The sequence below is a fragment of the Bufo bufo genome, chromosome 7 (assembly GCF_905171765.1).
Source record: "Bufo bufo chromosome 7, aBufBuf1.1, whole genome shotgun sequence".
Lineage (NCBI taxonomy): Eukaryota > Metazoa > Chordata > Amphibia > Anura > Bufonidae > Bufo > Bufo bufo.
Window position 1 is genome coordinate 130,977,440 of NC_053395.1, and position 72,089 is coordinate 131,049,528.

General features: G+C 45.9%; 1 long non-coding RNA gene across 1 annotated transcript; it reads left to right on the top strand.

Annotated features, from left to right (window-relative positions):
• The first annotated feature begins 20,665 nt into the window (after positions 1 to 20,665).
• LOC121008891 lies at positions 20,666 to 37,493 on the top strand. Its single transcript, XR_005780635.1, has 4 exons — positions 20,666 to 20,696; positions 24,466 to 24,469; positions 30,173 to 30,182; positions 37,376 to 37,493. It is a non-coding gene; the product is annotated as an uncharacterized LOC121008891 (long non-coding RNA).
• Positions 37,494 to 72,089: the final 34,596 nt, after the last annotated feature.

The following is a 72,089-nucleotide window of genomic DNA, read 5'->3' on the forward strand; positions in this document are numbered from 1 at the left end:
TATAGAAAACACACACCAGTTCTGGGTTTGGTTTTCACCAGAAGCATTGCCTGATGTGAATGATGCCTTGCACAAAAGAGCTATCAGAAGACCTACGATTAAGAATTGTTGACTTGCATAAAGCTGGAAAGGGTTATAAAAGTATCTCCAAAAGCCTTGCTGTTCATCAGTCCACGGTAAGACAAATTGTCTATAAATGGAGAAAGTTCAACACTGCTGCTACTCTCCCTAGGAGTGGCGTCCTGTAAATATGACTGCAAGAGCACAGCGCAGACTGCTCAGTGAGGTGAAGAAGAATCCTAGAGTGTCAGCTAAAGACTTACAAAAGTCTCTGGCATATGCTAACATCCCTGTTAGCGAATCTACGATACGTAAAACACTAAACAAGAATGGATTTAATGGGAGGATACCACAGAGGAAGCCACTGCTGTCTAAAAAAAAACATTGCTGCACGTTTACAGTTTGTACAAGAGCACCTGGATGTTCCACAGCAGTACTGGCAAAATATTCTGTGGACAGATGAAACCAAAGTTGAGTTGTTTGGAAGAAACATACAACACTATGTGTGGAGAAAAAGAGGCACAGCACACCAACATCAAAACCTCATCCCAACTGTGAAGTATGGTGGTGTGGGCATCATGGTTTGGGGCTGCTTTGCTGAGTCAGGGGCTGGACGGATTGCTATCATCGAAGGAAAAATGAATTCCCAAGTTTATCAAGACATTTTGCAGGAGAACTTAAGGCCATCTGTCCACCAGCTGAAGCTCAACAGAAGATGAGTGTTGCCACAGGACAACGACCCAAAGCATAGAAGTAAATCAACAACAGAATGGCTTAAACAGAAGAAAATATGCCTTCTGGAGTGGCCCAGTCATAGTCCTGACCTCAACCCGATTGAGATACTGTGGCATGACCTCAAGAAAGCGATTCACACCAGACATCCCAAGAATATTGCTGAACTGAAACAGTTCTGTAAAGAGGAATGGTCAAGAATTACTCCTGACCGTTGTGCACATCTGATCTGCAACTACAGGAAACGTTTGGTTGAAATTATTGCTGTCAAAGGAGGTTCAACCAGTTATTAAATCCAAGGGTTCACATACTTTTTCCACCTGCACTGTGAATGTTTACATGGTGTGTTCAATAAAAACATGGTAACATTTAATTCTTTGTGTGTTATTAGTTTAAGCAGACTGTGATTGTCTATTGTTGTGACTTAGATGAAGATCAGATCACATTTTATGACCAATTTATGCAGAAATCCATATCATTCCAAAGGGTTCACATACTTTTTCTTGCAACTGTACCTGTTACCTCACATACCAGTACACTGCTGGATATACTACATATACCTGCGCACACTGCATCTATTATACCTTGTACCTCACATATCAGTACACTGTTGGGAATACTATATACCTGTACCCACTGCATCTATTATACCTTGTACCTCACATATCAGTACACTGTTGGGTATACTAGATACGTGTGTCCACTGCAACTGTTATACTGTGATACAGTGTGTGTGTGTGTGTATATATATAAATATCTATAAGAAATGAGTAAAAATAGGGAATGGGGGGTAAATCAAGAGAAATGAGGAGGACATCCTCTTACCACTCCATTCTAGTCTCAGTGAAGAGCTCATCTTCCATGCCTTTGGGGTTTGAAGGACCTGTGATGATGCTCTGCTGTGCAGTTCTTTTACTAGTTCCTTTACTTGATGTACAGGACCTGTGATGACATAATCACGGGTCCTTTAGCTTTCTCCACTAATGGTAGGGATATTATATTGGAGCTGGACTTAATTAGTGTAATTAGGGGGAAGGGCCTATCCTCCACTGCAGGCCCCTGTTCCCCAAGAGTCCTATAGCAGCTGCATGGTTTGCTTCTATTGGAGGTATGCCACTGTTTGCAATGGTGTCGTCAGTGAGAAGCCTGGACTGCTATGGACTGGAAGCATATCATCTTTAGCAACAAATCTAGGTTCTGTTTGGTGGGATTTGAGTATGGCCTCGTGGTGAGTACAGAGCTTCAATCCTACCTTGGATGTGGAGTGACACATTGCCCTAACTGCTGGTGTGATGGTCTGGAAAGACATTGCATATAACAGTAGGACACCTCTAATAGTGATACGAGGGACACTAACAGCTCAGCAATATGTGCTGCCACATGTGTTGTCTCTCATGGCAGGGCTTCCATCTACCATTTTTCAGCAGGATAGTCCTCGCTAACACACAGCAAGGGCTTCCCAGGAATGTCTCTGCCAGCTTACAGTACTTCCTTTGTCTGTCTGGTCACTAAATTTATTGCCAATTGTGCATTTATGGGACCAGCTGGGATGCCAGCTTCAGCAAACTATGTACCAACAGGGTACTAGAGCCTCCTTTCAATAATATCCTTTTCACTCTAATATTATAATCACTTAACTATAACATCATTAAATTCACACATAGAAAGTTTCATTCTGTTCCAGCAACTTCTTCTTGGTGTGTTATTTTTTTTTGTCAATGAGTTTATGAGCTTTAGTGCCGAAAACAAAAACCCTTGATGAAAGTCACCCACTCTTAATCTGATATCATGCAAAACTTGCAACAAGCACTTCTGAGTAGAGTTGAGCGAACACCTGGATGTTCGGGTTCGAGAAGTTCAGCCAAACTTCCCGGAAATGTTCGGGTTCGGGATCCGAACCTGACCCGAACTTCGTCCCGAACCCCATTGAAGTCAATGGGGACCCGAACTTTTCGGCACTAAAAAGGCTGTAAAACAGCCCAGGAAAGGGCTAGAGTGCTTCAAAAGGCAGCAAAATGTAGTTAAATCCCCTGCAAACAAATGTGGTTAGGGAAATGAATTAAAATAAAAATAAAATAAATAAAAATTAACCAATATCAATTGGAGAGAGGTCCCATAACAGAGAATCAGGCTTCATGTCACCCACCACTGGAACAGGCCACTGTCAGATATTTAGACCCCGGCACCCAGACAGAGGAGAGAGGTCCCATAGCAGAGAATCAGGCTTTATGTCATAGCAGAGAATCATGCTTCATGTCACCCACCACTGGAACAGGCCATTGTCAGATATTTTTAGGCCCCGGCACCCAGACAGAGGAGAGAGGTCCCATAGCAGAGAATCAGGCTTCATGTCATAGCAGAGAATCAGGCTTCATGTCATAGCAGAGAATCAGGCTTCATGTCATAGCAGAGAATCAGGCTTCATGTCATAGGAGAGAATCAGGCTTCATGTCCCCACCACTGGAACAGGCCATTGTCAGATATTTTTAGGCCCCAGCACCCAGACAGAGGAGAGAGGTCCCATAGCAGAGAATCAGGCTTCATGTCATAGCAGAGAATCAGGCTTCATGTCATAGCAGAGAATCAGGCTTCATGTCACCCCCCACTGGAACAGGCCATTGTCAGATATTTTTAGGCCCAGGCACCCAGACAGAGGAGAGAGGTCTCATACCAGAGAATCAGGCTTCATGTCATAGCAGAGAATCAGGCTTCATGTCATAGCAGAGAATCGGGCTTCATGTCACCCACCACTGGAACAGGCCATTGTCAGATATTCTTAGGCCCCAGCACCCAGACAGAGGAGAGAGGTCCCATAGCAGAGAATCAGGCTTCATGTCATAGCAGAGAATCATGCTTTATGTCACCCACCACTGGAACAGGCCATTGTCAGATATTTTTAGGCCCCGGCACCCAGACAGAGGAGAGGTTCATTCAACTTTGGGTTGCCCCGCAATATAATGGTAAAATGAAAATAAAAAAAGGATTGAATGAGGAAGTGCCCTGGAGTACAATAATATATGGTTAAGGGGAGGTAGTTATAAATGTCTAATCTGCACAAGGAATGGACAGGTCCTGTGGGATCCATGCTTGGTTCATTTTTATGAACGTCAGCTTGTCCACATTGGCTGTAGACAGGCGGCTGCGTTTGTCTGTAATGACGCCCCCTGCCGTGCTGAATACACGTTCAGACAAAACGCTGGCCGCCGGGCAGGCCAGCACCTCCAAGGCATAAAAGGCTAGCTCTGGCCACGTGGACAATTTGGAGACCCAGAAGTTGAATGGGGCCGAACCATCAGTCAGTACGTGGAGGGGTGTGCACACGTACTGTTCCACCATGTTAGTGAAATGTTGCCTCCTGCTAACACGTTCCGTATCAGGTGGTGGTGCAGTTAGCTGTGGCGTGTTGACAAAACTTTTCCACATCTCTGCCATGCTAACCCTGCCTTTAGAGGAGCTGGCCGTGACACAGCTGCGTTGGCGACCTCTTGCTCCTCCTCTGCCTTCGCCTTGGGCTTTCACTTGTTCCCCTGTGACATTTGGGAATGCTCTCAGTAGCGCGTCTACCAATGTGCGCTTGTACTCACGCATCTTCCTATCACGTTCCAGTGTAGGAAGTAAGGTGGGCACATTGTCTTTGTACCGGAGATCCAGCAGGGTGGCAACCCAGTAGACTGCACACGTTAAAATGTGGGCAACTCTGCTGTCGTTGCGCAGGCATTTCAGCATGTAGTCGCTCATGTGTGCCAGGCTGCCCAGAGGTAAGGACAAGCTGTCCTCTGTGGGAGGCGTATCGTCATCGTCCTGCGTTTCCCCCCAGCCACGCACCAGTGATGGGCCCGAGCTGCGTTGGGTGCCAGCCCGCTGTGAACATGCTTCATCCTCATCCTCCTCCACCTCCTCCTCATCCTCGTCCTCCTCGTCATCCAGTAGTGGGCCCTGTCTGGCCACATTTGTACCTGGCCTCTGCTGTTGCAAAAAACCTCCCTCTGAGTCACTTCGAAGAGATTGGCCTGAAAGTGCTAAAAATGACCCCTCCTCCTCCTCCTCTTCCTGGGCCACCTCCTCTTCCATCATCGCCCTAAGTGCTTTCTCAAGGAGACATAGAAGTGGTATTGTATCGCTGATAACGGCGTCATCGCCACTGGCCATGTTGGTGGAGTACTCGAAACAGGGCACACAGGTCTCGCATGGAGGCCCAGTCATTGGTGGTGAAGTGGTGCTGTTCCGCAGTGCGACTGACCCGTGCGTGCTGCAGCTGAAACTCCACTATGGCCTGCTGCTGCTCGCACAGTCTGTCCAGCATGTGCAAGGTGGAGTTCCACCTGGTGGGCACGTCGCATATGAGGCGGTAAGCGGGAAGGCCGAAGTTACGCTGTAGCGCAGACAGGCGAGCAGCGGCAGGATGTGAACGCCGGAAGCACGAACAGACGGCCCGCACTTTATGCAGCAGCTCTGACATGTCGGGGTAGTTGTGAATGAACTTCTGCACCACCAAATTCAGCACATGCGCCAGGCAAGGGATGTGCGTCAAACCGGCTAGTCCCAGAGCTGCAACGAGATTTCTCCCATTATCGCACACCACCAGGCCAGGCTTGAGGCTCACCGGTAGCAACCAATCGTCGGTCTGTTGTTCTATACCCCACCACAACTCCTGTGCGGTGTGGGGCCTGTCCCCCAAACATATGAGTTTCAGAATGGCCTGCTGACGTTTACCCCGGGCTGTGCTGAAGTTGGTGGTGAAGGTGTGTGGCTGACTGGATGAGCAGGTGGAAGAAGAGGAGGAGGAAGCCGAGTAGGAGGAGGAGGAGACAGGAGGCAAAGAATGTTGCCCTGCGATCCTTGGCGGCGGAAGGACGTGCGCCAAACAGCTCTTCGCCTGGGGCCCAGCCGCCACTACATTTACCCAATGTGCAGTTAGGGATATATAGCGTCCCTGGCCGTGCTTACTGGTCCACGTATCTGTGGTTAGGTGGACCTTGCCACAGATGGCGTTGCGCAGTGCACACTTGATTTTATCGGATACTTGGTTGTGCAGGGAAGGCACGGCTCTCTTGGAGAAGTAGTGGCGGCTGGGAACAACATACTGTGGGACAGCAAGCGACATGAGCTGTTTGAAGCTGTCTGTGTCCACCAGCCTGAATGACAGGATTTCATAGGCCAGTAGTTTAGAAATGCTGGCATTCAGGGCCAGGGATCGAGGGTGGCTAGGTGGGAATTTACGCTTTCTCTCAAATGTTTGTGAGATGGAGAGCTGAACGCTGCCGTGTGACATGGTTGGGATGCTTGGTGACGCAGGTGGTGGTGTTGGTGGTACATCCCATGTTTGCTGGGCGGCAAGTGCCAACGTCCCTCCAGAGGCGGAGGAAGAGGCCGAGGCGGCGGCAGCAGCAGAAGAGGCCGAGGCAGCAGCAGCAGAAGAGGTAGCAGGGGGAGCCTGAGTGAGTTCCTTGTTTTTAAGGTGTTTACTCCACTGTAGTTCATGCTTTGCATGCAGGTGCCTGGTCATGCAGGTTGTGCTAAGGTTCAGAACGTTAATGCCTCGCTTCAGGCTCTGATGGCACAGCGTGCAAACCACTCGGGTCTTGTCGTCAGCACATTGTTTGAAGAAGTGCCATGCCAGGGAACTCCTTGAAGCTGCCTTTGGGGTGCTCGGTCCCAGATGGCGGCGGTCAGTAGCAGGCGGAGTCTCTTGGCGGCGGGTGTTCTGCTTTTGCCCACTGCTCCCTCTTTTGCTACGCTGTTGGCTCGGTCTCACCACTGCCTCTTCCTCCGAACTGTGAAAGTCAGTGGCACGACCTTCATTCCATGTGGGGTCTAGGACCTCATCGTCCCCTGCATCGTCTTCATCCCTGACCTCCTGTTCAGTCTGCACACTGCAGAAAGACGCAGCAGTTGGCACCTGTGTTTTGTCATCATCAGAGACGTGCTGAGGTGGTATTCCCATGTCCTCATCATCAGGAAACATAAGTGGTTGTGCGTCAGTGCATTCTATGTCTTCCACCGCTGGGGAAGGGCTAGGTGGATGCCCTTGGGAAACCCTGCCAGCAGAGTCTTCAAACAGCATAAGAGACTGCTGCATAACTTGAGGCTCAGACAGTTTCCCTGATATGCATGGGGGTGATGTGACAGACTGATGGGCTTGGTTTTCAGGCGCCATCTGTGCGCTTTCTGCAGAAGACTGGGTGGGAGATAATGTGAACATGCTGGATCCACTGTCGGCCACCCAATTGACTAATGCCTGTACCTGCTCAGGCCTTACCATCCTTAGAACGGCATTGGGCCAACCAAATATCGCTGTAAATTCTGCTGGATACTGGGACCTGAGGTAGTTGGTTCACTAGGACGTGTGGCTGTGGCAGAACGGCCACCTCCTCTCCCAGCACCAGAGGGTCCACTAACACCACCACGACCATTTCCGCGTCCACGTCCCTTACTAGATGTTTTCCTCATTGTTACCGTTCACCACAAAAAGAAAAAAATTATTTGGCCCAATGTATTGAATTCAAATTCAGGCCTTTTTTTACAGGCACCTAACACTATCTGGCTATCTATTTAGGTACCGTATTACACTAATACAGGCACAGCAGTAACGACAGATTTAGCTGAATATAAATTGTAGGCCTAGTATTTAGGTGCTGGGTGACGGGTATACGTTTACGGACAGAATTAAACTTGGAAATGCACGGTAGCGTGTGTGTGAAGTAATTGAGAATGACCCTATCCGCACCTTCAATCTAATATACCCTTTTTTTGGATAGATTTAAAGTAGGCCTGATACAGCAGAAACCACAGATTTAGGGAATTGCTATGTTGGGAATTGTATTTCAACCCAGAACAAAAACTGTGCTTTGGCAGACACTAAATAGATTGACCAGCCACAGCAGTATCAACAGATTTAGCTGAATATAAATTTGAGGCCTATTATTTAGGCGCTGGGTGACAGGTATACGTTTAAGGACAGAATTAGACTTGGAAATGCACGGTAGCGTGTGTGTGAAGTTATTGAGAATGACCCTATCTGCACCTTCAATCTAATATACCCTTTTATGGATAGATTTAAAGTTGGCCTGATTCAGCAGAAACCACTGATTTAGAGAATTGCTAAATTGGGAATTGTATTCAACCCAGAACAAAAACTGTGCTTTGGCGGACACTAAATAAATTGACCAGCCTCAGCAATAAACATAGATTTAGCTGAATATAAATTTGAGGCCTATTATTTAGGCGCTGGGTGACAGGTATACGTTTACGGACAGAATTATTTAAACTTGGAAATGCACGGTAGCGTGTGAAGTTATTGAGAATGACCCTATCTGCACCTTCAATCTAATATACCCTTTTATGGATAGATTTAAATTAGGCCTGATACAGCAGAAACCACTGATTTAGGGAATTGCTAAGTTGGGAATTGTATTCAACCCAGAACAAAAACTGTGCTTTGGCGGACACTAAATAAATTGACCAGCCTCAGCAATAAACATAGATTTAGCTGAATATAAATTTGAGGCCTATTATTTAGGCGCTGGGTGACAGGTATACGTTTACGGACAGAATTAGACTTGGAAATGCACGGTAGCGTGTGTGTGAAGTTATTGAGAATGACCCTATCTGCACCTTCAATCTAATATACCCTTTTATGGATAGATTTAAAGTAGGCCTGATACAGCAGAAACCAATGATTTAGGGAATTGCTAAGTTGGGAATTGTATTTAACCCAGAACAAAAACTGTGCTTTGGCGGACACTAAATAAAATGACCAGCCTCAGCAATAAACATAGATTTAGCTGAATATAAATTTGAGGCCTATTATTTAGGCGCTGGGTGACAGGTATACGTTTACGGACAGAATTAGACTTGGAAATGCACGGCAGAGTGCGTGTGAAGTAATTGAGAATGACCCTATCTGCACCTTCAATCTAATATACCCTTTTATAGATAGATTTAAAGTAGGCCTGATACAGCAGAAACCACTGATTTAGGGAATTGCTAAGTTGGGAATTGTATTCAACCCAGAACAAAAACTGTGCTTTGGCGGACACTAAATAAATTGACCAGCCTCAGCAATAAACATAGATTTAGCTGAATATAAATTTTAGGCCTATTATTTAGGCGCTGGGTGACAGGTATACGTTTACGGACAAAATTATTTAAACTTGGAAATGCACGGTAGCGTGTGAAGTTATTGAGGATGACACTATCCGCACCTTCAATCTAATATACCCTTTTATGGATCAATTTAAACTTGGCCTGATACAGCAGAAATAATATATTTAGGGGATTGCTAAGTTGGGAATTGTATTCAACCCAGAACAAAAACTGTGCTTCGGCAGACAGCAGAGAGTATTACAATTGGCTGGCCACAGCTGAAACACCAGATTTAGGGTACTGCTATTTTGGCCAATTGTATTTTACCCCTCAATAAAATAGCAAGCACAGCCAAGCCCCTGATGTAGGATATAGCAAAAAAATAACCACACTATTGATGGTTAAATGGACTTGGTGGCAGCTTGTGCTGGCGCACCACAAGACACAAAATGGCCGCCGATCACCCAAGAAAAAAGTGACATAAAAACGCTCTGGGCAGCCTAAAAACAGTGAGCAATTAAATAGCAGCAGTTCAATGATCCACAGCTGTAGATTGATCACTGAATTAAGTGTTTTTGCTGAGTAAATCCCTGCCTAATCTCTCCCTAACAGCAGCAGCATCCTCTCCCTAAACTGATCATAGCAGAGTGACGTGCGGCGCTACGTGACTCCAGCTTAAATAGAGGCTGGGTCACATGCTGCACTGGCCAATCACAGCCATGCCAATAGTAGACATGGCTGTGATGGCCTCTTGGGGCAAGTAGTATGACGCTTGTTGATTGGCTGCTTTGCAGCCTTTCAAAAAGCGCCAAGAAAGCGCCGAACACCGAACCCGAACCCGGACTTTTACGAAAATGTTCGGGTCCGTGTCACAGACACCCCAAAATTCGGTACGAACCCGAACTATACAGTTCGGGTTCGCTCATCCCTACTTCTGAGTAAGAGGGACAGAATCAATAGCAAATACAGTAATGTCTTTTTTTATGTACTTGGTGATAACCCGTGCATGCGGGCAAACTGAGCATGAATCAGGTTCACCCCGGCCCCGCTGTCGATAAATACTTCAATTCCCACAGTTTTTGACTCTAGCGCCACCTCAGCAGTCAGGAGAAATTGGGTACTACCAGCAAAGGACAAATGCACATTCTCTGACTCCCCACTCACACTTCCGATAGTCAAATGGGATTTAGACAACCCCTTTTTGTTTCTCTTTTCGCCACTGAATGCTTGGACATATATTGACAAAATGTCCCCTTTGACCGCATAAAAAACATACTCCCTGTTTGCGGCTCCCCCTAATTGCATGGGTTCATCCCCAGGTATAAGCTCAGGAGTCTCTTCACCCAAAGAGTCACAGGAATACGGAACATTATATAATAGAACGTCATGAGAGAGTGGGCCCTTAGATCTCTCTCTCAGGCGTCTATCAATACATAGCGGCTTCCAAAGACTCAGGACTCTCATGAAAGGCCAAAGCGTCCTTCAGCCTCTCAGATAATCCCTAACAAAACTGGCTACGGAGACCTGGATCGTTCCACTCAGTATCCGTAGCCCACCTCCTAAATTCGGAACAATAGATCTCCACCGAACGCTCTCCCTGACGCAGGCCGCGTAATTTAGTCTCGGCCACAGAGGTTCGGTCCGGGTCATCATAGATGAGACCTAAAGCTCTGAAAAATGCATCTACTGATCGGAGAGACTGTGATCCGGTTGGCAGAGAAAAAGCCCAAGACTGGGTGTCCCCTTTATGCAACAAAATAATCACACCCACTCTCTGACTCTTGTCCCCAGATGAGTGTGGATGCAACTTAAAGTACCATTTGCATGCTTCCCTGAACTGAATAAAATTATCACTCCCCCCGAGAATCTATCCGGGAGAGCAACTTTAGGTTCAGAACAGGTCAGGTAACCACTACTAGGATCAGCCAACAGTGGTCTCTGCATCTGTGAGACGGTCGTGTGGAGGTCATCCACACGACCAGCCCCTGTAGCTGTCCGGCCAGTGCAGTGATAACATCCATGGCTGAACTGATACAGACAACAAAATGACGGTTATTCGACGGTTTATAATGTCACGATCAGTGTGGTGGAAAAACTCAACACCAAACACAGGAGGAAAAAGGGAACAGTAACTGGGCCTGGAAACTAGGGAAGAAAGGCCCAGATACAAACAACAGGAAATATAACAAACATAAAATAATAAAGACAAGACTTATCTGAAGTAGATAACTGGCAACTCTAGAAGCACCACAGAGTACAACCGACCAGCTAGTTGAAAGGCAGGAAAAAAATCTATAAACCGCAACTCCAAGACTGACAATTGGCAACATATGGGAAAGTAATTTACCAACAAGCAACACCTGAAGCAAGGGGTGTGGCATTCACCAAAACACAGACACAATAAGATCCACAGTGAACTTGTCAATTTAGCCCACGAGTTGCCAGTCTCTCCGATCTCCTGGTACCTGCCACGGGAATGTCCGTGACACATAGTTTGGAGGTGGCGGCAGCATCAGGAGGCCATAGAGTGGCAAGGTGATATAGTTGGAGATAGCAGCAGCATGAGGAGACCACAGAGTGGCAAGGTGACATAGTGTGGATATGGCGGCAGCAAGAGGAGACCATAGAGTGGCAAGGTGACATAGTTTGGAGGTGGCGGCAGCATCAGGAGGCCACAGAGAGGCAAGGTGACATAGTTGGAGATAGCAGCAGCATGAGGAGACCACCTGGTGGCAAGGTGATAGTGTGGAGATGGCAGCAGCACGAGGAGACCACAGAGTGGCAAGGTGACATAGTTTAGAGGTGGCGGCAGCATCAGGAGGCCACAGAGAGGCAAGGTGACATAGTTGTAGATAGCAGCAGTATGAGGAGACCACAGAGTGGCAAAGTGACATAGTGTGGATATGACGGCAGCAAGAGGAGACCATAGGGTGGCAAGGTGACATATTTTTGAGGTGGTGGCAGTATCAGGAGACCACAGAGTGGCAAGGTGACATAGTTTGGAGATGGCAGCAGCAGCTGCATCAGGAGACCACAAAGTGACCAGGTAACAGAGTGGAGCAGTGGGTGACAATACCAGTACCCGCTGACGAAGGTGGGTGAAATAAGGAGAACTTGGCATCAGATGTGTGGCATCAGGCGGGTTGCAGCATCAAAGTAGTAGCTGAGGCAGGTAGTCAGAAGAAACCGGTCACTTGTATCAAAGTGTTGGTGTGGCACCAACTATGGCCCCCGCCGCACTAAACACCAGCTCTGATGCCATACTACTGGCTGGGCAGGACAGCTTTTCCGGGACAAACTCTGCTAGTTGCGGCCACAAATCCAGTTTGACTACCCAGTAATCCAGCGGATCTTCAATGTGGGGTGGCAGGGTGCTGTCCAAGTATACCACCACCTGCTGGTTCAGGTCCTGCTCCAGTTCTCCCTGCTGCTGCTGCTGCTGAGTAGTTTCTTCACTATGTGGGTAAAGAAAACTACTCATCAGTGACTGTAGACTCAGGCTGCTGCTGATGGAGCTGGTACTGCTCCTGCCACCCCACCTCTCAGAGGCCCCCCCCCTCCCGGTCAGACCTGCGAGAGGATGGACGATGGCGCAGATAGGCAGCGGCCCCCTGTCTTTTACCACATATAACTGCAGTGCTGAACGCTGCATGAAATTTGTTTTTCCACCGAAATAATTCACAAAATATTTTACCGCATATAAGTGCAGCACTTAACGCTGAATACATTTTTATTTTCCCACCGAAATAAGTCACAAAAGATTTTACCGCATATAAGTGCAGCGCTTAACGCTTATTGAAATGTATTTTTCCACAAAAATCCTTAAGTAAAGATTTTACCACATATATAACGGAGAACAGAGATGGAAAGGGTCTTCGGATTCCCCCTGCACTATACGGACGTCTCAGAAATGAACCGTTGCTCCTGACAGCAGCTCCTGGGAAGGTCATGGAGCTTCCCGGTCATCTGGCATCTATTCACTCCACTAAAGGATTATTTTGAAAGGCCCCCACGCTGCAGATTTATCATGGAGACATCATGGAGATTTAACCGCAGCGCTGACCGCTGAACACATTTTGTTTTTCGACCGAAATACTTCAATAAAGATTTTACCACATATAACCGCCGCAATGACTGACTGCTATCGCAGCTACTTCCATGAACCCCTGCTCCTTCCCGGGTAGGTAGGCTGCTGTGAAGCAGGTGATCTACCCCGGGGACGTTTGGCTCCCGACCTCCCACTGCTGACACCCTGCTGAATCCCAGCCATGCTTTCAACACATATAACCACCAACGTGACCTGAGAATATATTTTTCTGTTTGTACTGAAATAGGCCACTAAATGCTTTCGACACATCTAACCGCAACCGACGTGAACTGAGAATGCATTTTTCTGTTTGTACTGAAATAGACCACTAAACTCTTTCAACATATCTAACCACCGCCGACGTGAACTGAGAATGCATTTTTCTGTTTGTACTGAAATAGGCCACTAAACTCTTTCAACACATCTAACCACCGCCGACGTGAACTGAGAATGAATTTTTCTGTTTGTACTGAAATAGGCCACTAAACGGCTTTCAACACATATAACCGCCGCCGACATGAACTAAGAGTGCATTTTTCTTTTTGCACTGAAATACAAAATAACACATAGAACCGCCGCACTGACTGACTGCTACAGCGGCTACTTCTGTGAACCCCTGCACCACTACTTCCCGGGCAGATAGGCTGCTGCGAAGGCACGTTTGGCTCCCGACCTCCCACTGCTGCCACCTTGCTGACTCCCAGCCATGCTTTCAACAAATATAACCGCCGTCGTGAACTGAGAATATATTTTTCTTTTTGTACTGAAATAGGCCAGTAAATGCTTTCAGCAGAAATAAATGTGTGAAGTGCGTATATATTTTTCTTTCTGTACTGAAATATGCCACTGACGCTTTTGCCACAAATAAGTGCACCAGTGAAATGCATATATATTTTTCTTTTTTTACTTTAATACGCCCCTATACGCTTTCACCAGAAATAACTGCAACAGTGCAGTGCGTATATATTTTTCTTGTACTGTAATACGCCCCTATATGCTTTCACCAAAAAGAACTGCAGCAGTGCAGTGCGTATATATTTTTCCTTGTTACTGTAATACGCTCCTATACAGGGAGTGCAGAATTATTAGGCAAGTTGTATTTTTGAGGATTAATTTTATTATTGAACAACAACCATGTTCTCAATGAACCCAAAAAACTCATTAATATCAAAGCTGAATATTTTTGGAAGTAGTTTCTAGTTTGTTTTTAGTTTTAGCTATTTTAGGGGGATATCTGTGTGTGCAGGTGACTATTACTGTGCATAATTATTAGGCAACTTAACAAAAAACAAATATATACCCATTTCAATTATTTATTTTTATCAGTGAAACCAATATAACATCTCAACATTCACAAATATACATTTCTGACATTCAAAAACAAAACAAAAACAAATCAGTGACCAATATAGCCACCTTTCTTTGCAAGGACACTCAAAAGCCTGCCATCCATGGATTCTGTCAGTGTTTTGATCTGTTCACCATCAACATTGCGTGCAGCAGCAACCACAGCCTCCCAGACACTGTTCAGAGAGGTGTACTGTTTTCCCTCCTTGTAAATCTCACATTTGATGATGGACCACAGGTTCTCAATGGGGTTCAGATCAGGTGAACAAGGAGGCCATGTCATTAGATTTTCTTCTTTTATACCCTTTCTTGCCAGCCACGCTGTGGAGTACTTGGACGCGTGTGATGGAGCATTGTCCTGCATGAAAATCATGTTTTTCTTGAAGGATGCAGACTTCTTCCTGTACCACTGCTTGAAGAAGGTGTCTTCCAGAAACTGGCAGTAGGACTGGGAGTTGAGCTTGACTCCATCCTCAACCCGAAAAGGCCCCACAAGCTCATCTTTGATGATACCAGCCCAAACCAGTACTCCACCTCCACCTTGCTGGCGTCTGAGTCGGACTGGAGCTCTCTGCCCTTTACCAATCCAGCCACGGGCCCATCCATCTGGCCCATCAAGACTCACTCTCATTTCATCAGTCCATAAAACCTTAGAAAAATCAGTCTTGAGATATTTCTTGGCCCAGTCTTGACGTTTCAGCTTGTGTGTCTTGTTCAGTGGTGGTCGTCTTTCAGCCTTTCTTACCTTGGCCATGTCTCTGAGTATTGCACACCTTGTGCTTTTGGGCACTCCAGTGATGTTGCAGCTCTGAAATATGGCCAAACTGGTGGCAAGTGGCATCTTGGCAGCTGCACGCTTGACTTTTCTCAGTTCATGGGCAGTTATTTTGCGCCTTGGTTTTTCCACACGCTTCTTGCGACCCTGTTGACTATTTTGAATGAAACGCTTGATTGTTCGATGATCACGCTTCAGAAGCTTTGCAATTTTAAGAGTGCTGCATCCCTCTGCAAGATATCTCACTATTTTTGACTTTACTGAGCCTGTCAATTCCTTCTTTTGACCCATTTTGCCAAAGGAAAGGAAGTTGCCTAATAATTATGCACACCTAATATAGGGTGTTGATGTCATTAGACCACACCCCTTCTCATTACAGAGATGCACATCACCTAATATGCTTAATTGGTAGTAGGCTTTCGAGCCTATACAGCTTGGAGTAAGACAACATGCATAAAGAGGATGATGTGGTCAAAATACTCATTTGCCTAATAATTCTGCACTCCCTGTACGCTTTCAACAGAAATAAGTGCAGAAGTGAAATTGTCATACTGAATAAGATACTAAGATATAAGCCACTAAAGGCTTTCCAACATAACACTTGCAGCCCAATAACAAAAAGCTGGAAAGACAAAGCTGTCTAATGACTATTTGGATCCCCAAATAATCGTTCCCTTCACTTGTAAATCACTTTCCTATCAATGTCCCTAGCGCCTTCTGACATCTCTCCCTGCACTAAGATGCTGTGAAATGATTCCTCCCTATCCTTTCTCTGCACTTATAAATCCTTTTTTCTTTTTTTCGTTTTAAACAGAGGGGAGTATTTTCCAATAGCTGTCCCTAGTGCCTTCACACGTCTGTCCCTGCACTCTGAACGCTGGAAAATGGCAGAATCTAGAATGGCTGCCGTATTTATAGGGCTGTGAAATCACAGGGCTGGCTAGCTGCTGATTGGCTGCATGCAGGCATGTCAATCTGATTGATCCCGCCTTCCCAGAGTTCCATGCCCCATGTCCTCAGCTCTCTCACGTGTAGCTGCCATTTTAGGAAAATTGCGATTTGTTACCACGAAGCGCGAGGAAATTCGATTTCGTTGCAAATTTAATTTTTCCTGAAATTTCCTGAATTCCACTTTGTTAGCTTCGATTCGCTCATCTCTAATCCTGATGTTTAGACTGCCATTTAAAAAGCTATATAAGCAAACAATTATTGTGAAGAGCTCACTGGAATACAGCCCAGCCTGCTATAACCACATAGCTGTAAATATTATAATGTTTCATCAATGGCCGGCTCTATATAATATGTATATCATTTTATTTTAATATTATTATTTTTAATATTTCACATAAAAATACTAGTTGTGCAACCTAAAAAATGAAATTAAAATTAAAAAATAGCTAGAATATACATATACAATATGTCACGTAATTAGCGTATAGTTTAGCAATTGTAATCACAGTCCCTCTTTTGGTTCCTGTTGCAGAGTTCACGCAATAATTTGAAACACTTGTTGATATATCGCGGTCTTATGGAGAAAAATTGGCACCATTTGTTATATTCCTCTATCATGTGTCTTTTATATTCATGCAGTATAACTTTGTTGCACCTTTTTTTACTTTCCCATATATGGCATACTTCATACACACTCGGGCCAGACACAATGTTTGTCTTACTTACCTGTCTCCTGGTGTGTTTATTTGATGCTAGGAAACTAGCCCCCTTCCCCTTAAGTAGGGCATATTAGGGTACAGAGCTCCTTCATCTATACAGATCCCGTCGACTACCTTGGACCCACATCTGATGTCCTCCGGATTCGCCTCCCTTGAAACCTCTCCTGGTCCCATTATACATATTGGTCTGGTAAAACTGCTCGCACCTTTCTCCAGGTGGAGCAGGATATGTCTTTATCTACCAGTGTTGGGGTACCAGTCTTGGACCCCTTGTTTTTATATTGGTGCATCACAGTGGTTATTGTTTTATTTTAATACATCCAACTAAAAGTTCTTTGGAGTGCTTAATGAGCCTATACACATATAGAGCTCTCATTAGTGGTACTATTTTCAATTCATACAATAACAGTATATGATAAACTTCTGATACAGAATTAAATTATATGATAATTCAACACTGTTTAATCAGCCTTGTTTGTTTTTTGACAATTTGTCCATAACATGTTTGAGGTAGTCTTGTTTCCTGGCCATTGTCTGTTGAAAATTGAAAATCTATTGTAGAAGGTGAAGTCCTGTTCTCATCTGCTTGTCTGGGAGAGGGGTCATTCTGGTCAGTTTCTAAAGGGCCATTAACACGGGCTAACAATTGAACAGATCATTGCTATGATAGGTGTAAATGCACCACCGACTACCGAATGAACGAGCGAAATGCTTGTTCATTGAGTATTTGTATGTTTTGTGCAGCACAAAAGATAATCGTTTCCTAGTTGCAGATCATGCTGTGTAAACACAATCTGCTGCCCATAAACAACGAGACAGTATGGGGAAGACCAATGGCATTAGCGATCGCTCCTCCCCATACTCTGGAGGAGATCGGTGTGAGTAAATGCATCGGTCTCCTCTGCTAGCGATCAGCAGATTGTCTGTAAGAAACTCTTCTTTACCGACAATCTGCTAGATTGTCATCCTGTGTAAAGGGACCTTAAGATATCATTCCTGTTATATTCAGTTATATCTGTACACATGTGGTTCCTGTGACTAGTGATGAGCGGCAGGTGCCATATTCGATTTTGCGATATTTCGCGAATATTCGATTGAATATTCGTTTTATATTCGTCGAAGTCGAATATTCGTCATTATTCTATTTATCGTGAATAATATGCGATTTAATTATTCGCGTATTGCGATTTTATTTTAACTGTATAAGGCATAAAGGCAACTTTCCTATAACTTCGTATTTTAGAATATTCGCTAAATTCTTTTCTATGTCGCTCGCTCATGCGATAAATCGGCAATTAAATATGCGAGTGAATCGCGTCGCATAAGGGCTGTATGCTATTGGGTTGGCTTGGTCGAATAGACGAAGTTAGAGAATATAGCGCTATATTCGCTATATTCGACATTCAACAATTCTACCAAGCAAACAGTTACTTACGGTTGGCTTGGTAGAATTGTCGAATATAGTGCTATATTCTCTATCTTCGTCTATTCGACCAAGCCAACCCAATAGCATACAGCCCTTATGCGACGCGATTCACTTGCATATTTAATTGCCGATTTATCGCATTACATAAACTATCTTACATGAAAAGGAAAATTATAAATCAGTAATGACTCATTACTGATTTATAATTTTCCTCTTCATGTAAGATAGTTTATGTTATGCGATAAATCGGCAATTAAATATGCGAGTGAATCGCATAACATAAACTATCTTACATAAAGAGGAAAATTATAAATCACGAACGATTCTCATTACTAATGAGAATCGTTACTGATTTATAATTTTCCTCTTTATGTAAGATAGTTTATGTTATGAGATTGCAGGTATTTTTGTCTCTTTCTACTGCTGTTGCTCTGTAGTTGAGAAGTGCCATTTCAGGGTCCTGACCAGAATGAGTAGCTTTTCTCAACAACAGTTATTATTTTTACATCACATTTTGTAGATCCATCACTGTTATGGCATGGGTGTAGAACCACTGTGTCAACCAACATATTTGTCTTTTGGATACTGTTAAGGCTATTATCCTGGCATTCCCCTGGTCTTTACCATTTAACCCCTATACAGGGATCTACACTTCATAGCAGGGAAACCACTAGGCTGCTATTTTCTGGAACAGTCTGTGTGTGATTGACAGGTGACCCACGGAGGTCAAGAGACACCTGTGCACAGCGCGAAGGGAATAGGCAAAATCGTAGTCAGGGACAGGATGAGGTCAGGGAAGGCAGAGAAAAGTCAGAATGGAGGACAGGCACAGGTCAGATCAGGCAGGGAAGGGTCAATATCAAGGAAACATGCAGAAGTCAGTACAAGAGCAGACAAATTAATACTTCACATCTTTTGCAGGAACTAGCAAGCTAAGACCATGTTGCTCAGGCATCTTCCCACAAGGGAAGGTGCCTAAAGTACCCCCAGGTGGCCAGCCATCAGCTGGTGATAATTTGGCTGTGAACGCTGCCCTAAGGGCATAGGAAGATAGGATTTGATGGCAAGCAGGCCACAGCCTGCGTGGAGGGACAGAGCAGGCCCAGGGCCACACCTGCTGGGAAAAAGAGAATAGCAAGACGCATGTCACTTCTTGTAAATGATAATCAGAGGCTGAGTTTTTTTTAAACTTCTTCCACATGTCCTCAGACACTGCTTTCCTGGCCATTACAGTATTAAAGGGGTTATCCCATCATAGACAATGGGGACCTATCGCTAGGATATGCCCCCATTGTCTGATAGGTGAGGGTCCCACCTCTGGGAACTGCACCTACAAGGAGAACGGAGTAAAGAAAGTTGAGGAGGGCGCACCGCGCATGCGCAGCCGCCCTCCATTCATTTTTTTATGCAGCCGCCGAAAATAGCCGAGCGATGGCTCGGCTATTTCCGTCGGCCCCATAGAAATGAATGGGAGCGGTGGCCGCGCATGTGCGGAGTGCTCCCATTCACTTCAATGGGAGAGGTGGGGAGCTGCGCCTGGTGGTGGATGGACCCCGGGAAACCCGGGGTCCTCCAGCCACAACTATTCCCGACTCCGTTCTCCTTGAGATATGCCCCCATTGTCTAAGATGAGATAACCCCATTAATGTGGATTTCCACACTTGTTTCTTTTTAACTTTCAGAGGCCACTTTTTCTTCATTCCATGTCCTTCATAAGCCATCATCAAGTAGTAGAAATCGTACCGGTGTAATCTCCATTTGTGTAGTCATATTCTTGTAGTTTTAATAACACACATTGAATATGTAGTGGTGCTTTCCATAGCCTTTTGTGTAATAGTGAGCAATGGCTTGTGATCTGTTTCGATAGGAAATTTTGATCCATATGCAAAGATTCACATCAGAAGGTGCTGCCCAGAACCTTTTTTCTGTATGTGAGAAAAGATATGAAGTATATGCCGCTGGCTTCCTTTCTCTGTCAAGCTGTTATAGTAGAACTGCGTCTATTCCATCTTTGGAATAGCGCTGTACTATAACACAGGGTGCAGTGTTTTTTGTCATATTTGAAACCGTATTTTTTATCACCAAATTGCTCCTGGATCGTTGAGAGAAGTTGCTTTTGAAGAATGTTTTGATACCATTCTTTATTCATGGCAGTGTTCTTATGCACAATTGTAACAAAACTCCACACATAAATAGCCTCAGGATGCTTTATTGTTGACATGACACAGGACTCATGGTGGCGCTCACCTTTTCTTCTCTGGACTAGTGTTGATCACGAATATTCGAATTTCAAATTTTTATCGCGAATTTAGGTACTTCGAAAATTCGCGAATGTTTCGAATATAGTGATATATACGCACCTAAAGAATTATTAGGAACACCTGTTCTATTTCTCATTAATGCAATTATCTAGTCAACCAATCACATGGCAGTTGCTTCAATGCATTTAGGGGTGTGGTCCTGGTCAAGACAATCTCCTGAACTCCAAACTGAATGTCAGAATGGGAAAGAAAGGTGATTTAAGCAATTTTGAGCGTGGCATGGTTGTTGGTGCCAGACGGGTCGGTCTGAGTATTTCACAATCTGCTCAGTAACTGGGATTTTCACGCACAACCATTTCTAGGGTTTACAAAGAATGGTGTGAAAAGGGAAAAACATCCAGTATGCGGCAGTCCTGTGGGCAAAAATGCCTTGTGGATGCTAAAGGTCAGAGGAGAATGGGCCGATTGATTCAAGCTGATAGAAGAGCAACGTTGACTGAAATAACCACTCGTTACAACCGAGGTATGCAGCAAAGCATTTGTGAAGCCACAACACGCACAACCTTGAGGCGGATGGGCTACAACAGCAGAAAACCCCACCGGGTACCACTCATCTCCACTACAAATAGGAAAAAGAGGCTACAATTTGCACAAGCTCACCAAAATTGGACTGTTGAAGACTGGAAAAATGTTGCCTGGTCTGATGAGTCTCGATTTCTGTTGAGACATTCAAATGGTAGAGTCCGAATTTGGCGTAAACAGAATGAGAACATGTATCCATCCTCTGAAGGCTACTTCCAGCAGGATAATGCACCATGTCACAAAGCTCGAATCATTTCAAATTGGTTTCTTGAACATGACAATGAGTTCACTGTACTAAAATGGCCCCCACAGTCACCAGATCTCAACCCAATAGAGCATCTTTGGGATGTGGTGGAACGGGAACTTCGTGCCCTGGATGTGCATCCCTCAAATCTAGAGTTGAGCGAACACCTGGATGTTCGGGTTCGAGAAGTTCGGCCGAACTTCCCGTAAATGTTCGGGTTCGGGATCCGAACCCGAACCGAACTTCGTCCCGAACCCGAACCCCATTGAAGTCAATGGGGACCCGAACTTTTGGGCACTAAAAAGGCTGTAAAACAGCCCAGGAAAGAGCTAGAGGGATGCAAAAGGCAGCAACATGTAGGTAAATCCCCTGCAAACAAATGTGGATAGGGAAATGAATTAAAATTAAAATTAAAAAAATAAAAATGAACCAATATCAATTGGACAGAGGTCCCATAGCAGAGAATCTGGCTTCATGTCAGCAGAGAATCAGTCTCTTCATGCCATAGCAGAGAATCTGGCTTCATGTCAGCGCAGAATCAGTCTCCATGTCATAGCAGAGAATCAGGCTTCACGTCACCCACCACTGGAACAGGGCACTGTCACACATTTAGGCCCAGGCAGAGGAGAGGTCCCGTAACAGAGAATCTGGCCTTATGTTAGCGCAGAATCTGTCTTCATGTCATAGCAGAGAATCAGGCTTCACGTCACCCACCACTGGAACAGGCCACTGTCACACATTTAGGCCCCGGCACCCAGACAGAGGAGAGCGGTCCCGTAACAGAGAATCTGGCCTTATGTCAGCGCAGAATCTGTCTTCATGTTATAGCAGAGAATCAGGCTTCATGTCACCCACCACTGGAACAGGCCACTGTCACACATTTAGGCCCAGGCACCCAGGCAGAGGAGAGAGGTCCCGTAACAGAGAATCTGGCCTTATGTCAGCGCAGAATCTGTCTTCATGTCATAGCAGAGAATCAGGCTTCACGTCACCCACCACTGGAACAGGCCACTGTCACACATTTAGGCCCCGGCACCCAGGCAGAGGAGAGCGGTCCCGTAACAGAGAATCTGGCCTTATGTCAGCGCAGAATCTGTCTTCATGTCATAGCAGAGAATCAGGCTTCACGTCACCCACCACTGGAACAGGCCACTGTCACACATTTAGGCCCAGGCACCCAGGCAGAGGAGAGAGGTCCCGTAACAGAGAATCTGGCCTTATGTCAGCGCAGAATCTGTCTTTATGTCATAGCAGAGAATCAGGCTTCACGTCACCCACCACTGGAACAGGCCACTGTCACACATTTAGGCCCCGGCACCCAGACAGAGGAGAGCGGTCCCGTAACAGAGAATCTGGCCTTATGTCAGCGCAGAATCTGTCTTCATGTCATAGCAGAGAATCAGGCTTCACATCACCCACCACTGGAACAGGCCACTGTCACACATTTAGGCCCAGGCACCCAGGCAGAGGAGAGAGGTCCCGTAACAGAGAATCTGGCCTTATGTCAGCGCAGAATCTGTATTCATGTCATAGCAGAGAATCAGGCTTCACGTCACCCACCACTGGAACAGGCCACTGTCACACATTTAGGCCCAGGCACCCAGGCAGAGGAGAGAGGTCCCGTAACAGAGAATCTGGCCTTATGTCAGCGCAGAATCTGTCTTCATGTCATAGCAGAGAATCAGGCTTCACGTCACCCACCACTGGAACAGGCCACTGTCACACATTTAGGCCCAGGCACCCAGGCAGAGGAGAGAGGTCCCGTAACAGAGAATCTGGCCTTATGTCAGCGCAGAATCTGTCTTCATGTCATAGCAGAGAATCAGGCTTCACGTCACCCACCACTGGAACAGGCCACCAAGTCAGTGGTGTAGTACAGTCGATATGAACCACATGAAGTTTCACCAAATATCCAGTCTGCAGGTTTGCAATAGGGTCATACCAATATACAGGAGCTGCAGCAATGATCACTTGTTAAATATAGTTCCATATATTCATAAGCTGTTAGCAGAGAGTCAGGACATGCTAAATAAACCTCTTCAAATGTGCTATTAGATAACTGAGGAAAGTTTTAACAGACAGAGTCTTTACAGTGGACTCTTCCAGAAAGCCCCCTGTGTATTCTGCTACTTGGTTTGGTCTCCTCAGTGCAGACATTTACTGTGAAGTAGGTAGGATCTCTGTCTAAGTTCTCTAAAGCTAAAGTTCATTTATCTATTGTAAAAAGTTATAATATATACCCATAATAGTTCTGTAGAATGTAAAGAGGTGACTGTATGTTTTTTAGCAGCCTTTAAACCCTGCAGCACATGCTAGGCTGAGTAGATGATGTACAGTTAAAGAGACATGTGTTCTTCCTAAAATGGCTGCAAGACATGCTGTATTCCAGGTCACCCTGCTGCAATATCTTTGTAAATGATTTTCTCTTGTTCATTTTTCTGTATGCTTTGTTATATCCTGTAACATGTATGTGGGAATGTAATATAATGAATGCCTGTTATGATATAGGTGGGCTGGTGACCTGGCTGTATACCACATAGTGGCAGTTTTTCCCTGTTGTATTACAGGCTCCAGCCAAGTGCACTACACCTCAATAAAGCTTTAAACCACAGAAGACCTGAGTGTCGTCCCTTAGAGTCCACTTAGAGTTTATGCCTGGAGGAGCTGGTGACCGAGTGAGTGTGAAAGCTGGAGGTGTCGCAGATGGTGCAAGGAAAAGAGGGTTACATTTGGTGCCGTGACTCGGATGTCATCATTCTGCTCAAAGTGACCAGTGAAGATACCTAAAGTCACCAGTGTGCGAGTTCTGAGGTGATTGTGCCACGGCGGAGCTGCTAGGCGGCAGATTGACCTTATTAGCGGTTTATATCCTCTCAGGAATAGAAGATGAGTGGACGAGCCAGAGCCCGCGGAAGAGCACGTGCCAGGGGGCAGCCCAGCCAAGGACAGCCTGGACAGGAGCAAGAGGCTCAAGAACCTAGACGCATTGAAAGACCCCAGCAGCCACCAGCCGAGCCTTTGCTTGTGGGAAGAGGGCGCCAGAGAGGCCCGCCAGTAGTGGAGAGACCTCCGACTGATGTTCTGCAGCTTTCAGCTGGATTTCAGGACATATCCCTCGGAGAACAGGGGTGGCCGCAGGCGTGACTTCCATGACCTTGGAGTGAACACCCGGCAGACCATTGAATAGAAATGTGAGACCTGTTTTTTTTTTTGCACTGTGTGACAGGTTAAGGTTTAATCACAGAATCAGACTTCTATCTGCACGGTAGCGTGTGTCTTAGGTTTTTCTGAATGACACTATCAGTACCTTCAATGTAAGATATCCTTTTTGGGATAGATTTCAAGTAGGCCTCAAATACCAGAAACTAGTTATTTTGAGAATGGCAAATTTGGGAATAGTTTTTCAACCCAGAAAAAAAATAGGGCTTTTACGGTCGCTACAAATAACTTGACCAGATTAAACAGTACAGATTTGCTTGAATAGAAATGGGAGACCTGTTTTTTTTTGCACTGTGTGACAGGTTAAGGTTTAATCTCAGAATCAGACTTCTATCTGCACGGTAGCGTGTGTCTTAGGTTTTTCTGAATGACACTATCAGTACCTTCAATGTAAGATATCCTTTTTGGGATAGATTTCAAGTAGGCCTCAAATACCAGAAACTAGTTATTTTGAGAATGGCAAATTTGGGAATGGTTTTTCAACCCAGAACAAAAAGTGTGCTTTTACGGTCACTACAAATAACTTGACCAGCTAAAACAGTACAGATTTGGTTAAATAGAGATGTGAGGCCTGTTTTTTTTTTGCGCTGTGTGACAGGTATAGGTTTAATCACAGAATGAAACTTCTATCAGCACGCTAGCGTGTGTCTTAGGTTTTTCTGAATGACACTATCAATACCTTCAATGTAAGATTTTCTTTTTGGGATAGATTTCAAGTAGGCCTCAAATACCACAAACTAGTTATTTTGAGAATGGCAAATTTGGGAATGCTTTTTCAACCCAGAACAAAAAGTCTGCTTTTACGGTCACTACAAATAACTTGACCAGCTAAAACTGTGCAGATTTGGTTGAATAGAGATGTGAGACCTGTTTTTTTTTGCGCTGTGTGACAGTTATAGGTTTAATCTCAGAATCAGACTTCTATCTGCACGGTAGCGTGTGTCTTAGGTTTTTCTGAATGACACTATCAGTACCTTCAATGTAAGATATCCTTTTTGGGATAGATTTCAAGTAGGCCTCAAATACCAGAAACTAGTTATTTTGAGAATGGCAAATTTGGGAATGGTTTTTCAACCCAGAACAAAAAGTGTGCTTTTACGGTCACTACAAATAACTTGACCAGCTAAAACAGTACAGATTTGGTTAAATAGAGATGTGAGGCCTGTTTTTTTTTGCGCTGTGTGACAGGTATAGGTTTAATCACAGAATGACACTTCTATCAGCACGCTAGCGTGTGTCTTAGGTTTTTCTGAATGACACTATCAATACCTTCAATGTAAGATTTTCTTTTTGGGATAGATTTCAAGTAGGCCTCAAATACCAGAAACTAGTTATTTTGAGAATGGCAAATTTGGGAATGCTTTTTCAACCCAGAACAAAAAGTCTGCTTTTACGGTCACTACAAATAACTTGACCAGCTAAAACTGTGCAGATTTGGTTGAATAGAGATGTGAGACCTGTTTTTTTTTGCGCTGTGTGACAGTTATAGGTTTAATCACAGAATGACACTTCTATCAGCACGCTAGCGTGTGTCTTAGGTTTTTCTGAATGACACTATCAATACCTTCAATGTAAGATTTTCTTTTTGGGATAGATTTCAAGTAGGCCTCAAATAACACAAACTAGTTATTTTCAGAATGGGAAATTTGGGAATGCTTTTTCAACCCAGAACAAAAAGTCTGCTTTTACGGTCACTACAAATAACTTGACCAGCTAAAACTGTGCAGATTTGGTTGAATAGAGATGTGAGACCTGTTTTTTTTTGCGCTGTGTGACAGTTATAGGTTGAATCACAGAATGACACTTCTATCAGCACGCTAGCGTGTGTCTTAGGTTTTTCTGAATGACACTATCAATACCTTCAATGTAAGATTTTCTTTTTTGGGATAGATTTCAAGTAGGCCTCAAATACCACAAACTAGTTCTTTTCAGAATGGCAAATTTGGGAATGCTTTTTCAACCCAGAACAAAAAGTCTGCTTTTACGGTCACTACAAATAACTTGACCAGCTAAAACTGTGCAGATTTGGTTGAATAGAGATGTGAGACCTGTTTTTTTTTTGCGCTGTGTGACAGTTATAGGTTTAATCACAGAATGACACTTCTATCAGCACGCTAGCGTGTGTCTTAGGTTTTTCTGAATGACACTATCAATACCTTCAATGTAAGATTTTCTTTTTGGGATAGATTTCAAGTAGGCCTCAAATACCACAAACTAGTTATTTTCAGAATGGCAAATTTGGGAATGCTTTTTCAACCCAGAACAAAAAGTCTGCTTTTACGGTCACTACAAATAACTTGACCAGCTAAAACTGTGCAGATTTGGTTGAATAGAGATGTGAGACCTGTTTTTTTTTGCGCTGTGTGACAGTTATAGGTTTAATCACAGAATGACACTTCTATCAGCACGCTAGCGTGTGTCTTAGGTTTTTCTGAATGACACTATCAATACCTTCAATGTAAGATTTTCTTTTTGGGATAGATTTCAAGTAGGCCTCAAATACCACAAACTAGTTATTTTCAGAATGGCAAATTTGGGAATGCTTTTTCAACCCAGAACAAAAAGTCTGCTTTTACGGTCACTACAAATAACTTGACCAGCTACAGTTGTATTCAAAATTATTCAACCCCCACTGAAATTGAGTGTTTTGGCCAGTTTGACATTGATTTTGATCATTTCAGTCATCTTGTTTACAATTAAATCAAAGAGGCACTTGTAAGTCAGACAAATATAACATAACATTTATAATGAAATAACCACAACTGTCTTTTCTGTGCTCACATCATTTTCACTTTTTTTTTTCAACCCCCAAGTGACATTCAATCTTAGTACTTAGTACAACATCCTTTTCCAGTTATAACAGCTTTTAAACGTGAAGCATAGCTTGACACAAGTGTCTTGCAGCGATCTACGGGTATCTTCGCCCATTTTTCATGGGCAAAAGCCTCCAGTTCAGTCACATTCTTAGACTTGCGCGCTGCAACTGCTTTCTTTAAGTCCCACCAGAGGTTCTCAATCGGATTTAAGTCTGGTGACTGCGATGGCCACTTCAAAATGTTCCAGCCTTTAATCTGCAACCATGCTCTAGTGGACTTGGAGGTATGCTTGGGATCATTGTCCTGTTGAAAGGTCCAACGTCTCCCAAGCCTCAGGTTTGTGACGAACTGCATCACATTTTCATCTAATATCTCCTGGTACTGAAGAGAATTCATGGTACCTTGCACACGCTGAAGCTTCCCTGTACCTGTAGAAGCAAAACAGCCCCAAAGCATGATTGACTCCCCGCCATGCTTCACAGTAGGCAAGGTGTTATTTTCTGCATAGGCCTTGTTATTCCTCCTCCAAACATAGCATTGATCCATGGGCCCAAACAGTTCTAATTTTGTTTCATCAGTCCACAGAACACTATCCCAAAACTTTTGTGGTTTGTCCACATGACTTTTGGCATACGCAGTCAACTCCTCTTATTCTTTGGAGACAGCAAGGGGGTGCGCCTGGGAGTTCTGGCATGGAGGCCTTCATTACGCAGTGTGCGCCTTATTGTCTGAGCTGAAACTTCAGTACCCACATTTGACAAATCTTTTTTCAGTTCCTCAGCAGTCACACAGGGACTTTTCTCCACTTTTCGCTTTAGGTAGCGCACAGCAGTCGAAGTCAGCATCTTCTTTATGCTACGACCAGGTAGCGTTTCAACAGTGCCCTTTGCCTTGAATTTGCAAATGATGCTTCCTATGGTGTCTCTTGGTATGTTTAACATCTTTGCAATCTTCTTATAGCCATTGTCCTTCCTGTGAAGAGAAATCACCTCTTCTCTTGTCTTCCTGGACCATTCTCTTGACTTCACCATGTTTGTAAACACACCAGTAAATGTCTAGAAGGAGCTGAGTATCACAGTCCTTTTAAATCTGCCTAATTGGTGCTTATTATGCTTGATTGCTGCTCCTTGACATCCACAGGTGTTTTCAATACCTGATCGAAAACACTTGAATGAACCTCTGTTCTTAAGAGTGGTAGTCTTTAAGGGGTTGAATAATTGTGTCAATGAAGAAATCACAAAAAAAAACATGTAATACTGTATTACAAAAACAATTGATGTCATTTTAGTTGCATTTGGTTCTTTAAAAAGTCCTTGTAAGATTTCATTCTGAACACAATTACAAATGTAAGCTAAATTCCCTAAAACCCTTTACAGCATTGGGGGTTGAATAATTTTGAACACAACTGTAAAACTGTGCAGATTTGGTTGAATAGAAATGTCAGGCCTATTTTTTAGGCGCTGGGTGACAGGCTCAACTTGCCCCTGATGTAATATATGGCCAAAAAATAACCACACTGTTGATGGTTAAATGCACTTGGGTGACACAGGCTCAGCCTGCAGCTAATGTAGTATATGGCCAAAAAATAACCAGACTGTTGATGGTTAAATGCACTTCGGTGACACAGGCTCAGCCTGCAGCTGATGTAGGATATAGCACAAAATAACCACACTATCGATGGTTAAATACACTTGGTGATAGCTCGTGCTGGCGCACCACAAGTCACAAAATGGCCGCCGATCACCCCAGAAAAAAAGTGATCTAAAAACGCTCTGGGCAGCCTCAAAAAAGTGAGCAAGTCAATAATAGCACTTCAATGATCCACAGCTGCAGATCGATCACAGAATGAAGTCTTTTGGAGGAGTTAATCTGCCTAATCTCGCCCTAACGTCGCAGCTGCAACCTCTCCCTATACTGATCATAGCAGAGTGACGTGCGGCGCTACGTGACTCCAGCTTAAATAGAGGCTGGGTCACATGGTGCACTGGCCAATCACAGCCATGCCAATAGTAGGCATGGCTGTGATGGCCTCTTGGGACAAGTAGTATGACGCTTGTTGATTGGCTGCTTTGCAGCCTTTCAAAAAGCGCCAAGAAAGCGCCGAACACCGAACCCGAACCCGGACTTTTACGAAAATGTTCGGGTTCGGGTCCGTGTCACGGACACCCCAAAATTCGGTACGAACCCGAACTATACAGTTCGGGTTCGCTCATCCCTACTCAAATCTCCATCAACTGCAAGATGCTATCCTATCAATATGTGCCAAAATTTCTAAAGAATGCTATCAGCACCTTGTTGAATCAATGCCACGTAAAATTAAGGCAGTTCTGAAGGCAAAAGGGGGTCCAACACCGTATTAGTATGGTGTTCCTAATAATTCTTTAGGTGAGTGTATATTCGTAATTTTGAATATTCGATTTTTTTTTAATCAGTACACATGATCTCTCCCTGCTTCTAGCTTGTGGGCCAATGAGAAGGCTGCAATATATTTGACTTTAGGAGTAGTGTTGTTTGCGAATTTTCGTAATGTGACTTTTTATGGCCACCCAGTACAGGTCGTTCTCCTTCATCCTTTTTATACGAGGGTCCCTAAACAGACATGACAGCATGAAAGACCCCATTTGCACAAGGTTGGATGCCGAGCTACTCATTTCCCGTTCCTCATCCTCACAGATGTCATTGACGGTCTGTTCTTCACCCCAGCCACGTACAACACCACGAGTCCCAGATAGATGACAACAACGAGCACCCTTGGATGCCTGCTGTGGTTGGTCTTCCTCCTCCTCAAAGCCACATTCCTCCTCTGACTCCTCTTCCTCATAGTCCTCTTGCAGCGTTGCCGCAGGTCCGGCAAGAGATGATGACAAGGCTGTTTCTGGTGGTGATGGTGACCACAACTCTTCCTCTTCACGCTCATCTACAGCCTGATCCAGCACTCTTCGCAGGGCACGCTCCAGGAAGAAAACAAATGGGATGAGGTCGCTAATGGTGCCTTCGGTGCGACTGACTAGGTTTGTCACCTCCTCAAAAGGACGCATGAGCATACAGGCATTGCGCATGAGTGTCCAGTAACGTGGCAAAAAAATTCCCAGCTCCGCAGAGGCTCTCCTAGCACCCCGGTCATACAAATACTTGTTGACGGCTTTTTCTTGTTGGAGCAGGCGGTTGAACATTAGGAGTGTTGAATTCCAACGTGTCGGGCTGTCGCAAATCAAGCGTCTCACTGTCATGTTGTTTCGGCGCTGAATGTCTGAAAAGTGCGCCATGGCCGTGTAGGAACGCCTGAAATGGCCACACACCTTCCTGGCCTGCTTGAGGACGTCCTGTAAGCCTGGGTACTTAGACACAAAGCATTGTACGATGAGATTCAACACATGTGCCATGCACAGCACATGTGACAACTTGCCCAAATTCAATGCCGCCAACAAATTGCTTCCATTGTCACACACCCCTTTGCCGATCTCCAGTTGGTGCGGGGTCAGCCACTGATCCACCTGTGCATTCAGGGCGGACAGGAGTGCTGGTCCGGTGTGGCTCTCTCCTTTCAGGCAACTCAACCCCAAGACAGCGTGACACTGTCGTATCCGGGATGTGGAATAGCCCCTGGGGAGCTGGGGGGATTCAGTTGATGTGCAGCCAGACACCGCAGCAGAAGAGGACTCAGCCGAGGAGGTTATGGAAGAGGATGGAGTAGGAGGAGTAGAGGAGGTGGCAGTAGGCCTGCCTGCAAGTCGTGGCGGTGTCACCAACTCCGCTGCAGAGCCAGGCATTCCATGCTTGTCCGCCATCAGTAGGTTGACCCAATGCGCAGTGTAGGTGATATACCTGCCCTGACCGTGCTTTGCAGACCAGGTATCAGTGGTCAGATGGACCCTTGCCCCAACACTGTATGCCAGAGATGCCATGACTTCCTTTTCAATCACTGAGTAGAGGTTTGGGATTGCCTTTTTTGAAAAAAAAATTCGTCCGGGTACCTTCCACTGTGGTGTCCCAATAGCGACAAATTTTTTGAAGGCCTCAGACTCCACCAGCTGGTATGGTAAAAGCTGGCGGGCTAAGAGTTCCGTCAAGCCAGCTGTCAGACGCCGGGCAAGGGGGTGACTCTGTGACATTGGCTTCCTACGCTCAAACATTTCCTTTACAGACACCTGACTGTGGGCAGATGAGATGGAACTGCTGAAGGTGAGAGGCGGAGTGGCGGGTGGTTGAGAGGGGGCAAGGAGGACAGCAGTGGTTGACGTTGCTGAAGATGCTGGACCAGGAGGAGGATGGTGGCTTTGAGCTTGTGTGCTGCTTCTACTCGTCATCATGTGTTGATCCCATAGGCATTTGTGATTTGCGATCATGTGCCTTCGCAAAGCAGTTGTACCTAGGTGGGTGTTGGATTTCCCACGACTCAGTTTCTTTTGGCACAGGTTGCAAATGGCATCGCTGTTGTCAGAGGCAGACACACAAAAAAAATGCCACACTGCTGAGCTTTGCAATGACGGCATTCTGGTGGTGGCAACAGCATGCGTTGATTGGCGTGCTGTCTGGCTGACCCCGGGTGCAGATACATGCTGTCTGACTGTGCCACTAGCTCCCTGCGACGACCTCCCCCTGCTTCCAACTCGTCTCCTCCTTCTCTCTGTCTCCCTTTCTGAACTTTCCCCCTCTTCTTCTTCTCTTCGAGCAGGCACCCACGTGGCATCCACGGACACATCGTCATCATCAACCACTTCACTTGTATCTGACACCTCAGCAAAGGAAGCAGCAGCGGGTACAACATCATCATCATCATCACACTGTACGTCCATGTGTGTAATGCTGCCTGACTGAGACATATCCCTGTTATCTCCATCCTCTGGCAATAATGGTTGCGCATCATTAATTTCATCCAACTGATGTGTAAATAACTCCTCTGAGGGATCAAGTGAAGAGGCTGTGGTGGCTGTGGTGGTAGTGGTGGTGGTGGCGGAGGGCGGGAGAGTGGTAACTTGAGAGCAGGTGACCAAAGCTGAGCTGGAGGAGGATGGTGCGTCAAGGTTCTTAGCGGAAGCTGTTGAAGATTGGGTGTCCTGTGTAAGTCAGTCAACTATTTTCTCAGAATTTTTCGGGTTCAGGGTACGTGGCCTCTGAACACTGGGCATTATTCCAGGGCCAGTGGAAATCACAGCACCACGAACACTACGGCCCCTGCGGCGTGGCCTGCCTCTGCCTGTCATTTTTTATTAGATAAGTGTTACTATTCGTGCAAGGTACTGTGCCACCCTATATAAGTGGTGGGCAGTGGGCACAGTACAGTCTGTGTGGGCCTGACACACACGGGCTTGCAACTGTGATTAGATCGCAGAAAAATATTAAATATAATTTTTTTTATCTGAAAGGTATTTGAGTGAGTGACATCCTGTAACGGTATAAGTGGAGGCCTAGCCAGTGGCCACAATACAGTCTGTGTGGGCCTGACACACACGGGCTTGCAACTGTGATTATATCACAGAAAAATATTAAATAGAATTTATTTTTATCTGCAAGGTATTTGTGAGTGAGTGACACCCTGTAACGGTATAAGTGGAGGCCTAGCCACTAGCCAGTGGCCACAATACAGTCTGTGTGGGCCTAACACACACTGGCTTGCAACTGTGATTATATCACAGAAATATATTAAATAGATTTTTTTTTTATCTGCAAGGTATTTGTGAGTGAGTGACACCCTGTAACGGTATAAGTGGAGGCCTAGCCACTAGCCAGTGGCCACAATACAGTCTGTGTGGGCCTTCCTGCTTGCATCACTTCCTGTCAGCTGACCAGTGTGACATCATCCCAGGTTCTGGAAGGTGAGAGCTGCAGGAAAGGCTTGGAGTCAGGGCCTGGAGGCCAACAGTGTTTGCCAGGGAGAGCGCTGCCCTTTCCCCAGGGAATGGCGTTCTCTCCCGGTATGGACACCCGGGCTGCGGCCGTCCGGTGTTCTATATCGGGCAGCCGCAACAGTGGCATGGCGATGGAAGCAATGGATCCGACACAGGATAAGCCTGCACCTGTGGTGTATGAAGTGGAGGTGGAAATTGAAGGTACAGAGGGATCATGCAGTCCAGAGACATTGGACACAACGTCTGAAGGTATGAAATGATCAGGGGTAGTGTCGCAGCCAGGAGGAGGTAAGCGACACGGGACCTTTGCGAACGTTTTGCAATCCAGCGCCCCAGAGAGGAGCGCAGTGGGAAGGAGAGCCCCGGAGACTCGTCTCTCGGGGAAGACCCGGGGAAATATTAAAAAAGGCAGGAGCTTGGACTCGACCCTTGACCAGGCCAGCGTCTATGTGGTTAAGCCCTGTAATGCAAAAATGTCCACTACTGAACAAGTGGTGGGCACGGTAAAAAAAAGGTTGTGCTGCTGAACAAGCAGCGCGGAGGGTGGATGGCCCTAAAGTGTTAATGGATAAGCAGATGGGAAAGATTTCCGGGATCAGTGGAGCAAGTGTATCTCGCCCTGGAGAGTCTGGTTTGTCTCACCTAGGTGGGGCTGGTGTGGATATGACCAAGGTGTTCCGCAACTGGGGTGTGCAAGGCCCCACAGATACTGCAGACATTTTTGCTTTAAGAGTGGCTTTTTATTTAAAGCTATATGATGAAATAAAAAAAGACTTGAGAAAAGTTAAATTAGAACAAAAGAATATAAAGCTACAGGAGGGCTTATTGCCTAAGCGTAAAAAAACTTTTCTCTCCTCTAAGCTGGATAAGCTAGAGGAGGAGATAATGATACAGGAAGAAAATAAACTGGCAATAGAAAAAAATGGCGGTCCATTTATGGAAAAATTCCAAAATCAGGAGCCCGATAAAAACAGTAGTGGCCAAAAATTCTGGGCAGGACTCCTTGCCAGCAGGGCAGGGAGAACCCTCTTGGAGTCAGGGAGCAGCCTCCGGGGATGAAGGTGAGTCTGGTGGTTTGATATTGCAGAGCATCAGGCAGCTGGAATCCCTGGTAGGTAGGCTCTATTTTGGAGATGAGGAGATTCCTGAAGAGGAGAAAGTAAAGGAAAAAAAAATAGAACCAAAGTTGTGGAGAGAGAGGTGTTGGTGTATGGCCCTTCAAACACTTCAAAACCCGCTGCTGAGCCCAGCCTAGCTCCTGATGTGGAGCTAGGTTGTACAGAGCGGGAGATTATGGCTGCGGACAAGGTAAAGACCGACGAGGTGAGGGCGGAAGAGGTCACGAAAAGGACGGACAAGGTGGCTCCTTCTGCGGTAGAGGGGGTGGTGGTGCCTGCAAAGGCACCACTAAGGTCAGGAGAGCCAAGTGGGGAGAACCCGGCCAGTCTAGGGGGAGTGAGTGGTGATCCCCGGGGTAAAAGTGATAAGCATGTGGTGAAAAGTGGAGTGAACGAAGCAAAAAGAGATATGAAAGGTAGTATGAAAGAAGAGGAGAATGGAGTCAGTAATGCAGGACCAAGTGTGGATGCAAGTGGGAATACAAAAGTAAGTGAAAATATGGAAATGAGTGGAAATGATGTAAGTGGGAATGTTGTAGGTGGTGAAAATATAGATATGGAAGAATATGATGAAAGGATTTTGACTGCTGAGGATATGGAGAAATTGAGAAAAGAGGAGGAGGAGGAAGAAAGGGTGAGACAGGGAAAAAATGCTAAACGTACGTTTTCAAATATCGTTCAGCAGGGAACGCGGGACTCTTTGATCACAGGATCTGGCAAGGGTAACTTGCAACGGCGCTTCTTGGGGGCCTTGAAAGAGGGTGCGGAGACCTCCATACAAGTAGAGGGTGAATCAGTTGACCTTTCTTTCTGGACGGAGAGACACGGGCTGAGAACCTTCCGAGAGCAAAAGGGGGGTGAGACCGTCTGGACTCGCCCCACACCCGGGGGGGGACCGTAGGAATGTGGCCCGTCTGTTTTGGAAAGGTAAGGAAGCAACACCTTCCAGGAAGACTGTTGTGGAGCTTTTCCTGCAGATGGGTTTTGAGGCGAAAGACATCTATGCCCTCATCCATCCCTACGGGACCAAGTTCTTTGACGTTAGCTTTGTCCGATCAGAGGTGCTTGAGCTCTTCTGGTCCAGATATGAGCTGATAAAGAACACCCCGGAGTGGCAGGGTTTTGCCGTCCAGGCTATCACCCGCCAGAACAAGGTGAAGAAAGTGACTGTGTTAACTTGTAATGAGTCTCTTTCTAGTGTAGACATAGCGACCTGGCTGGGTCGCTACGGTGAATTGGGCTACCCAGCCAAGGTCCTGGACGAGCACAGTATTTGGTCAGGGGCCTGGACCTTTAACATAATGTTGAGGGCCCAGGGAAATTCTGTTACCCATATCCCCTCCTCGGCCTTCATAGGGAGGGATCGGATAATGTTTTTTTACCAGGGGCAGCCAAAGGTCTGCCACAGGTGCGGCGACCCCACACACTTCAGTGCACAATGTAAGACCCAGAGGTGCGTGAGGTGTGGAGGGAGTGACCATCTTGCCGCAACCTGTCGGAAGATCAGGTGTAACCTGTGTGGAGACCTGGGTCACCCGTTTAGTCGCTGTCCGCTTGCCTTTGCCAACCAGGCTCAGGGACAGGCTCTGAACCAGGCAGATACTAGCCGCAAGGCTGGGCCTGCAGTTGGTGAAGAGTCTGCTGCCGGGACTGGGCAGGCTGGTGAGGGGACAAGTGCCGGGGATCCCAGCACTGGAGGAAGCAAAAAGGATTCCGATAAGGTAAAACAAATTACGGCAGCTAGGGCCAGGTGGCAGGAACAACGCAGCAAACAGAGGGAGCAGGAGGCAGCTGATCCCTCAACTGGTAGCCGAGTTGAGAATCCGGCCAACAGTGGCCAAGATGACAGTGATGATGATGGGAACCCCGGAGTTCATCCCGAAGAGGCCAACCTCTCCGCTGTCTCTGTCTCCTCAGGTGGGGATAGTGTGGATGAGGAGGACAGTGAATGGTTGGTGAGGAGGAGGAACAAGCAGGGTAAGAATAGAAACAGCAAGAGAGAGGGCAGGAAGGCCTCTCTTGAGTGGGATCCGTCCATCCCACTCTCCCTTGACCAGATACCAAGGAAGGTTTCGGCTGGTGCCCCTCTTGTGGAAGTCTCCAACCGGTATGGCGTCCTAAGCGATACCTCCGAGGCTGGCTTGGCTGAGGGGGATGCGAGGGATGCTGTGCCGGAGGGTGAGAAGGGTTGCCGGGCCCCGCCCTTCAGAGGGGAAACCTTGTGGAGGGGGGGCCAAGTCAGATCCTGTGGACAAAGAGAAATGTGATATGGATGTCTCCAAATGCCTGAAAAGGCAGAAAGAAAGTGAGGAGTCACATGGTTGTGATGGTGAGGGTGGCAGTGGGGTTAAGAAGAAAGCTATCTAGTTCAATCACTTATGATGGCGGAACTCACCCTGTTGACGCTAGCAAGCATTAACGTTGCTAGCATTAAGTCAGACGTGGCTCGTTATGTGGCCTTTGATTTTTTCAGCCATTTTGATGCTGATATTTTATTTTTGCAAGAGACCTGGTTGACTTTCACGGAGTTGTTGGAGAAAGCAGAGAGAGAGTGGAGGCATGGTCCATCTTTCTGGTCTCTTGCGGCCGAAACACGTAGCGGGGTAGCGGTACTTTTTAAAACCGCTGGAAGAGTGGAATGCAGGAGAGTAATTGAACTAGAAATGGGAAGGTGCCTGATCCTCTGATCCTGGATGTGCTCATGGGAGGACAAGAGCTGAGGCTCATTAACATCTATGGTCCACAAACTAGGTGGGATCGTAAATGTCTCCTCATGAGGATTAAACCTTACCTTTTTTCCAGCCGTCAGGTGATCTTTGGTGGAGACTTCAACAATGTGACAAGAGTCTGTGATAGGGGAGGCTCCAGAGTCAGGCTGGATACTGATGGCGTCGTATTGAGTAAGATAGTTGAGGAAGCTAGTCTGGTGGATGCTCATTTAAAGCATAAGCCAGACCACGTGGACTTCACTTTTCATCAAGGTAGCAATAGGTCTAGGATAGATAGGTTTTATTTGAAGGGGGAAGCTGTTTTCTCGGTCTTGAAGACTGAGGAAGTGGTTTTCTCCGATCACTGTTTAATTTGTTTTTCTTTAAATGTTGCAGAGACTCCCTGTATGGGCAGAGGTTTGTGGAAGTTGAATTCATCTCTCCTGGAAGATGCGACAATAAGACAATCCTTCAAGGAGTTCTTTCAGGGCCAGGAACCGTTAGTGGACCTCTGCAACAGTAAGTCAGAGTGGTGGGAGATGTTTAAAACAAGGACGGCGAGGCTTTTCCGAGAGCTTTCGTACCTCAGGTGCCAAGACAGAAATAATCTGTACCAGGAACTGAGGAAGAAACTTGAAAGTCTGTTCTCGACGGGAGGTAGCCATGAGGATATCTCTTGTGTGAAGTCCTTGCTTAAGAGGTGTCAGTACGATAGGTACGCATCTTTGGTTGTCGAGAGGGATTTCGGGAAGTACCGCTCGCCCAACCCTTACGGCAACTGTAAGATGTCAGTAAAACGTAAGCTGGTGACAGGCCTGATTGATAGTACAGGATCCCTGAATAAGTCCAAATCAGGGATCCTGGAGGTGGTCAGGTCTTTCTACTCTCACCTCTTGAGTAGGAAAGAACTAGATCGGCACAAGTTTTCAGCTTTCTTGGCTGAAGCTGTTCCCAAGGCAGGAATGGACCCCTCTCTTGATGTTTTGTCTGAACTAATCAGGGAAGAGGAAGTGAGACTGATCATTGAAGGGCTTAGGCCCAAGAAATCGCCAGGTCCGGATGGCTTAACATCTGAGTGGTACAGGACTTTCAAGGAACAGTTAGTTCCTCCTTTGACTGAGGTCTTTAATGAGTGTCTTTCCTCTGGCACTTTACCAAAGTCAATGGGTAAGTCAGCCCTGATTATTCTGTCAAAGGGCAAAGATCCATCCCGTATTGAGAATTGGAGACCCATATCGCTTCTCAATACGGACAGAAAGATCCTGGCAAAAATACTTTTTAATAGATTGGTGAAGTTTGCACCGAGACTTCTTTCAGGGGCTCAGCACTGCACAGTTCCCGGTCGGAGCACTTTTAGCGCCGTTCTCAGTGTCCGAGAGGCCGTGGAGCGGGGCAGGGCGGGCCTTTGGAAGGGGTTTCTTTTGACTTTGGTTCAGGCTAAAGCTTTTGACCGGGTGAACCACGAGTACCTGTGGTCCGTCCTTTTGTGGTACGGTCTGCCGGGGAGGTTTGTGAATTGGCTAAAGGCTTTGTACAAAGGGGCTGAGAGCTTCCCGTTGGTTAATGGTTGGTCAGGACAGCCCTTCGAGGTGACTTCCGGTGTCCGTCAAGGATGTCCCTTAAGCCCCTTGTTGTATGTGTTTGCGATCGATCCCTTCATTAGAAGGGTAGATCGTGGACCATTAGCAGGGGTGGGGATGGAACTGGCGGGGGCAAGGGGGTCGTCTTTGAGGGTGGTAGCGTATGCGGATGATGTCACCATTTTCGCCTCTTCTGGTGAGGAGGTGAGGTGGGTGATGTCGGAAGTGGACCGTTATTCAGAAGTTTCTGGGTCTCAGATCAACCTTGATAAATGCGAAACTCTTTGGTTGGGAGAAGTAGATCCTGCTTTTGATCTCCAGGGCACTCTCCCAGAACTTCAGAAAACTGTCAAAGTTCTCGGCATCAATTTTGGCCAGGATGAGGACTATCATCAGAAAAATTGGGAAGGCAGACTGAAAGACAAAAGGTGGACCGCTGGAAGGGTTGGTCTTTGACCCTCAGGGAAAGGGTTCACCTGTGCAAGGCTTATCTGATCCCGGTACTATTGTACTTGGGCACTGTCTGTGTCCTGCCAAGCTCTCTCTGGGCAATGGTCTACAGCCTGTTTTTCCAGATGTTATGGGGAAACAGGCTGAACCCAGTCAAGAGAGATGTCACTTACCGACCAAGGAGACTAGGTGGGTTGGATATGGTCAACCCAGTGGTATTCCTAACGAATACCTTCTTAAAAGCTAACATTGCGGGGGCCTGGACGTCTTCAGGAATGGCCGCGTGAAGACAGAGCTCCGCCGCCATTAGCTGCTAAAGGAGATTCTCCTGCCACGCCTGCGCAGCACATGGGGAAAAAATTACCGGTCAAGCCCTCCAGCTCATCCCGAACGTCCGTCTGGGTGAATACGACGCTCGACTCTTACCTGAGCCGACCACTTCACACGGCCCCATCTGGCCGCGGCCTGCTTCCACCTCAGGCCTCCGACGTGTGTAGGAGTGAGGAGACGTGCGCACATCCACTGTTAGGTACAAGCTGCAATACAGCCTTAAAGGGACACTGACAGGGCCAATAAGCATATTGAGGTATATATATGGCAGTACAGGTCTTATAATGGGTATTACAATCATCTAAGTATCCCCCCTGTCCACCTTATACATACAGTAAACTTACGTTTTAGAACCTGCTCCAACGGTCTTCAATCTGCCCAAGGGGCGGCGTTTCACCTCTCTTGCGCCCAGCCAGCCTCCCCCAACTGCCGCTTTGAAGCGCCGCCCAGCTCATGAATATTCAGTTTGCTGGGCGGCTTCTGCGGTCCCCGCTCTGAAGCGCTGCGCTTAACAGTGCCCTGCGCATGCGCCGGATCTTGTGAAGTCGGGGACAGTAAGCGCCGCCCAGCGAAGTGAATATTGATGAGCTGGGCGGCGCTTACTGTACCGGACTTCACAAGATCCGGCGCATGCGCTGGGCACTGTTAAGCGCAGCGCTTCAGCGCGGGGACCGCAGAAGCCGCCCAGCAAACTGAATATTCATGAGCTGGGCGGCGCTTCAAAGCGGCAGTTGGGGGAGGCTGGCTGGGCGCAAGAGAGGTGAAACGCCGCCCCTTGGGCAGATTGAAGACCGTTGGAGCAGGTTATAAAACTTAAGTTTACTGTATGTATAAGGTGGACAGGGGGGATACTTAGATGATTGTAATACCCATTATAAGACCTGTACTGCCATATATATACAACAATATGCTTATTGGCCTGTCAGTGTCCCTTTAAAGCTTACCACCTCCTCCCTGTCCCCATCAGCAAAGACTTTCCTGCCCAGTAGCACAGAGGGGGTACTGTTAAGTCCCGCAGAAGCGAGAGTGGGGCTACATTTAACAGGAGATACTGCCGCCATTATGCCGCCAAAATCGGTGACTAAGCAGGCTAAGCAAATGGCCACTCCGTCCCAGAGGCGACGAGACTGGGCCGAATCCTCTGACGACCCTCCTAGCCAAACGCATCATAGAAGGGCAGAGGGAGGAGAAGCTGCTGCCTGGGAGCAGGGGAATGAATGCATGGATGAGGGAGAGGAAGACTCTCTACAACCCACCCAGGGCTCTGCAATTCTTCAACAAACTTTACAGCATCTGCCTACCAAGGAAGATTTTAAAATGCTGGTTACAGAAGTCAGAAACGCCTTCAAATCTGAAATCTCATCTTTGAGGCAGTATCTGAAGCACTTAGCAGATCGCATGGACACTATTGAAATAGATCATGACTAGAGTTGAGCGAACACCTGGATGTTCGGGTTCGAGAAGTTCGGCCGAAGTTCCCGGAAATGTTCGGGTTCGGGATCCGAACCCGATCCGAACTTCGTCCCGAACCCGAACCCCATTGAAGTCAATGGGGACCCGAACTTTTCGGCACTAAAAAGGCTGTAAAACAGCCCAGGAAAGAGCCAGAGGGCTGCAAAAGGCAGCAACATGTAGGTAAATCCCCTGCAAACAAATGTGGATAGGGAAATGAATTAAAATTAAAAAAAAAAATGACCCAATATCAATTGGACAGAGGTCCCATAGCAGAGAATCTGGTTTCACGTCAGCAGAGAATCAGTCTCTTCATGCCATAGCAAAGAATCTGGCTTCATGTCAGCACAGAATCAGTCTCTTCATGCCATAGCAGAGAATCTGGGTTCATGTCAGCACAGAATCAGTCTCTTCATGTCATAGCAGAGAATCAGGCTTCACGTCACCCACCACTGGAACAGGCCACTGTCACATATTTAGGCCCCAGCACCCAGACAGAGGAGAGCGGTCCCGTAACAGAGAATCTGGCCTTATATCAGCGCAGAATCTGTATTCATGTCATAGCAGAGAATCAGGCTTCACGTCACCCACCACTGGAACAGGCCACTGTCACATATTTAGGCCCAGGCACCCAGGCAGAGGAGAGAGGTCCCGTAACAGAGAATCTGGCCTTATGTCAGCGCAGAATCTGTATTCATGTCATAGCAGAGAATCAGGCTTCACGTCACCCACCACTGGAACAGGCCACTGTCACACATTTAGGCCCCGGCACCCAGACAGAGGAGAGCGGTCCCGTAACAGAGAATCTGGCCTTATGTCAGCGCAGAATCTGTATTCATGTCATAGCAGAGAATCAGGCTTCACGTCACCCACCACTGGAACAGGCCACTGTCACACATTTAGGCCCAGGTACCCAGGCAGAGGAGAGAGGTCCCGTAACAGAGAATCTGGCCTGATGTCAGCGCAGAATCTGTCTTCATGTCATAGCAGAGAATCAGGCTTCACGTCACCCACCACTGGAACAGGCCACTGTCACACATTTAGGCCCAGGCACCCAGGCAGAGGAGAGAGGTCCCGTAACAGAGAATCTGGCCTGATGTCAGCACAGAATCTGTCTTCATGTCATAGCAGAGAATCAGGCTTCACGTCACCCACCACTGGAACAGGCCACTGTCACATATTTAGGCCCAGGCACCCAGGCAGAGGAGAGAGGTCGCGTAACAGAGAATCTGGCTTCATGTCAGCACAGAATAAGTCTTCATGTCATAGCAGAGAATCAGGCTTCACGTCACCCACCACTGGAACAGGCCACTGTCACACATTTAGGCCCCGGCACCCAGACAGAGGAGAGGTTCATTCAACTTTGGGTTGCCTCGCAATATAATGGTAAAATGAAATTAAAAATAGTATTGAATGAGGAAGTGCCCTGGAGTAGAATAATATATTGTTAAGGGGAGGTAGTTAATATCTAATCTGCACAAGGGATGGACAGGTCCTGTGGGATCCATGCCTGGTTCATTTTTATGAACGTCAGCTTGTCCACATTGGCTGTAGACAGGCGGCTGCGTTTGTCTGTAATGACGCCCCCTGCCGTGCTGAATACACGTTCAGACAAAACGCTGGCCGCCGGGCAGGCCAGCACCTCCAAGGCATAAAAGGCTAGCTCTGGCCACGTGGACAATTTGGAGACCCAGAAGTTGAATGGGGCCGAACCATCAGTCAGTACGTGGAGGGGTGTGCACAGGTACTGTTCCACCATGTTAGTGAAATGTTGCCTCCTGCTAACACGTTCCGTATCAGGTGGTGGTGCACTTAGCTGTGGCGTGGTGACAAAACTTTTCCACATCTCTGCCATGCTAACCCTGCCCTCAGAGGAGCTGGCCGTGACACAGCTGCATTGGCGACCTCTTGCTCCTCCTCTGCCTTCGCCTTGGGCTTCCACTTGTTCCCCTGTGACATTTGGGAATGCTCTCAGTAGCGCGTCTACCAACGTGCGTTTGTACTCGCGCATCTTCCTATCACGCTCCAGTGCAGGAAGTAAGGTGGGCACATTGTCTTTGTACCGGGGATCCAGCAAGGTGGCAACCCAGTAGTCCGCACACGTTAAAATGTGGGCAACTCTGCTGTCGTTGCGCAGGCACTGCAGCATGTAGTCGCTCATGTGTGCCAGGCTGCCCAGAGGTAAGGACAAGCTGTCCTCTGTGGGAGGCGTATCGTCATCGTCCTGTGTTTCCCCCCAGCCACGCACTAGTGATGGGCCCGAGCTGCTTTGGGTGCCACCCCGCTGTGAACATGCTTCATCCTCATCCTCCTCCACCTCCTCCTCATCCTCGTCCTCCTCGTCCTCCAGTAGTGGGCCCTGTCTGGCCACATTTGTACCTGGCCTCTGGTGTTGCAAAAAACCTCCCTCTGAGTCACTTTGAAGAGACTGGCCTGAAAGTGCTAAAAATGACCCCTCTTCCTCCTCTTCCTCCTGGGCCACCTCCTCTTCCATCATCGCCCTAAGTGTTTTCTCAAGGAGACATAGAAGTGGTATTGTAACGCTGATAACGGCGTCATCGCCACTGGCCATGTTGGTGAAGTACTCGAAACAGCGCAACAGGGCACACAGGTCTCGCATGGAGGCCCAGTCATTGGTGGTGAAGTGTGTCTGATCCGCAGTGCGACTGACCCGTGCGTGCTGCAGCTGAAACTCCACTATGGCCTGCTGCTGCTCGCACAGTCTGTCCAGCATATGCAAGGTGGAGTTCCACCTGGTGGGTACGTCGCATATGAGGCGGTGAGCGGGAAGGCCGAAGTTACGCTGTAGCGCAGACAGGCGAGCAGCGGCAGGGTGTGAACGCCGGAAGCGCGAACAGACGGCCCGCACTTTATGCAGCAGCTCTGACATGTCGGGGTAGTTGCGAATGAACTTCTGCACCACCAAATTCAGCACATGCGCCAGGCAAGGGATGTGCGTCAAACCGGCTAGTCCCAGAGCTGCAACGAGATTTCGCCCATTATCGCACACCACCAGGCCGGGCTTGAGGCTCACCAGCAGCAACCACTCATCGGTCTGTTGTTCTATACCCCGCCACAACTCCTGTGCGGTGTGGGGCCTGTCCCCCAAACATATGAGTTTCAGAATGGCCTGCTGACGTTTACCCCGGGCTGTGCTGAAGTTGGTGGTGAAGGTGTGTGGCTGACTGGAAGAGCAGGTGGAAGAAGAGGAGGAGGAAGCTGAGTAGGAGGAGGAGGAGACAGGAGGCAAAGAATGTTGCCCTGCGATCCTTGGCGGCGGAAGGACGTGCGCCAAACAGCTCTCCGCCTGGGGCCCAGCCGCCACTACATTTACCCAGTGTGCAGTTAGGGAGATATAGCGTCCCTGGCCGTGCTTACTGGTCCACGTATCTGTGGTTAGGTGGACCTTGCCACAGATGGCGTTGCGCAGTGCACACTTGATTTTATCGGACACTTGGTTGTACAGGGAAGGCACGGCTCTCTTGGAGAAGTAGTGGCGGCTGGGAACAACATACTGTGGGACAGCAAGTGACATGAGCTGTTTGAAGCTGTGTGTGTCCACCAGCCTAAATGACAGCATTTCATAGGCCAGTAGTTTAGAAATGCTGGCATTCAGGGCCAGGGATCGAGGGTGGCTAGGTGGGAATTTACGCTTTCTCTCAAATGTTTGTGAGATGGAGAGCTGAACGCTGCCGTGTGACATGGTTGAGATGCTTGGTGACGCAGGTGGTGGTGTTGGTGGTACATCCCATGTTTGCTGGGCGGCAGGTGCCAACGTTTCTCCAGAGGCAGAGGAAGAGGCAGAGGCGGCGGCAGCAGCAGCAGAAGAGGCCGAGGCAGCAGCAGAAGAGGCCGAGGCGGCAGCAGCAGAAGAGGCAGCAGGGGGAGCCTGAGTGACTTCCTTGTTTTTAAGGTGTTTACTCCACTGCAGTTCATGCTTTGCATGCAGGTGCCTGGTCATGCAGGTTGTACTAAGGTTCAGAACGTTAATGCCTCGCTTCAGGCTCTGTTGGCACAGCGTGCAAACCACTCGGGTCTTGTCGTCAGCACATTGTTTGAAGAAGTGCCATGCCAGGGAACTCCTTGAAGCTGCCTTTGGGGTGCTCGGTCCCAGATGGCGGCGGTCAGTAGCAGGCGAAGTCTCTTGGCGGCGGGTGTTCTGATTTTGCCCACTGCTCCCTCTTTTGCTACGCTGTTGGCTCGGTCTCACTACTGACTCTTCCTCCGAACTGTGAAAGTCAGTGGCACGACCTTCATTCCATTTGGGGTCTAGGACCTCATCGTCCCCTGCATCGTCTTCCACCCAGTCTTGACCCCTGACCTCCTGTTCAGTCTGCACACTGCAGAAAGACGCAGCAGTTGGCACCTGTGTTTCGTCATCATCAGAGACGTGCTGAGGTGGTATTTCCATGTCCTCATCATCAGGAAAAATAAGTGGTTGTGCGTTAGTGCATTCTATCTCTTCCACCCCTCTGGAAGGGCTAGGTGGATGCCCTTGGGAAACCCTGGCAGCAGAGTCTTCAAACAGCATAAGAGACTGCTGCATAACTTGAGGCTCAGACAGTTTCCCTGATATGCATGGGGGTGATGTGACAGACCGATGGGCTTGGTTTTCATGCGCCATCTGTGCGCTTTCTGCAGAAGACTGGGTGGGAGATAATGTGAACGTGCTGGATCCACTGTCGGCCACCCAATTGACTAATGCCTGCACCTGCTCAGGCCTTACCATCCTTAGAACGGCATTGGGCCCCACCAAATATCGCTGTAAATTCTGCTGGCTACTGGGACCTGAGGTAGTTGGTTCACTAGGACGTGTGGCTGTGGCAGAACGGCCACGTCCTCTCCCAGCACCAGAGGGTACATTAACACCACCACGACCATGTCCACGTCCGCGTCCCTTATTAGATGTTCCTCATTGTTCCCGTTCACAACAATTTTGAGAATGGCAAATTTGGGAATGCTTTTTCAACCCAGAACAAAAAGTCTGCTTTTACGGTCACTACAAATAACTTGACCAGCTAAAACTGTGCAGATTTGGTTGAATAGAGATGTGAGACCTGTTTTTTTTTTGCGCTGTGTGACAGTTATAGGTTTAATCACAGAATGACACTTCTATCAGCACGCTAGCGTGTGTCTTAGGTTTTTCTGAATCACACTATCAATACCTTCAATGTAAGATTTTCTTTTTGGGATAGATTTCAAGTAGGCCTCAAATACCACAAACTAGTTATTTTAAGAATGGGAAATTTGGGAATGCTTTTTCAACCCAGAACAAAAAGTCTGCTTTTACGGTCACTACAAATAACTTGACCAGCTAAAACTGTGCAGATTTGGTTGAATAGAGATGTGAGACCTGTTTTTTTTTGCGCTGTGTGACAGTTATAGCTTTAATCACAGAATGACACTTCTATCAGCACGCTAGCGTGTGTCTTAGGTTTTTCTGAATGATACTATCAATAACTTTAATGGAAGATTTTCTTTTTGGGATAGATTTCAAGTAGGCCTCAAATACCACAAACTAGTAATTTTGAGAATGGCAAATTTGGGAATGCTTTTTCAACCCAGAACAAAAAGTCTGCTTTTACGGTCACTACAAATAACTTGACCAGCTAAAACTGTGCAGATTTGGTTGAATAGAGATGTGAGACCTGTTTTTTTTTTTGCGCTGTGTGACAGTTATAGGTTTAATCACAGAATGACACTTCTATCAGCACGCTAGCGTGTGTCTTAGGTTTTTCTGAATCACACTATCAATACCTTCAATGTAAGATTTTCTTTTTGGGATAGATTTCAAGTAGGCCTCAAATACCACAAACTAGTTATTTTCAGAATAGCAAATTTGGGAATGCTTTTTTAACCCAGAACAAAAAGTCTGCTTTTACGGTCACTACAAATAACTTGACCAGCTAAAACTGTGCAGATTTGGTTGAATAGAGATGTGAGACCTGTTTTTTTTTGCGCTGTGTGACAGTTATAGGTTTAATCACAGAATGACACTTCTATCAGCACGCTAGCGTGTGTCTTAGGTTTTTCTGAATCACACTATCAATACCTTCAGTGTAAGATTTTCTTTTTGGGATAGATTTCAAGTAGGCCTCAAATACCACAAACTAGTTATTTTCAGAATGGCAAATTTGGGAATGCTTTTTCAACCCAGAACAAAAAGTCTGCTTTTACGGTCACTACAAATAACTTGACCAGCTAAAACTGTGCAGATTTGGTTGAATAGAGATGTGAGACCTGTTTTTTTTTGCGCTGTGTGACAGTTATAGGTTTAATCACAGAATGACACTTCTATCAGCACGCTAGCGTGTGTCTTAGGTTTTTCTGAATGACACTATCAATACCTTCAATGTAAGATTTTCTTTTTGGGATAGATTTCAAGTAGGCCTCAAATACCACAAACTAGTTCTTTTCAGAATGGCAAATTTTGGAATGCTTTTTCAACCCAGAACAAAAAGTCTGCTTTTACGGTCACTACAAATTACTTGACCAGCTAAAACTGTGCAGATTTGGTTGAATAGAGATGTGAGACCTGTTTTTCTTTTGCGCTGTGTGACAGTTATAGGTTTAATCACAGAATGACACTTCTATCAGCACGCTAGCGTGTGTCTTAGGTTTTTCTGAATGACACTATCAATACCTTCAATGTAAGATTTTCTTTTTGGGATAGATTTCAAGTAGGCCTCAAATACCACAAACTAGTTCTTTTCAGAATGGGAAATTTGGGAATGCTTTTTCAACCCAGAACAAAAAGTCTGCTTTTACGGTCACTACAAATAACTTGACCAGCTAAAACTGTGCAGATTTGGTTGAATAGAAATGTCAGGTCTATTTTTTAGGCGCTGGGTGACAGGCTCAACTTGCCCCTGATGTAATATATGGCCAAAAAATAACCACACTGTTGATGGTTAAATGCACTTGGGTGACACAGGCTCAGCCTGCAGCTGATGTAGGATATAGCACAAAATAACCACACTATCGATGGTTAAATACACTTGGTGATAGCTCGTGCTGGCGCACCACAAGTCACAAAATGGCCGCCGATCACCCCAGAAAAAAAGTGATCTAAAAACGCTCTGGGCAGCCTCAAAAAAGTGAGCAAGTCAATAATAGCACTTCAATGATCCACAGCTGCAGATCGATCACAGAATCAAGTCTTTTGGGGGAGTTAATCTGCCTAATCTCGCCCTAACGTCGCAGCTGCAACCTCTCCCTATACTGATCATAGCAGAGTGACGTGCGGCGCTACGTGACTCCAGCTTAAATAGAGGCTGGGTCACATGGTGCACTGGCCAATCACAGCCATGCCAATAGTAGGCATGGCTGTGATGGCCTCTTGGGCCAAGTAGTATGACGCTTGTTGATTGGCTGCTTTGCAGCCTTTCAAAAAGCGCCAAGAAAGCGCCGAACACCGAACCCGAACACAGACTTTTACGAAAATGTTCGGGTTCGGGTCCGTGTCACGGACACCCCAAAATTCGGTACGAACCCGAACTATACAGTTCGGGTTCGCTCATCCCTAATCATGACGACACCTGTAAAAGTGTTGCACATCTACAATCTGTTATTGCTTCTCAGTCCCAAGTCATTAGGGACAATGCGCGCCACTTGGAACACTTGGACAACAGAGGACACAGAAATAACATCCGTGTACGGGGTTTGCCTGAGTCCACTGCTGAGGAAAATCTGCAGGAAATGTTATGTGAGCTTTTCAACACTTTATTAGGCATTCAACCACCCCAGCCTATCAAGTTAGATCGAGCTCATAGAGCATTGCGGCCTAAGTCCTCTTCCTCGCAGCCTAGAGATGTCATCTGCTGCATACATGATTTCCAGATGAAGGAATGCATCATGTCTAAAGCCAGGGAATTACGCTCCATTGACTTTCATGGCACTTCTGTTCATTTGTACCAAGATCTCTCTTGGTGGACACTTCAGAAAAGAAGAATTTTACAGCCTCTACTGCAACTGCTGAAGGAAAAGAGGACGCCCTATAGATGGGGATTCCCATTTGCATTAATAGTTACAAAAAATGGCAGGTCCTCCATCCTGCGCCAGCATGTAGACCTTCCTGATTTTTGTGCAACTTTGGGCATTGAGATTCCATCCATCACGGACTGGGAACTACCGGATCCACAGCCTGCCCTGGGTCCGATCTGGCAACCTGCCAAACAAAAGAGAAGAAGATCATCCCCTGCTGGAGGGACCCCTTCACGTGAGCCACAAGATGATCCTCCCTGATTGCTGCATGGACGTCATCTGCTCAATTTATATCTCCTGATGTTTTTATTCGCCTTGAGGCGGCGGCCTTATGGTTCTTTGTTTAAGATCCTATGATAGTAGAATTGTTTTTTTGTTCAATTCTTTGGTTCCTTCAAGTTCTTATAGGCTCTGAAACCTGGCCCATCCTGTGCCTGTCCAGTCATGCATCCACTAAGCAGACCAGTAGTTTCGCCCTCTCCCTCCCACTTCTGTTGGCTGGGATGGAGGGATGGCAGTTTGCTGACATTATCATTACTAGTTGTTACTTACTGATCTGTATCTGGGTGACAGCACCCAATGTTCTGATACTACATGGTGTATCTTTAATGTTTGTATGGTCTTGTGTCTCCCCCCCCCCCCTCCTTCTTGTGTCTTTTTTCTGTGTTTTTTATATTCAGGTCTCCAGAGTTCGACCCACAAATGACTGAACGCATTAAAGTGTTTTCATCCATATTACCCTCCTTGAAAAGGATCTATGACAGCCGCATAGCAAGTATATTTATCCCATGTTTTAAAGATGATTAAGTATGTCTCGCTTAATGTAAAAGGCCTTAACTCTAATGTGAAGAGACGCTTGGCACTTACTGAGTGCAAGTCTCAAAGAGCTGACATAGTTTTTCTACAGGAGACCCACTTTGACCACCAGGGCTCTTTCAAATTTGCGCAATATTTATTCCCTCGTATATATTCTGCTACATCTGGGAGGAAATCGGCAGGTGTTGCCATTCTCATATCAGCCGATTGCCCCTTGCAAGTGGAAGACGCCATTATTGACCCTGCTGGCAGGTATATTATACTAAAGGCCACACTCAATGGCAGTCCACATGTACTGTGCAATCTATACGCCCTGAATACTGCTCAAATTCCCTTCCTTAACAAGGTGTTTTTGAAATTATCTAGGTTACTCCCAGCTGCTTTACTAATAGGGGGAGACTTTAATCTCTCTTTTTCCGAACGCTTAGATAGATTAACCCTCCAGAATAGACCGCCCACTAGAGATCAATGTCGAAACTCGCGTCTTTTTAGGCGCCTCATTCGAAAATTCAAACTGTACGACCTGTGGAGAATTAACTATCCCACTGCAAAAACATTTTCTTTTTTCTCCCATCCACATAATACACATTCCCGTATAGATTATTTTTTTGGTAATGTCCCAATTTTAAGGATGCTTGCAGATGCTGACATCGGGCCTATATCATGGTCTGACCATGCCCCAGTTTCAATTACCATTAAAACTTCAGGATACCACTCTAGGATTTGCCATTGGCGGCTTAATGAGTCCTTCTTGCATCAACTGCTGCTTAGGCAAGAGCTACGTGACAGCCTCGCAGAGTATTTTACCTTAAACCAGTCCTCTGGCCCCCCTATAAGGCAGTCTTAAGAGGCACCTGTATAGCTATGGGATCTCGATTAAAAAAAGACCGTACTATGCAGCAACACACCATCACCTCACAGCTGAAGGACTTAGAGCGAATGCTAGAATCCCGATGCTCGCGACCTCTGCTTAGACGCATTACTATCCTACGTGCCAGATTGAGGGAGCTAATGTTTTATAAAACTGAGAAAAAATTACTGTACTCGCGACAAAGATTTTATATGTGGGGGAATAAGCCCAGGGCTTTTTTTCTGGCGGAACGCACCGGAACGGCGTTCCGCCACCTTTTGACATCGCAGCCTGCGATGTATCAGCGGGGAGGGACTGGGAGGAGGAGCTGGGGGCCGGTGCGTTCACTGTGCTCCGGCCCCCAGCTCCAGTAGAGACTTATAAAATGTGTAATTAAATGAATAATGATTCCTGCTGCCCCTCAGTAAGATAACTTTCAATATATTGTACTCACAGCCGGCTACTGTTATCGTAATGCAGGCGGCCGGGCAGACGAGCGGCAGCGTCACTGACTGACGTCACCTGCCTGGGCCGCCTGCTTTATTCATAAAGTAGGCGGCGCACGCACGTGACGTCAGTCAGTGACGCTGCCGCTCGTCTGCCCGGCCGCCTGCATTACGATAACAGTAGCCGGCTGTGAGTACAATATATTGAAAGTTATCTTACTGAGGGGCAGCAGGAATCATTATTCATTTAATTACACATTTTATAAGTCTCTACTGGAGCGGCAATGGGGGGTCTGTGGATGACACTGTTATGGGGTGGGGGGGGTCTGTGGATGGCACTGTTATGGGGTGGGGGGGTCTGTGGATGGCACTGTTAAGGGGGGTCTGTGGATAGCACTGTTAAGGAGGGGGGGTCTGTGGATGGCACTGTTATGGGGTGGGGGGTCTGCGGATGGCACTGTTATGGGGTGGGTTGGTGTCTGTGGATGGCACTGTTATGGGGTGGGGGGGTCTGTGGATGGCACTGTTATGGGGTGGGGGGGTTTGTGGATGGCACTGTTATGGGGTGGGGGGGGTCTGTGGATGGCACTGTTAAAGAGGGGGGGTCTGTGGATGCACTGTTATGGGGTGGGGGGTCTGTGGATGGCACTGTATGGGGTGGGTGGGTGTCTGTGGATGGCACTGTTATGGGGTGGCGGGGGTCTGTGGATTGCACTGTTATGGGGTGGGGGGGTCTGTGGATGGCACTGTTATAGGATGGGGGGGGTCTGTGGATGGCACTGTTATAGGATGGGGGATCTGTGGATGCCATCCCCAGATCCTCCACCCCATAACAGTGCGATCCTCAGATCCCCCCATTAACAGATTAACAGTGCCATCCCCAGATTCCCCATTAACAGTGCCATCCCCATCTGGGGGGTTTCTTTGCTGGGCTGGACTTTTATCCCCCCCCCCCCCCAAATTTTACTTGCGGTCCTAGGGTTGGGTAGAGGGGGCGGTCCTAGGGGTGGGTAGGGGGCGGTCTTAGGGGCGGGTAGGGGCGGTCCTAGGGTTGGGTAGGGGCATGGCCAGGGCAGGGGGGGTGAGTTCCACCACCTTTTCTCTGAGAAAAAAAGCCCTGAATAAGCCACACACCCTCTTGGCTCGACAGCTTCGGGAGTCTGGCACTACAAATACTCCGACTGCTATGAGGCGAAGTGACGGTGCAATAGTATATGATGCAGAGGTCATCTCTAAATTATTCCATGACTATTACAGGGCGCTTTACTCTATCCCCCAACAACTCCCATCTGACCCGGGGCGAAGTCGGCTCCTTCTGGATTCCTTTCTTTCTAAATGCAATCTTCCTCAGTTGTCTGGAGAAGCTCTTGCCTCATTGAACACTCCTATTACTGTAGAGGAGTTGCAGGAAGTACTGAAACAATTGCCCAATAATAAAGCCCCTGGGCCAGATGGTCTGCCATACATTTATTATACAACATTTTCCGACATTCTTCTACCGCATATGACACTATTGTTCAACTCTTTTTTACAAGGGTCCCCAATACCCACTTCAATGTCGCACTCCTATATAACTTTGATACCTAAACCAGGTAAAGACCCCCTAGAATGTGGAAATTACAGACCCATTGCACTTCTCAATTCGGATTTGAAAATTTTCACGAAAACTTTGGCTAATCGACTCTCAGACTGGTTACCCCAACTGATCCATAAAGATCAAGTGGGCTTTGTCCGAGACCGACAGGGCGGAGACAATACAAGGCGGACGATTGATCTAATAGACATCGTGAATAGACGCCGGGACTCAGCTCTATTGCTAAGTCTTGACGCGGAGAAAGCGTTTGATCGCTTAGGGTGGCCTTTTATGTTCTCTGCCATGGAGGCCTTTGGTTTGAGAGGCCCTTTCCTTACAGCCCTCCATGTCCTTTATGCCCAACCCACAGCGACGGTGAAAATGAAGCATGCCCATTCCTTACCTTTCCCTATAAAAAATGGTACGCGTCAAGGATGTCCGCTATCCCCTTTGCTTTTTGTTCTTTGCATAGAACCCTTGGCGGCGGCCATACGTTCTCACCCTGATATCCATGGGATTAAAGTGAATGCGGTTGAATTCAAACTCTCACTATTTGCTGACGATATTTTACTAAAATTAACTGACTTGCATATCTCGCTCCCCAACCTTTTTAAATTACTAGAGACTTATGGTAGATTGTCTGGTTATAAAATTAATGCCACAAAAACGGAAGCTCTTCCCCTTAACCTTCCTCCTGATAATTTGACCACCTTAAAATCTAGCTTTCACTTTCAATGGACGGAAAACTCGCTGAGGTATTTGGGGGTAAAATTAACCCCTACATACTCCTCGTTATACGCTCAAAATTTTCCATCTATGTTCCGAGAACTCAAAACCTTGCTGATTAAATGGATGCCTCTTCCCATCTCCCTATTGGGCCGTATAGCGTCAGTCAAGATGAATATTTTGCCTAAATTACTGTATTTGTTTGAAACTCTCCCAATTCCTGTTCCAGAGAAGGAGCTGCGCAATTTTCAGTCATGTATGCTTAAGTTCATCTGGAATGGGAAGAGGCATCGCATAGCTTGCTCAATTTTAATGTCTCCTAAAACTCAAGGAGGGCTAGCAGTCCCAGATATTAAAAAATATTACTGGGCTACACACCTTAGAAGATTGCCAGCCTGGTCCAACATATATGCGTATTCTAGATGGATGGAAATAGAGAAGTTGTGGATAGCCCCTGTGCATCCGAATTCACTCATCTGGTATTCTCCGCAGCCCTCGCTTAGACCAGAGCTATTAGGCCCCATGTCTTTTACCTGTAACATATGGTCGAGATGTAACAGACTGTTTTCACTTGCGTCGGAAAAATCTTCAATGATCTCCTTTCTGTCTAATCCATTATTTACGTTAGGAATGCACACAGCCTTTCTTAAAACATGGTTTCCCAAGAAACTGTTCAGATTTGCAGATGTTGTAAACTATAAGTCTCTGGGCTTTTTATCATTTGATGAGATACGATCCTTGCATCAACTGCCGGAGTCTTCTAGGTTTCAATATATACAGATATGCCATTTTTTTTTTCAGACCTCTTTCACTCAATGAAAGTGTCAACCCCTACACCATTTGAGAATCTGTGTAAGCTGACAGTTACAACGCGGGGTCTCATCTCAGATATTTATCTTATCCTATCATCCTCCTCTGTTATTCACTCCTATATGACTAAATGGGAAACAATTCTTGGCTACCCTATAGCGCATGCAGAGTGGAAACAGATATGGGAACGGGCAGCGAAGTCGTCTTCATGTATTACGCATAGGGAAAACACATATAAAGTGCTTATGTTTTGGTATCATACACCACAGCTATTACAGCACTTTAGCCAAGATATCTCTGATAGATGTTGGAGATGTATGACAGGCGAGGGGACTCATATTCATATTTTTTGGGAATGTCCTGTGACTGAGCCTTTTTTCGAGAATGGTGGGGTCGGTCCTCTTTCAACTCCTCGCAATTCAATTTCCTTTTACACCTCTTTTTTACTTATTGAATATGCCAAAAATGTCATTAAAGAAACATTTCCTGCTTCTAGTCCTTCAGGTGTTAACGGCGGCTAGACGCCTAATTGCGGGGTTTTGGTTGGGAACAAACGCGCCTACTCGAATGGACCTCATCCACAGTGTGATAGAGGTTAGAAAAATGGAATACCTAACTGCATGCATTACTAATTCAGTTGATAGATTTACAAAAGTCTGGCAGACATGGGATGACATCATTTACAATAAGGGCCCTCTGAACATTAGTTTTTCTTTCCCCCCTTTTTTCTCTCTCCCCTCATGTGTCGTGTCGTTGTCATTATTTTATGTTTTTCTGGTGCCAACTCTCACTGTGACCATTGGCTTCTGATACAGAATGTATGTTTTATATACCAATATACATTCTTGATATTGATGATATGCAATATGACATTGTACCTGTATTACTTTTCATTGATATGCAATATGACATTGTACCTGTATTACTTTTCATTGATAAAAATTAATAAAATAAACAATTATAAAAAAAAAAAAAGCTAACATTGCAATCCTCTGGATGGAGAGGGCTCCTTGGTGGGTGAATTCCTGTAGGGAATGGTTTCGGCCCTTCTTCCAGGAATGGGAGACAGGAGGGCGTGTGAAAGACCTACGCTCGTCAAGGCAGAGATATTTCCCGGCTTATGTTGCCCCGGTCCTGAGAATTATAAAGCGATGGGGACTCGGGAGGGGAGAGATAGAGACCAAGTCGAGGTTCGACCTTGATTTTAAGGTCCTGTCTACCTTCTTCCAGCCTCCGTTGACCTTGAGGGATTGCCCAAGTCGGGATCTAGAGGGCGGGTTGACTTTATTAAATTCGGTGAGGATCCCGTTGAAAGTTTGGGATGTGGCTTGGCGTTGCTTCCATGGTAAGCTATATGTAAGGGATAATGTGAAGTGTAGAAACTCTGAGGAAAGGGGTTGTCCCCGGGAGGAGTGCGGTGCTGTGCTAGAAAGTATGGACCATTTCTTGCTTCACTGTCCTTTTAATATAGAGGTCTACAAAAGGGTGGGGATTTCCATCAGTTGGCCTAGGCTGGCTGCCCTATCCTATGCAGAGTGGGCCTATGGTGCGTTCAAAGACTTAGGTGGACGGGACCGTAGCACTTTATTCCTAGTTAGCGCAGTGGTCAGTTATCACATTTGGGGAGCAAGGTGTCTAGTGTCGACGAGTTCTAAAGTCCTCCCAGTGGAGACGGTATATAGGAACATCATGGGTGACCTGGATAAAGTGCGCTCCCTTGAGAACGAAAGGTTGGGTGGCCCTAAAGTCTCTCATCTGTGGAGGGGCTTTTGTTTCAGGGTACACTAACCGAGTAACTCTCAGCTCTGGTGGTGGGCTGGCATGACACTAATAGATTTTTGTTTTGTTTTATGATAAAGCAGGATGGTTTGGTTTACAGGCACTAAACCATAGCTGAAAAGTCTAATCTTGTGTCATGTATCATGTATTATATGATAAGTATATTGTATATGTGTAAGTTGACTATTTAGGGACTTAATGTTTTGGGGCTAGTCAGGTTGGGAGGGGGGAATGGGGGGGGTATGTGTGTATATATATATATATATATATATATATATATATATATATGTGTGTGTGTGTGTGTGTGTATAATAATAAAAAAATTAAAATAATATAAAATAAAAAAAAATTATCTTTTTTTTCCTTACAAACTGGTCAGCCCCAGTCCGACTGGGGAGAACTATGGAACTGGAGAAGCTCGGGGTTATCCTCTTGAACTTCTGTGGGAGACCGGTTTGGTGTGTTATGTGGGGACGGGTGATGGGTTATAAGTTAGATTTAGGGTTGTGGATAGGTCTTGTATATATTGTATATTGTATATATTGTTGTCTTTTAATTTATTCTTTAGTTTTGTCTCAGTCATCTAAATATGTTGATCTGTAAATATGTAAATAGTGTATGGATGTGCATGAATGGGTACTATGAATGTAGAAGGGGGTGTGGGGTGGGAGTCTGGCCGGGTTAAGTCCTTCTTTGGGAATAGTCATGGTATTGTTTTGTTACGATTTAAAATAAAAAGTCCTGACACACACAGGCTTGCAAATGTGATTAGATCACAGAAAAATATTAAATAGAATTTTTTTTTATCTGCGAGGTATTTGTGAGTGAGTGACACCCTGTAACGGTATAAGTGGAGGCCTAGCCACTAGCCAGTGGCCACAATACAGTCTGTGTGGGCCTAACACACTGGCTTGCAACTGTGATTATATCACAGAAAAATATTAAATATAATTTTTATTTATCTGCGAGGTATTTGTGAGTGAGTGACACCCTGTAACGGTATAAGTGGAGGCCTAGCCACTAGCCAGTGGCCACAATACAGTCTGTGTAGGCCTGACACACACTGGCTTGCAACTGTGATTATATCACAGAAAAATATTAAATATAATTTTTATTTATCTGCGAGGTATTTGTGAGTGAGTGACACCCTGTAACGGTATAAGTGGAGGCCTAGCCACTAGCCAGTGGCCACAATACAGTCTGTGTGGGCCTGACATACACTGGCTTGCAAATGTGATTAGATCGCAGAAAAATCTTAAATAGAATTTTTTTATCTGAAAGGTATTTAAGTGAGTGACACCCTGTAACGGTATAAGTGGAGGCCTAGCCAGTGGCCACAATACAGTCTGTGTGGGCCTGACACACACGGGCTTGCAAATGTAATTAGATCACAGAAAAATATTAAATAGAATTTTTATTTATCTGCGAGGTATTTGTGAGTGAGTGACACCCTGTAACGGTAAAAGTGGAGGCCTAGCCACTAGCCAGTGGCCACAATACAGTCTGTGTGGGCCTGACACACACATGCTTGCAAATGTGATTAGATCACAGAAAAATATTACAAACCGGATTCCAAAAAAGTTGGGACACTAAACAAATTGTGAATAAAAACTGAATGCAATGATATGGAGATGGCAAATGTCAATATTTTATTTGTAATAGAACGTAGATGACAGATCAAACGTTTAATCCGAGTAAATGTATCATTTTAAAGGAAAAATACGTTGATTCCAATTTTCACGGTGTCAACAAATCCCCAAAAAGTTGGGACAAGTAGCAATAAGAGGCTGGAAAAAGTAAATTTGAGCATAACGAAGAGCTGGAAGACCAATTAACACTAACTAGGTCAATTGGCAACATGATTGGGTATAAAAAGAGCTTCTCAGAGTGGCAGTGTCTCTCAGAAGCCAAGATGGGTAGAGGATCACCAATTCCCACAATGTTGCGCAGAAAGATAGTGGAGCAATATCAGAAAGGTGTTACCCAGCGAAAAATTGCAAAGACTTTGCATCTATCATCATCATCAACTGTGCATAACATCATCCGAAGATTCAGAGAATCTGGAACAATCTCTGTGCGTAAGGGTCAAGGCCATAAAACCATACTGGATTCCCGTGATCTCCGGGCCCTTAAACGACATTGCAACACAAACAGGAATGCTACTGTAAAGGAAATCACAGAATGGGCTCAGGAATACTTCCAGAAACCATTGTCAGTGAACACAATCCACCGTGCCATCCGCCATTGCCAGCTGAAACTCTACAGTGCAAAGAAGAAGCTATTTCTAAGCAAGATCCACGAGCTCAGGCGTTTTCACTGGGCCAGGGATCATTTAAAATGGAGTGTGGCAAAATGGAAGACTGTTCTGTGGTCAGACGAGTCACGATTCGAAGTTCTTTTTGGAAATCTGGGACGCCATGTCATCCGGACCAAAGAGGACAAGGACAACCCAAGTTGTTATCAACGCTCAGTTCAGAAGCCTGCATCTCTGATGGTATAGGGTTGCATGAGTGCGTGTGGCATGGGCAGCTTGCATGTCTGGAAAGGCACCATCAATGCAGAAAAATATATTCAGGTTCTAGAACAACATATGCTCCCATCCAGACGTCATCTCTTTCAGGGAAGACCCTGTATTTTTCAACAAGATAATGCCAGACCACATTCTGCATCAATCACAACATCATGGCTGCGTAGGAGAAGGATCCGGGTACTGAAATGGCCAGTCTGCAGTCCAGATCTTTCACCTATAGAGAACATTTGGCGCATCATAAAGAGGAAGGTGCAACAAAGAAGGCCCAAGACGATTGAACAGTTAGAGGCCTGTATTAGACAAGAATGGGAGAGCATTCCTATTTCTAAACTTGAGAAACTGGTCTTCTCGGTCCCCAGACGTCTGTTGAGTGTTGTAAGAAGGGGAGATGCCACACAGTGGTGAAAATGGCCTTGTCCCAACTTTTTGGGGATTTGTTGACACCATGAAATTCTGATTCAACATATTTTTCCCTTAAAATGGTACATTTTCTCAGTTTAAACTTTTGTTCCGTGATTTATATTCTATTCTGAATAAAATATTAGAAGTTGGCACCTCCACATCATTGCATTCAGTTTTTATTCACGATTTGTATAGTGTCCCAACTTTTTTGGAATCCGGTTTGTACATATAATTTTTTTTTTATTTGCGAGGTATTTGTGAGTGAGTGACACCCTGTAACGGTATAAGTGGAGGCCTAGCCACTAGCCAGTGGCCACAATACAGTCTGTGTGGGCCTGACACACACGGGCTTGCAAATGTGATTAGATCACAGAAAAATATTAAATAGATTTTTTTTTTATCTGTGAGGTATTTGTGAGTGAGTGACACCCTGTAACGGTATGAGTGGAGGCCTAGCCACTAGCCAGTGGCCACAATACAGTCTGTGTGGGCCTGACACACACGGGCTTGCAACTGTGATTATATCACAGAAAAATATTAAATAGAATCTTTTTTTATCTGAAAGGTATTTGTGAGTGAGTGACACCCTATACTGGTATAAGTGGAGGCCTAGCCAGTGGCCACAATACAGTCTGTGTGGGCCTGACACACACTGGCTTGCAACTGTGATTAGATCACAGAAAAAGATTAAATAGAATTTTTTTTTATCTGCAAGGTATTTTCTGTCACACCCTGTATGAATGGTGTGCACACAGTACTGTCTGTGACTGAGCCTGCAGCCTCTTACACACGGGCAGGCAACTGCAATATATATATATATATATATATATATATATAAAAAATAAAATTAAAAAAGCAGACTGATGTACCAGCCCTGAAAAGGGCTTTTTGGGGTGCTGTCAGGACGCTGTCCTTACAGCAGATGAGTCTGTGGACACAGAGCACTGCCCTAGCTAACGCTTTCCCTATTGAATCAGCAGCAGCAATGTCCCTCCTCTCACTGAGAATGTAGATTCCGAATGAATCTAAAATGGATGCTGTCCAGGAGGTGGGAGGGTCTGGGAGGGAGGGTCTGCTGCTGATTGGCTGGAATGTGTCTGCTGACTGTGAGGTACAGGGTCAAAGTTTACTCAATGATGATGTATAGGGGGCGGACCGAACATTGCATATGTTTGCCCACCGCGGCGAACGCGAACAAGCTATGTTTGCCGGGAACTATTTGCCGGCGAACTATTCGGGCCATCACTACTGATAATCGGGAAAAAAACATTCATTCCTGATAATCTGCCTGTGTAATGGTGCCACCAATCACATGATGAAGGAGCAAAACACTCCTTCATCAGGGGGAATTCATTGTTTATGCAGACACCTAAATAACTGTTTCTGGGCAGCAGATTGTGCTGCGTAAACAGCGATCTACTGCCCAGAAACAATGAATCTGAATGAGGATGAGCAATGGTGGTAGTTATTGCTCATCCCCATACAGTGGAGATGATTGCTGCAAGAATATGCAGCACTTCACCTCACTGATGAGCAAGCAGTTATCTGGATGAGGCTTCGCTTCACTCCACTATCAGAAATTATTTCACCAAGATGCAAAATTGAACTGACACCTATTTTTATTCAGTTTCAGGCCATTTTTAATTTTAAGACTTGTTTAAATCATCATCAGACTAAGATGTCATCTATGTAAAGGGAATGCGTCATCAGAAAATTGCCTATTTAAACCATGTTTTTATGTTAAAAGTTTACAGTTCATTTTGCCCTTTGCACTTCAATGCCGCCGACCATTGATGTTCATGCAATTTAGAAGTTTGGCATCAGCTATCTTACCCAACTCCCCCATACACGTGCAATCTTAACTGAAAGCCACACTGCAAAAAAAATTAAAATGATGAGCTGGGCAGGCTAGGATTAAAAAAGCACTTGGCCGTATCGATGGTGGAGAGGAGAATCAGTCTTCTCTTCCTCATAAAATAAATAATATAAAAAAGTTAATTGCCTTCTGGCCATATTACATATTGCCTAATTAGTAATATGGACCTGATTAAAGGCACAAAGCTTTTTGCTTTTCTTGGTAAGGAAAATATGCCCAAATCAATATAATGCATCTAATAAACAACTTTGTATTTGCCATTTCACCTAAGGTTTAATTTCAGGTAGGAATATGAAAATGCTGTGACCATGGTGTGAGGGATCTATTATTTTTTTCTCAAAAATAACCAAGGAATATAACCAAGCTGACATTCACTGATAGAATTAGACGCCATTGAATGTATCAGACTTAGCAATTCCTCTTTTAGCTTCTCTCTCAGTACCAGTTGTACAAGTATTTTAGCTTGTATTGCTGGTTTCGCATCTCTTTTTATGAAATATACGACTAGTTTCCTGTGAATACATCCTTTAAGTCATTCAGTAGCAGATCAAACATGGTTATTTGCTAATCCTCCACCACAAATAATATATCAGCCCTAATTTTTCACATTTGTGCACCTAAAAGGGGAATGTCACTTCAATACACTGTGGCAAATTCATGCTGGCTTGTCCTACCATACATGCAGTGCTTTAAGTGGGCCAAAAGAGGTGCCGGTACTCTATTAGGCGCCGGTGCTCCCCCCCCCTGCACATCAGACCCCCCCATCACACACATATATATTAGTTCCTCTATGTACCAGTACAGTACCCCCCCCACCACCGCACATTCGTTCCTCTCTGTACCAGTACCCCCCTGCACATCAGACCCCCCCCCCACTCATCACACACACACACATTAATTCCTCTCTGTACCAGTACCCCCCTGCCAGGGGGGTACTGGTACAGAGAGGAATTAATGTGTGTGTGTGTGTGATGAGGGGGGGGTCTGATGTGCAGGGGGGTACTGGTTCAGAGAGGAACGAATGTGCGGTGGTGGGGGGGGTACTGTACTGGTACATAGAGGAACTAATATATATGTGTGTGATGGGGGGTCTGATGTGCAGAGGGGTACTGGTACAGAGAGGCACTAATGTGTGGTGGTGGTGGGGGGGGGTACTGGTAAAGAGAGGAACTAATGTGTGTGATGAGGGGGGGGGGGGTCTGATGTGCAGGGGGGTACTGGTACAGAGAGGAACGAATGTGCGGTGGGGGGGGGGGGGTCCTGGTACATAGAGGAACTAATATATATGTGTGTGATGGGGGGGGTCTGATGTGCAGGGGCCCCCTACACATCAGACCCACCCATCAGACACATATATATTAGTTCCTCTATGTACCAGTACAGTACCCCCCCACCACCGCACATTCGTTCCTCTCTGAACCAGTACCCCCCTGCACATCAGACCCCCCCCTCATCACACACACACACACATTAATTCCTCTCTGTACCAGTACCCCCCTGCCGGGGGGGGGGGGGGGTACTGGTACAGAGAGGAACTAATGTGTGTGGGGGGAGGGGGGGGTGCCTGTCACTCACCAGTACTCTTCAGAAGTTGGATTCCAAAGCAAAGTCGATGTTCTTTGCTGCACCGTCCGACTCCTGACTCCAGGGAGGACCAGTCACTGGTCGCCGCACTGATCGCTCCTCAGTCACAGGCGCGCGGGAAGGAGTTGACGTCACCTAACGTGAGGTCAACTCCCTGCCTGCGCCAGCCTGAGCCGTACTCTGCAACGACCCGCCCCCCTCCACTAGCTGCCCAGCCAACGACATTAGGGAGGAGATACTGCCAGCTCTCCGCTGCGCTCCGGTACCGGAAACCCACGTACTGGGCGCACGGAGAGGTGCTGGTACTCTCCAGGGCAATTTTTGGAAGTGGCGGTACTGAGTACCGCCGCGTTCCGGCCCACTTCAAGCACTGCATACATGGGATTTCAGACTTCTTGCACGCCTTCAACACAGTTGTTTTACTTTTAAGTTTTGGTTTAACCCTCAGATTTGTCCCATATCTTTTCTGTAATAACATTTGTTTCTGCAGCAGTCTCCCTTGGTTTAACTTGATGGACTTTTTTCAACCATATTAACTATGTAACTTTATATTTAATAAGGGTTCCCTTAGTGTCAATGTTGATATTCCAGCTTTTTAGACTTGCATTTCTATTGTTAATAGCAGAGAGATTCCTCCTGACTATCCTCACTGCTGCTCTCCATAACTGCATTACACTTGTTCTTGTTATAACAACATTTTGCGGAATGATTATAGTTTTCACAATGTCTGCACTGTTGACCTTGAGCAGGACAGTTGCATGTATGAATGTTGCCACATTTTGGCCACAAATTAAATGTTATAAACCTTGTATTACTTTTCTGTTTGTCTTTTTTAGTGACTTCAGTTCTTGGTGTTATAGAAGATGTGGCAATTCAGTTAACTTGAGAAACTCTTATTCCTGTTAAGGTTTTGAGCTGATGTGTGGAGTGTGTCTTTCTTGGAGTTTTAGAATACTGTATCCTATAACAAGTCTGTTTCTGATTAATGAATTTCAGTTTACAGTAACATATTATACTTTTCAGATTGAGCTCTGTTATCTACTCTTGTACATTTTCATAGGGAAATTTTTCTGGAAATAAACCAAAATCTTTAGTATGTCTCATTCACTTTTGGGGTACAATATTCCCAATGAATCACCATTTCAAAGTCATTATTGTCCTCCTCAACTAGTTGAAATTTGTTATATATATTTTATGGCCTCCTCCCCTGCTATAGTTGATGACAGTGTGACCTTCTGTGCACTGGCTAGTGTGACAGCATTTGTAGCCATCTTATATAATCAAAGACTTTATTTAAACACTTTGCATTTTTCCCCACATTTCCAACAAACTTAACTGGGTTTGGTGGGTGTAGACTGTCTGCCCTGGTCATGTAGGGATCACTGCAGTCATTGGCTGTGATTAACCCACTGTCTCAGTATTTCATGTTATATCTGCCACAATTCAGGCTCTGGCCATCTGAGTCACCACTCCTGGTATCAGGATTGTTTTCCACTTAAAGGGGTTGTCCGGGATTGGGGACATTTGTCTATTAGTAATCTAATAACATAAACATTACAAACATGCATGTGGTACCTTTAGAACATTTTGCTGAAGCCCTGTTTTCCTGCTTTCAATTCATGCCCGGAAGTGAGTCTTTTCTTATCTTCAGTGACGTACCGGGTCCCTAGCAGGCGAGCATAGCTTCCTCTGCTCAGGGAGCCCGGTGACGTCACTGGCAGTCTAGATAATAATGCAGAGAGGTTGGAGAGGTGGTAACTTGTCCGGCCGGCATCACGCTAAGCCCGCCCCCAGTCGGTGACGTCACCGGCCCTTCAGCATATGAATGGAGGAGGATTACTATGCTTGTTAGCATAGAAAACTCCTCCCATCAGAATTACTAGCTAATGGGGCAAAAGGCTTTAGAAAGGAGGAATTCCTTTCACCACAGGATGACATGGCCATGCTAATTGCATATATTGCATTTAGACAATGGCATGTTGATTGTGTAAAAAAAAAAAAAAGATAAAACAATGGCTCAGTTGAAAGAAAAGGTAATAATAGTGTAATCAGTCTGCTTTTTTTTTTTTGTTGATTTGAAATAAACGGATAATCCTATTTATGTAATGAGGCTGCTTTTGTCTAGTTTAAAATCATTTTTTTTAGCCCCGTACTTGTGTTTTGGAATGAATCTTTTTAGCAAATTCTCCTTTTGGAGTTGCAGTGTGTGCATTTCACTTTCCTGTGGTTAGGGTACTTTCACATTTGCAGAAGGACGGATCCGACAGGCTGTTCACCATGTCGGATCCGTCCTTCCGCTATTTCGCCGTGCTGCCGGACCGCCGCTCCGTCCCCATTGACTATAATGGGGAGGGGGCGGAGCTCCGGCGCAGCACGGCAGTGCACGGCGAAAGGCCGCCGGACTAAAAGTCCTGCATGTCGACTTTTTAGTCCGGCGGCCTCTCACCGCGAACTGCCGTACTGCGCCGGAGCTCTGCCCCGTCCCCATTATAGTCAATGGGGAAGGAGCGGCGGTCCGGCGGCACGGCGAAATAGCGGAAGGACGGATCTGACAGGGTGAACAGCCTGTCGGATCCGTCCTGCCGCAAGTGTGAAAGTAGCCTTATACATCGGTTTTAACTGATTGCCAGGTCAGTATATAAGGTTTACCTTGAAAAAATAAAAATAAAATATATATATATATATATATATATATATACACTGCTCAAAAAAATAAAGGGAACACTTAAACAACACAATGTAACTCCAAGTCAATCACACTTCTGTGAAATCAAACTGTCCACTTAGGAAGCAACACTGAGTGACAATCAATTTCACATGCTGTTGTGCAAATGGGATAGACAACTGGTGGAAATTATAGGCAATTAGCAAGACACCCCCAATAAAGGAGTGGTTCTGCAGGTGGTGATCACAGACCACTTCTCAGTTCCTATGCTTCCTGGCTGATGTTTTGGTCACTTTTGAATGCTGGCGGTGCTTTCACTCTAGTGGTAGCATGAGACGGAGTCTACAACCCAGACAAGTGGCTCAGGTACTGCAGCTTATCCAGGATGGCACATCAATGCGAGCTGTGGCAAGAAGGTTTGCTGTGTCTGTCAGCGTAGTGTCCAGAGCATGGAGGCGCTACCAGGAGACAGGCCAGTACATCAGGAGACGTGGAGGAGGCCATAGGAGGGCAACAACCCAGCAGCAGGACCGCTACCTCCGCCTTTGTGCAAGGAGGAACAGGAGGAGCACTGCCAGAGCCCTGCAAAATGACCTCCAGCATGCCACAGATGTGCATGTGTCTGCTCAAACGGTCAGAAACAGACTCCATGAGGGTGATATGAGGGCCCGACCTCCACAGGTGGGGGTTGTGCTTACAGCCCAACACCGTGCAGGACGTTTGTCATTTGCCAGAGAACACCAAGATTGGCAAATTCGCCACTGGCGCCCTGTGCCCTTCACAGATGAAAGCAGGTTCACACTGAGCACATGTGATAGACGTGACAGTCTTGAGATGCCGTGGAGAACGTTCTGCCGACTGCAACATCCTCCAGCATGACTGGTTTGGCATTGGGTCAGTAATGGTGTGGGGTGGCATTTCTTTGGAGGGCCGCACAGCCCTCCATGTGCTCGCCAGAGGTACCCTGACTGCCATTAGGTACCGAGATGAGATCCTCAGACCCCTTGTGAGACCATATGCTGGTGCGGTTGGCCCTGGGTTCCTCCTAATGCAAGATAATGCTAGACCTCATGTGGCTGGAGTGTGTCAGCAGTTCCTGCAAGACGAAGGCATTGATGCTATGGACTGGCCCGCCCTTTCCCCAGACCTGAATCCAATTGAGCACATCTGGGACATCATGTCTCGCTCTATCCACCAACGTCACGTTGCACCACAGACTGTCCAGGAGTTGGCAGATGCTTTAGTCTAGGTCTGGGAGGAGATCCCTCAGGAGACCGTCCGCCATCTCATCAGAAGCATGCACAGGCGTTGTAGGGAGGTCATACAGGCACGTGGAGGCCACACACACTACTGAGCCTAATTTTGACTTGTTTTAAGGACATTACATCAAAGTTGGATCAGCCTGTAGTGTGTTTTTCCACTTTAATTTTGAGGGTGACTCCAAATCCAGACCTCCATGGGTTGAAAAATTTGATTTCCATTTTTTTATTTTTGTGTGATTTTGTTGTCAGCACATTCAACTATGTAAAGAACAAAGTATTTCAGAAGAATATTTAATTAATTCAGATCTAGGATGTGTTATTTTTGTGTTCCCTTTATTTTTTTGAGCAGTGTATATAGATGGGAGTGTGCCCCTTACAGTGTGACTGTGTCCGGTATGTTTATGGATGCATGTGGGAGCGTGCCCCTTACAGTGTGACTGTGTCCGGTATGTTTATGGATACATGTGGGAGCGTGCCCCTTACAGTGTGAAGGTGTCCGATTGTCTCTAAGCTCTGCAAACACTGATCACATGACAGATGCCAGAGATAGAGCAAGGAGAAGTTTATGGGCGTACATATGGGGGAGGAATATAAGCCAGGAGGATGAATATGTATGAGGGGGCGGATCGAAGGAGGAGTGGAGGCTGTGCAGGATGCATGAATATGTATGAGGGGGCGGGTGCAGGGACATGATGTTAGACAGGAGAAATCAGCAGATGCCGCCCTGCACTGGGACCCACAATGCAGTGCGGCAGGAAGTGAAGGAACAGATAAACAGATATGTAAACAATGTGTTCAGGGCTGTAGGAGCCATGCTCCAGTGTAAAAGATACCTCAAACCACCTTGGGAACATAGACTTGGCTACTAAAGGTAAGTAAGATGTTTTTAAAAAAATAAGTTTGATCCCGGATAACCCCTTTAATAATGATATGTCAAGTTCTTGAGTATCAATTGTTTATTGAAGTCTTGTAAATATGGCTTTTCTGTCTGCTAACTGAACTGCAGCTATGGTCTGGCTGTTGGTTCTGACTAGGGATGAGCGAATCACATAAAACTTTGCTCTAATACTGTAATGAGCTGGAGAGCCATACAATATTAGAATGTATTGGCTCAGATGAGCCGAACTTACTGCTTCGCGAAGTCTCGCGAGACTTTACGCGATAACTTCATAAATTAATTTGTACTGTAAAAAAACATTTCCCAAACTCGGGTTCGGCGAAGTCTCATCAGAGCCAATACATTCTAATACTGTACAGAGCTCGACTTCGGATGAAGTAATAATCAACGAAAAAATATAACAGGATGGGAAAATCCCAGTGCTGTTGTGGAGGCTATTAGAAAAACCAATTACTGGTAAGAGCAATTATCTCTTTTCCCCGGCGATTCCACAACGGCACTCACAGGAGGATTGACAGAGTAAATATGCTTAGAGAGGGACTGCAGCTGAAATACTCAGCGACCAAAGGACAAGTCCTGGTTTCTATAAACGTTCAACCTGTAATGGTTAAAGAAAGTCATAGTGCTGGCCCATGTGGCTGCTCTGCAAATGTGATCCAACGAGACTGATGCAGCTTCGGCCCATGAGGAGGATACTGCTCTGGTGGAATGACCTCTAATACCCTCGGGAGGTTAAAGATTCTTCTGTAAATAGGCCGATTTGATCATACTTTTAATCCATCTGGCTATAGTTGGCTTACTCGCCGCACAACCTTTGTTGGGGCATTGGAACTGGATAAACAACTGGTCAGAACGTCTGAAGGTGGTAGTGTTAATAAGGTAGCACTAAATATGGAGACCTGCAGGAAAAAGCCTGCATTTCACCGATTCTTCTGGCAGTTGTTATTGTCGTAAGAAACACTGTCTTGAGCATGAGTAGTCTCAGAGGGATTTCGTCAACTGGTTCAAACGGAGGATACATTAGAACCGAAAGAACCAGGTTGAGATCCCAGGTTGAGATCCCAGGGCGCAACAGTAGGACGAGATATGGGGACACTTCTCATAACACCTTTTAGAAAGCGCCTGACCAATGGGGATTCTGACAATTTAATGTCCAAGAATGCATTTAAGGCCGAAACCTGTACCTTGAGTGTTGACGGTCTTAGGCCCTTATCAAGTCCTGCCTGAAGAAATTGTAACATTTGAGGAATCCCCAGGGAGATCATGTTACCCGAGAAGGACAGAAAAGCATTCCAGGTCCTCAGGTATATTCTTGATGTTATAGGCTTCCTACTGAGCAGGAGAGTGGTAATTACTGCATCTGAGAGATCTTTTCTCTTAAGGGCCCCGTCAGGCTTAGATGATTGACACTCGGATGATGTATTGGCCCCTGGTGTAGAAGATCCGGCATGGATGGTAGAGTCCAAAAGGTTCCTGCGGAAAGCCTGAGTAGTAGGGGGAACCACGATCTTCTTGGCCAGTAGGGGGCTTTGAAGATCACCTTGGCCCCCTCCTCCTCCACTTTCATCAGCGCTTTGGAGATCAGACTGAAGGGAGGGAAGACGTAAAGAAGACACCTGGGTCACGGTCAAGACAGGGCATCTACCCAAAGTGGATGATCCCCCTGGGAGAGGGAGCAAAATTGATTGGTCCGTTTGTTGACCCTTGTGGCGAACAGGTCTAATTCTGGTGTCCCCCACCTGAGGCATAATTGACGACGGAGGAAGTCGGCCAACGTATTGTCTTCTCCTCTGACATGTATAGCTGTTAGAGAAGTGAGGTTCTTTTCTGCCCAACAGAAGATCTTTGTGGCTACTGCCGCTTGGGAGCGACTTCTGGCTCCCCCCTGTTTGTTCAAATATGCAACTGCTGTAGTGCTGTCTGAAAAAATCCTTATACTTTTTGGTGATGAGGGGGTGTGAAGGGAGACAATTACGTTGTAAACAGCCGAGAGTTCTCTTAGATTTGAGGAGGCATGTTCCAAATCTGCTCCCCAATAGTAGTGTTGATCACAAATATTCGAATTTCGATTTTTTTTTCGCGAATATAGGTACTTCGAAAATTCGCAAAAATTTCGAATATAGTTATATATATTCGAAATTTCGAATATTCAAATTTTTTCAGATTTTTTTAATTTTTTTTTTATCAGTACACATGATCCCTCACTGCTTCTAGCTTGTGGGCCAATAAGAAGGCTGCAATATACTTGACTTTAGGAGTAGTAGTGTTTGCGAATTTTGCTCTATATTAGTTTTTTTTGAATATTCGCTATATTGCTATATATTCTTGTTTTAGAATATTACGAATATTCAAAAAAACGAAGATATAGCAATATAGAGAATATTCGAAAAAAATCAAATAGAGCAATTTAGCTAATATAGTGATATAATCTTCTTTGTCTAATAGTTGTAAGTTGAAAAATTCGCAATAAAAAATTTGAATCCGATAATTCGAATTCTGAAAATTCGCATATTACACAATCATTACCTTTCCGATTTTTTGAGTAAAAAAAAAATCGCGAATTTTCGAATTTGCGAATTTTCGGCAAATATTCTACAAAATATTCACGAAATATCGCGAATTTGAATATGACCCCTGACGCTCATCACTACCCAATAGCACTGGACCACTTTTCCGTCTGCATGACCCCCCACCCCCCAACCTGTACTGCTGGCATCCGTAGTCACAATCATCTGGTCTCCTTGTCGCCTTGCTTTCGAATTTTCCACCACATCAAGGATTTTTTTACTGACCTTGGAATGATCACCCGTTTTTCCAGGGCAAAGGCGGTGCCGTCCCAGGATGGTCATGATGTTCCGTATCGATGATATATTCCCGCTGCAAAACTGGAAAATCTTTAGGAGCAGATCGTCTTGTTTCCCCTGAGGAAGAAAAGACATTAATAGATGGGAATCTAAAAGGACTCCCAGGAAGGTCTTCCTTTGTTCCGGAATCAAGTCAGATTTTTTGAAATTTATAATCCAGCCTAGAGTGGAGAAACAATTCTGGACTTCTTCCAGGTGGGACTGGAGGATTTCCACAGATGGTGAGGCTATCAGGAAATCATCGAGATATGGTACGATTTGTATGCCTTTTAGGTGGAGGAATTTGGTGACTTCTGCCATTATTTTCGAGACTACCCTTGGGGCTGAAGAGACCCCGAATGGGAGGGCTGCAAACTGAAAATGAAAGTGTTGATCTTTTAGGAAGATGACAATTCTGAGGAAATTCTGATGGCTGATGGAAATTGGAACGTGATAATAGGCGTCCTACAGATCTATGGTCGCCATGAAGCAATCTTGTGGTAGAATGTTTATTGTGGACTTTATTGATTCTATCTTGAAGGATCTGTTTAGACCCTTTAAATTTATTATTAGACGGTATGACCTGTTTGGCTTTTGGATTAAGAAGACTGGAGAATAGAAGCCTTTGCCTTGCTCCTCCTTCGGGACCGGACGAATCACGTTCTTCTGAACTATGTAGTAAGAAGACCGGCACTTTGCAGAATTTTCAACCAAGATGCGATTTATTGGTCACATATTATTCTTCCATAGTGACGCGTTTCAGTCAAGAATAATATGTAACCAATAAATCGCATCTTGGTTGAAAATTCTGCGAAGTGCCGGTCTTCTTACTACATGTTTGATTGGACGCCATTCCACTGACACGTGCACCGCAAACTTTGAAAAGGTAGTGCCGACCTGTTATTTATTGAAATCTATTGAGTTCTTCTGAACTTGAGATAAAATCTCTAATTCCAGGCAGGATTGTTTTTCTTTTTGAGGTAGCTTCTTGTTGATTAGGAAGCGGTCCGGAGGGAAGGAATGAAATTCCAACCTTAGGCCTTGTCTTAAGGTGTCTACCACTAATGGGGAACCTCCTAAATCTTTCCAGATGGTAGCGAAATGCCTCAGTCTTCCTCCTACCTGGCATCTGGCGTCATTGCTTTAAGGTTGAGGAGTTCTTGGGGTTGAAAAGAAAACCTCTACCCCTACCTTTAAAAGGCTTCCACCTCTTTAAACCTTCCTTTTTCTTAGGGTCCATCTTGGATCTTTTTTGGTTCTGAAAGGAACGTCTTTGCTGGAAGTAGCAATTTTCCGTTGGAGACCCTTTCTTCTTATCCGCAGCCTTATCCAAGATTTCGTCCAGGGTGGAGAGAAATAATCTGTCACCTTCACATGGGATAGAGCAGGGATGGGCAAACTGTGGCTCTCCAGCTGTTGCAAAACTACAAATCCCATCATGCCCTGCTGTAGGCTGATAGCTGTAGGCAGACTGGGCATTCTGGGAGTTGAAGTTTTACAACAGCTGGAGAGCCGCAGTTTTCCCATCCCTGGGATAGAGCATAAACGATTTTTTAAGCCCGTGTCCCCTGACCATGTCCATCACCATGGTAAAAGATCATGTGACGGACCATGTGATGACCGGAGTGACTTCACAACAGGTCCTTTTCCTGCACACAGCAAAAAAGAAGACATAAGAGAAGCCGGGCTGCGCGAGCAAGTGGATTAAGGTGAGTTTAATTATTTTAAAAAAAAAATTAACCCCTCCAGACCTATTTTACTATGCATTCTGTATTAACCATGTTATAAGGGAAAATAATAATGATCGGGTCCCCATCCCGATCGTCACCTAGCAACCGTGCGTGATAATCGCACCGCATCCGCACTTGCCTGCGGATGCTTGCGATTTTCACGCAACCCCATTCATTTCTATGGGGCCTGGGTTACGTGAAAAACGCACAAAGAGGAGCATGCTGCGATTTTCACGCAACGCACAAGTGATGAGTGAAAATCACCGCTCGTGTGCACAGCCCCATAGAAATTAATACGTCAGGATTCAGTGCGGGTGCAATGCGTTCAACTCACCCGTGTGAAAGGGGCCGTACTCGTTTCCCAAGATTTTTTCAACAGGCTTTCACATTTCTTATCCATAGGATCTCTAAGGAGACCGGTATCCTCAAAGGACAGCGAGGTTCTCTTTGAGATTCGGGCCACCGGAGCATCCACCTTAGGGGTCTTATCCCACAAGCTTGAATCAGACTCTGAGAAGGGGTATT